We start from the raw sequence: 72,089 nt of genomic DNA, 5'->3' as shown, positions 1-72,089 counted from the left end.
ACGGTAGTGATTGGACCCAAAGGTCCTTCCATAGACGACTGTTGATCCTACCGAAACAAAAGCTAACACGACTAAACTCTGACTTCATTGGAGAACTAACCAGCTAATCCGACCATAGACCTTCCAAACGATACCTTTGAATTGACCCCATCAAAGATCTGGAACAACAACCGAACAAACTGAATCCCGCTCAGCGAGATACGGCCCACGAGAGCAATCCCTACTAAAATGACCCATCTGACCACAACTGAAACATCCTCGACCTGCCTCCCAACATCCTCCCTCATGGGTCCTCCTGCACTTGGCACAACAACCCCGACCCTGATGGCCTCCCAAACATGAATCTTGAGTCCTAGGTCTCTTCATCTGGCCCACTAAAACCTGAATCTTCTCTAGCTTCCTCTTCCCGAGGTACTCTAAATCATTCTCACGCTCTCGAGCTCTGGCAATCATATCATTCAGGGTCTCGCACCCAGAAAAACTCAAAACTCCCTGATGTCATCCCTCAGCATGTCATGATACCTTACATTCTTCATCTCCTCGTCCGCAGCATTCTGCGGAACCAACAAAGCTCTCTCCCGGAACTTGGCAGTGATCTCTGTCACAGTCTCAGTCATCTGGCGAAGGCCCTGAGACTCCCTCGCCAACTGCTGCACCTCAATATTTGGTGCAAACTCGGCCCTAAACCAGGTCACAAACTCATCCCAATTCATTGTCACCAGGGATTCCCCTCCCAAAGAGAAGTCTATCTCCTCCCACAAATCTCGGGCTCTGTCCTACAGAAGACAGGAGGCAAATCAGACCTTCAACCCCTCAGGGCAGAATCTCGTCCTGAAAGCGTTAGCCATATCCGCTAATCATCTCCTACTGGTAATGGGGTCCTTCTCCCTAAAGAATTTGGGGGCGCCATAAGTAGGGGTGTTCAAAAATACCCGCATCCAAAATATCCAATCCGAAAATCCGAAAATCCGATCTGAAATTATCCGGAATTTCGGATATCCGGATTTTCGAATATCCGAATTTCGGATATCCGATTTTTCGGATTCGGATATCCGATATCCAAAAAAAATAATTTTTCTTTATTTTTTAATATTTTAAAATGAGAAATTAGAAACATTGACATGCTTAATGGACTAATGTTCCCCACCATTTTCAACTTTTCTGTGACCATTCTTTCCAAACTTTTATTGCAAACCTTTCCGTTTACAATCGTTATATATTTGTTTGTTATAATCCTGGTCCGTTGGCTTATAATCAAAAACTATTAAGTAAATGCTACATATATTTATTTATTGCTATCGATATTCAACTATGTCGCAAGATTTAACATAGTTGCTATTATTAATTTTAAGAGTTGCGGTGATTTTATGGATCGGATGTTCAGATGTGGATATTTATTTAAAATTAATGAAATTCGGATATCCGGTTTATTATCCGAATCCGTATCCGAAATTTCGGATACGGATTCGGATATCAAAAATCAACTATCCGAATTTTCACACCCCTAGCCATAAGCATGCAACTCACAGAAAGAAAGAGTGTGAGCTCCAACAATAGCCATAACCTCAGTATGGAATGCGCCCAGATGCTCATCCAAAATCTCCAAAATCCCCTCCTTAACCGCACCAAAGATCACAAGAGTCTTCTCCAAAATACCGTGGGTAATCTCCGACGAGATGAACTCCCGCATATGTTCATCAATCGGCTCAGTACCTGCACCTGAGCCTGAACCCGAACCCGAACCTCCTTCCTGAGTGATCATCACCATTCTGAAAAACAACCATGCAAATTATTAGAACATACTAAAGAATCCTCATCCCACAGGCTTCCTAGATTCTCCAGGACTCTCCCCGATTCGAGTATGGATCATGTGCTTCCAGTAGTACAGGTCCAATACTACTTTCCACACCTATCCATACTTTCCTCAAGAATCATCCCGATTCCTCTAAGTCACCTTCTCAAACTGATACACCAAATACTCGCTAAACAGCGCAACTAAACACACTGAAGCACTTCCTAGGCTTTCCTAGGTTTCCGACCTCACCCTGCCATCAGTTGCTAAAGAACTCCCTGTAATGTCAGTTAACCACCTCATGAATACAATCACATGCAAAAAAAAAAAAAAAAAAGCTTAGATAATCCTTCGAGTAATGGACTCATCCCTACAACGGTTATACTCTAACAAGAGCTGTGCAATAGGGTCAAATCTATACTCTGAGATTATTCAACCGTTGTCACATGAGACTTAACATATCCACTTAATGGCTAACTCACATCATTTAAGATTTCCACAAAGCACAAAGTAAGCAACATTCGTGCAATAGCACTCCAATCCATAAAATAACCACAGAACATTCAAACTCATACTAGGAACTTCCACTCTCACTGTCGGTTGCCTTATGCATGCAAATTATACACGATACATGATCAAATAGACTGTCGAATAAAAGACTCTACCCTAGGACCACAACCAAACGAGGAAAAAGAAATAAGTTCAAATCAATCATTCTACGACTATATGATCCTAATCGTACACAATTTTTAAAGCATACACTTCGCAATTACTGATACCAATAGATATTCCCAATCTAGCATAGCATACAATGCTTCTTAGGCTACAAAGCATCACATATCAGGCCAATCTATCATGCAATTCCTGAAAGTATCCCTAGCCTCATTGTTGCATGCAATTCTCATAACATATAATCATAACAAACATGTATGGGTACTCTGGGAATCACTTACTTGAGCTCGACCTATTGCACGCACCACACCCCCTTTGTCTTTACAAAATCCTTTTAGAAATTTATTCCCTTTTTCAAATATTTTTAGAAACTCATTTTCTTTCAAAGGATTATCAATTCCTCAGTTTGAGTTCAGACATACCCGAGAGTGTGCATGAATCCCTCAAACTAGGGCTCTGATACCAACTTGTAACGTCCCAAAAATTATGATGTAAAAATTTCGATTTTTAATTCAAACAAACATTAATTAACTTTAAATTAAACATTCATTATCAATTTTCTAAATATTCAAAGGTATTTTACAAGAAAACAGTTATCAGAGTACAATCCCAAAATCATCATAATGCGGAAACATAGGTGGATGCGTTGTGATCAGGTCGGGCCCTTCCCTTTTGATCCGGAAGTACCTAAAACCATAACCATAAAAACCGTAAGTACAAAGCTTAGTGAATTCCCCAAGATACCACATACCATACATACCAACAGGCCTAGCCTTCACATTGGGCCCAGGCCGCATATTGGGCCCAGTCCACCATAATGCGCCTAGCCTTGTCAAACCAATAGGGCTAGCCCGATCCAAAAAATGCAAAATTGACAAAGATAGTTAGCACCTACATAATATACAATGGGCCTAGCCCTTCCTGATCCATGGGCCTAGCCCTACATACAAATTGGTCTAGCCCATCATACAATGGGCCTAGCCCAGCATACAAATAGGCCTAGCCCGACATTCCATGCAATAGTCACAAAGACATCTAACATATCAAAACCTAGTGGCCGACATTGGTGCCTTCGACCCACAAGATAAGTGAGGAGACTCACCTCAACTGATGATAACTAAAACAACACTCGATCCGCAAGGAACACTGCTCCTCATGCTAAATCAAAACTAGAAACAAACCCAATCAATAGTTAGGGTTTAACTCAAAACCATGGTCTAGTCCATTCCTTATCGAGATAAGGGCAAGATACCATTTTTCCCTTTTTATACAAGCCCAACTAGACTAAGCCCAAGACCCTTAACTCAAGGCCCAAATATGACACATTGGGCTTCTGCACAGAACACATGGCGTTCCTCCATACGACGCCGAGCGTTCACACGCAAACGCCTTCCGTTTGCTCGATGTTCACCAACTTCCAAACCAGTGACTTAATGGCTTAAGATATCAACTCCAAACTTCATATCCATAGCTAATAGAACATTTAAAGCCATAAAGTTGCAAACTTTATGGCCATGCATGGTTACACTGAGCCCAAAAGCTCAAACTCCGACTCCTTAACCCGTTAAGACACCTCAAAACTTGCATGCAGTGAAAAGAAGGTCCAAGATCATAATTTTATCACTTAATCTACCCTAAAACGACCAAAAGGACAACTCTTTTGGTCTAAGTTAGCTCCTACCCAAAAAGACCAAGAAAATGGGGCTAATAAGCATAAACTTCTAACATAAACAAGATCTAGAGATATGATGATCAAGTTCATAACTTTATACCACAAAATGATGCTCCAAGATGTCAAGAGTCCAGATCCACAAGCTAGAGAACAACCACAATACTCCAAAGATCTTCCTTATCTTATCAAGAACACTAAAATGATACCAAAAAGATGCACAAGGCTTCAAACTCTCATACACACTTAGGGTTTTCAAAATAAGGATGGAGGCTGGAGTGGTGAAGGGTTTTGAGGCCATAATGTTCTTTAAATATGGTGCAAACCCTAAAAATTAGGGTTAGGTATCTACGTGTAAACGTCTGGCGTCCATCATAGAACGCCTAGCGTTCTATGCCAAACGTCGGGCGTTTGGACCAAAGTGCCAAAAATTTAAGAAAACAAGGGTCTAAACTGAAAAGTTCTTTGAATCGGGTGTTACACCCTTTAAGTCTTAAAGTCTAGATCTTGGTGATTTGCACCATCTTAATAATAAAGTTGGGAGCTTTATCCATTATGAAGCCATTAGGAATCAAATCTGATGTTTTAACTTTGGTCCTTATGAATTAAGCTCTTTTTGAAGAAAAGCCTTTCAGACTGAGGACCACGGCATGGCCAAGGAACGTCATGGCGTGGCGGCGGGACTTATCGTGTTTGTTTCGTCTGGACGTGCCCACGGCATGGTAGCAGATTTTGATCGGGACTGGATTAAGTGGCCACGGTGTGGCCATGGGTTGACCACGACGTGGGTGTCAAGTGGATTGACTTTGACCAGTTGACTTTTGGTCAACCTTGGGTAGCATGGAGTACTTGACTAAGGTCTGGTAGTGGTTTGGCTTCAGGAAGCTTGGGTTAGCTGATCTGTTGTTGAGGTAGGTGGTAGCTTCTGTTGAATAGTTCAAGTGAGTCTTCTCATAGACTCATACTCCCTCCGTCCCAAATTGATAGTCCACTTTTGATTTTTGAAGTCTTTTTTCTTCAACTTCGACCTTAAATATTTTTATTTGTGTTATATATTACTTGATAAAACTTATAACAATGAAAAAACATTTAAAACACAATCCATTCATATGTTTTGCATCAAGTATTATCTATCAAAAACAAAAATATTTAAGTTCAAAAATGAAGAAAAAATACTTCAAAAGTCAAAAGTGGACTATCAATTTAGGACGGAAGTAGTAGTACTTACGTGTCGAAGGCACCAATGTCGGCCCATTGGATTATGTTATAATATGCTAGTTGTCTTTATGATTTTTGCATGTATTATATGTGTTTGTATGTATACCAGGCGGGGCCCATTGTATGTATGGTATGTGGTATTTTGGGGAACTCACTAAGATTTGTGCTTTCGGTTTTATGTTTATGGTTTCATGTACTTCCGGTACGAAAGGGAAGGGCCCGGCGTGACTACATTGCATCCACCGGAGTTTTCCACATTGGAAATTTTCAATATTTACATTGATGTTTAAATTGTATATTCACTTTGATCGGTTTTGGAACAACTCATTTGTATGGTTTATTGTTTTAAAAATGAAAATTTTACTATGAATTTTTGGGACATTACAGGAAATTTTGAGAATATGTCAATTTTTTTTCTTTTGGTGATACGGTTTTTATTCAGGGGTGTGTAGACATGAAGTATAATGTTTAAGTCCATGATGACGAAGGCAATCTTTAAACTAATGGTTGACATATTCTCCGCCATTATCAGATCTAAGAATTTGAAGTTTAGCCGAAAATTAAGTCTATATCATAGTGTGAAAGGACCACTTTAAACACTTCATATGTATGTTTGAGTAAGTAGAGCAAGGTCATGTGAGTACAATCATCAACACAAATCACACACAAACGAATGTTATAAATAGTAGTCACATGAGAAGGGGCCCATACATATGAGTGCATGTGTGACAATTCAAATTAGAGTTTTGCAAATTTAAAAACATATCAAGAAATAAATTTTTCATGCAACCAAAGGAAGGGTGTTCCACCTGACGATGTGAGAGCTAAATCTTTTGCTCTTTAACATTAACCTGGTGGTGTATGTGATATGTTTATCCCTTGCTAAAATCATCCATGTAGTATAGTATGCCCCTCCTAGTATCACACACAATGATCTCCTTGGTGAGAATGTCCTGAAGAAGGAAGAAAGTATGGTAGATAATAGCGACAAAATTTAGATCTGCTGAAACTTGATTAATAGATAACAATTTATGAGAAAGTGACGAAACAAGCAAGTTATATGTAGAGATAAAGTGGGTGCAAAAATCACAGTCTCAGCTCATGTGACAAGGGGATGCGATTTCATTTGTGTTTGCAATACTCCTACGTTTTGGTGGTGTTGTTTTAGAAAAATCAGTTGCATTATATGTCATATGATCGGTGACCCTGAGTCAAGTATCAAGCATTATTATCATCTTCTTGAAGGGAATGAGAATGTCATTATGATAGTTACATGAATCTGAAAAGCATGTTGTTCCTTGTGATGGCTCGACTGGTGGAGTGAAAGATAAGGTTCTATTGTAACCAATGCAACCTAACCATCAATTCTTGGATTGTCACATCGTGCTCGTTCCATCATTCAGGATAGCCATGTAGTTTGAAGCAACTTTCACGGGTGTGTTTTGGATTTACCACAATGAGAACATTTAGTTCCATCAGATGTGGTTCATGACTTTGTGTAGATGGATTTTACATTAGCCAGGAGAGAGAGTTGGAAGATGAAGACGATCATGTTGATCTAATGCCTTTGGAGGATAATACGACTCCTAGAGTATCATTCCCTTTGTCAGAGGTCATAACAGTTTGTCGAATAGTTTCTTAACGAACTTATGCATATGCATGTTCAACCGAGGGAAACGGGCATGTCTGTAAAACATCCCCTCGAATTTTATCGAGACTGTCATCCAAACCATCAAAAAAAACATAGACCAGATCTTTTTGAAACAGATTGTTGTAGTGTTTAATATCAATGGCACATTCCATCAAATTTGGACTATGAAAGTCGATTTCACACCACAAACCTTGAAGGTCGTTGAATTATTTTTCTAAGGAATCGTCGACTTGTCTAAGGCACATTACATGTCGTCGAAGGTTGTATAATTGGGAGGTGTCACTTTCGTCAAAGCAAGTAATGGTAATGGAATCGCACACCATCTTGGTTGTTGGAAAACGAATAAAATTGTTGATGAGTGACATGTCTATGGAGTTAATTAACCACCATTTAACAATGGCATTATTTGTTCTTTGTCTGCGAAAGTTTAGATATGATGGAGGGAGGTCGCAAATGATATGACCCAACTTGTATTTGGCAGAGATGTAAATCTCGACAATTGGAGACCACAATACATAGTTGGTATCGTTCAACTTTCTGCCAATCCGGGCAGCAAAAGTATCTATAGTTGGGGTATGAACATGTTTGTTCAGAACTCCGGTCATCCAGTAGCGCTATCTTGTTATCTCGTTGATGGTAGAGTCGGAATGAGATCTACTATGGCCATCTTCTGAGTTATCGGTCTCCACCATAGTGTTGAAAAAAAAGGTCAAGAAAATAGAGAAATTAAGGATGAGGCTCTGATACAATGTCAATTTTGGAGAAACCCTATATTCTATTACTTCTCACAAAATAGAGTATACACATATATACACATAGACATCTTCTATCTTTGGCTATAAAGGAAAAATTAACCGTTTGATTACGGGATTTACATCTTTAATGCAAAGATTTATTTCTAAGATTTATACATTTGATAGCTTACACCAACGCAAGATACATAGCGATCATCGATTTGATCGTTACGCATCCTAGGTTGAACTTTTCCAGAAAAAAGGATTGCCGACTCCTAACGAGAATAACAAGCCAACAATAACTATTTTCACTATTCATTCGTCATAACCAACATAAAATACTCGGTGCGGTGTCGATTACCCTTGATCAAATTGATGATCATTTCGCATCAAACTTTTCCAAATCATTACATTTGCCTACAATGTTCTTAACCACATCGATGAAGCCACGCCTCAATCGATGAAGCCACGTAGGAGAGAATTAATGCAATCATCAAGCAATGGGTTTTCAGTCTCTATATTTACTCCAAACCATTGTAAAGTTGTCATTTGATTGTGGAAACAAATGCAATGAATCTTCCAAGATAACAAAGATTTAATGGTTTCTTTATGATTAAAAAAAAATTGAGGTTTAATCGGAAAAAAAAATGTAATAGCCGAATCAAAAAAATGAAAATTGTAAGGGCTAAATAAAAAAAATGAGACATGTATGGGACAAATTGGAATAAAAGATAAAACTAAAGTTGAGTTTAAACCAGAAAAAAATGTTTATATATAGTTTTTAATACAACTAACCCTAGAAATACCAATATTATGATACCATACATAAATCTATATGGACATATTTTAGTATCTATTATCCGGTGGACATAATTTCATATCTATTATCTAGATTACACTGATTAGAAGATCTCAAAAGTTGACATTACAAAAGATAAAAAGTTTTTGGAATCACCACATACATATACTGAAAATCTATAAGAGCCCAATTTCAGAAAAGATCTATAGAATGAACATCAACAGTTGTGTAACGACCAAACCAATTCTCTATCAATGAAGTTTCAAATATTTTATGTTCATTGATGGAACAATCAAAGGGAAAGCCCGAAATAGTCCACCCGAAATGCAAGAGAAAAAGGAACAAAGAAAAACATTTAAAAACACAATAAGGTTGAGGATTAGGGCATTTACATCTTTTTTTCACATATGAGGGTCCATGTCCATGTTATAAACACAGTATAAGGCATGTATCCCATGAAACTTGGTTAGGAATACCTCTCATTCTTTCCAATGGTATGGAGCACGATCAACAACCAAGTAGTCTCCGCGTATATCTTTAGCAACTCGAATATCATCATCCAAGTAGACCGAATCAAACCTAATCCCATCATAGAAGAATCATACAAATCTTATTAACTTACCAAAAGGAACAGGTATATGCTTTGACTCGAGAAGTCAAACATGATAGGTTATTAATTGAAATTGAAATGAATTTTCTTTTTATTTTGTGTGAAACTGGAATTTTTGTTCCAAGTAGAGACGGGTGATGTAAGATAATAGTATGAATCAAGAAAGCATAACACTCACCATCCTTGACCAAATGGTGGCAGTGGAAACTCCCACTCATTCCCACGTAAAACCGCGCTTGTAAACCTACAACAATGACCCCAAATCAAAATGAGCACAATTTGAATGTCAAACATCTGTCCATTTGTAGTATTCTGATGGTTATGAACATATATTCAATGATGAAAGTTATCTAAAAAGTTATAAGGAACACTGCTATTGGAACTAAAAATGGTGCTAAGTTAAGGTGGAATTCATCCGCTGATATACCAGTGGAAAATGAATCAAGTATACCTAAAATTGACACGCTGAGATGAAGCAATTTCCATATCGGATCGAACAAAGAAGACACCATCGGGAGGGAAAGTAATGACATTGTTGAGCTTGCGTTTCTCCACATCGATCACTTGCAAAACATCTCCGGCTTTCGTCCCGAAAAAGCCCGCGTTCTTGATAATAAACAGCTGTTCTTTCTCGGTGGTCCAAAGCAAGCGCCAGGTACCAGAGAGTGAGTTGTTGGTGGTGATCTGGTCAGGGTTGATTAAGGCGATAGAGTCGATGGCGTCAGTGATCTGCGCCAGCTTTTGGGGATCGGATTGGGTGGCGATGCCTCTGTTTTGGTCGGATATTAGATGAAGGAGGTGGGATTTGGCGGAGGTGAGAGATTGTGACGTGAGTGAGGAGCGGGTGGTTAGGGTTCGGTGGGTTTGGGGGGGACTGAAAGGGGTGAAGATGTTGGAAATGGCGGGAAGGGAAGATGTTGTGGCCATGCCCATTAGACTGGAGGGAAGGAGATGATAATTGTATGGAGGTTAGGAATTGGTACTGATTGTTTTGAGGGAGGAATTTGTGAATTAATTGTGAGGAAAAATTATATTTCATGCTTTTGATTTTTTTTTAATTGAATCGATATTAAAATTTAACAATTTATCTATTTATATTTTTGTTACAAATATTTTTTGTTAAAGCGTTTTTCCTTTTATATTTTCTTTCATCATGTATTTGAGTTAGTGTAATAAAACTTTATACATATATATGAATCGTTTGATGAGTGTAGACCATTCATGAAAATCCGTACCAATGAAGACTATCATTAAAGATTGTGTGTTTCATAAGGCTAGGTGGTATGGGGAAGAAACATATGCTTGATGCCCTATGTGGCATGGCTACCCACATGTGAACACATTTTCATGGCTTGTGACTCACACACCTTTCCATGGCTTGTGACGTGATACCAAAAACGTGTGAAGAATAGAAGATGGAAGGGAAACGATAACATATTGGGCAAATGACATTATAGCCCATCGAGTTTTTGGTTTTTGTTTTAAATGGTCCATAAAGTATATTTTTGTTTTATAAGGGCATAAAGTGGGTTATGACCTATTATTTTAATCACTCTGACCTTTAACAACATGTTATCCTCTTCCTCACCAACAAAACAACGACAAAAAAAATGTTCATCAAAGGGCTTGAAGCTTGGTATTATCTCTCTCACATTAACCACCACAGTCATTACCATCTTCATCATTAACAAATGTCACATCGTGCACTATTGTGAAAAACCCAAAACACCCCCACCATATCAATGCCAGGAAAAATTGATCGCAGACTCCTTCTTTCTCTTTCTCTCTAATTGCACCAAAAGATGACAAGGTTCACCTCCTTCCCTTCAATCGAGTTGCGGATTTCAACTTCTTTCTCTCTACCTCTCCAATCATTCCAAAAAGATGAGGTTCTCCTCGTTATGTTGCTTATCGATCATTCCCTAAACACTCCAAAAAAAAATTGAAGTACAACCACATGATCATAACAGGATAAAAACACGCCACAAGATGAATTTTCTTTTTTGTTCTCCCGCACGAAAGTATAGAAAAAAAATCAAATAATAGGTTAAAGGAGTGATGACATGGTGGGATGGAGATGGTGTTCTGTGGTGTTGGTTCAATGACGATGAAGGTGTGTGAATGGTGACTGAGATGGTGTTTATACGGGTGAGGTTTGATGATTATGTATGATGAAGTGGTGTTTTTTGATGGCTTATGAAGGATGTGAAGGGGTTGTGAGGTGGTGAAGGGTTGGTTGTGAAGAATATGGTGGTGATGTTGGGTTATAAAGATTCTTACGGTGGTGCAACTTATGGTGGGTATGGTTGGGTAAGCTGTTAATGGTGGAGTCATGGAGATAATGGTCGATGAAGAAACTTGAGTTCAAGCTCACTCTCATCAATTTATGTTCAACATCTTAAAAGAAAATCGATAGTCAATTAAGAGGAATGATGAATGTGATCATGGTAATGATTGTAGTAGTTTTTGAATTTTTTGTATTTTCCTTTTTTGGACTTTTGTTCATTCATTTTATAAGAGGTAACCGGTTTACCCCTTCAATTTGGCCAAAGTGACCAGTTAGAACACACAAAATCCACTTTTTGTCCTCATAAAGTACTAAAATAACTTTATGGACTGAATCGACCAACTTTTGAAACATTGTAGGGCTTTTGTATCATTTCCCTTAACATATTTGATCCTTTTTGTATACGTTGGAAATAAAAAAAAAATTATTTAACTTTCAAAATTAAACTTATATCTTTTACCTATATGTACAAAAGTGGTAGCACCGATTTTAATATTCACAGCCGCATTATACCAATACAAGGTTACCAACAATGGTAAATCATTCAGCCACTAAAAAGAGTGAGAATATTATCGTAACTATCCAAAATGTGTCCCTAATCCGGAGATGGGCGTGGATTGTGGTCTCGATCTTCGACGGCACCGAAGGAGAAGGTCAACCGGGAAGGGACAAAGCAAAACGGGCGGTGTCTTCATCCGGAAAAACGAGTAGCGAAGACATATTTGCGGAAAAAATAAACAATACTCTACTTTTTCTAGAAAAACAAAATATGAATCAACAAAGGAAGCTTGTCGCCGAAAAATAGCACTTACCGATCTTCAAATTATAAACATAAATCCCCAACCGGATCTTAACCCGGAATATCTTGCGACGTTTTTAAAAATTCAACAACAAGTCTGCGAAAAATATGGAAATTAGGTTTTAAGCTTTTTAGGATTTATGGTTTATTTTCTATGTTTTTTTTAGTAATTTAGGTTTAAATTTCTATGTTTTTTAGTAATTTAGGATTTTAATTTTCTATGTTTTATTTTCTATGAATCCCCACGAGATACCATAACATTTTTGTTTTAACATGTAATATTCTACTAAAAATAACTATTTTTACCCAAAAATAGCTTTTCAGTCCAAAACAAAAGCTTCTTTAGCCCAAAATCAATCAGGTAATCTAGAAATTTAGGAGCAGGGGAGGGCATGGGATGGCAATAGATTTCGGGTGTGGGGCGGGCGAACAAAGGAGTTTTCGGGGCGGCGGTTGCAACCCTCGTCCCATTTGGCCTCGTTGACATCCCTAATAGGTGGATCCGAAGACCCGCCTAGTTTTTTTAATTTATTTATAAAAAAATAAGACATACTTTAATATATATATATATATATATATATATATATATATATATATATATATATATATATATATATATATAACCTACCTTATATACTTCGACAAAAAAGAATGAAAAAGAGGTATAAACTACAAACAATAAAAGGCATGACATTAATTTGGTTGGCGGGAAGGAGTCTCTCATCAATTTCAAAAAGACAATTACGGGGTTGAACCAGATTATTGAGACCTTTAACACTTTAATACCGAAAGTTTGTTGAGATCTTGTTTTGAACGGCTTGCTTCATGGTTTAATTTACTTTTACTCGGAAAAAAAAACAAGGAATGACTGATTTTGGATAGGTTCTCTCATTGCCAATTTGTTACATGTCGGACTGGATATTTTTATTATTCAATCGGTACGGTTGAACCCATTTTTCTCTTGAACCGATCTGGTTGAACATGGTTAGGAATGCACATGGTTTTCTATTTTAAAATTTCCATTTCTTCATTTATTGTTCTTGATTTGGAGATTAGAAAGGAAACATGAAGGTTTAGGCTATACAGTATACCTTCTTAAAGAGACCCATAAAATGAAGTGGCATGGTCGACTAGTGGTGTAGGTAGAGTTACAACCGGTGACAAAGAAGAAAGAAAGAGGAACGCTCTTGTGACCAATTCTTTCTCTCTTAAACAAACTATTTCTCGTTCACCAAACATCCAAAACGAATCAAAATCCAAACACACCCCACTTCACCCACCGTTCTATACATACTCAACACAACATCTTGTCAATACCACATTTCGAATCACCAACCAAAGGGTTCATGAACAAGTTACTTCCTACAACCTCACCTACTCCACAACCATCCATTTTCTAACAAAAATTCCAACCAAAATACTTCCAACAACCAGACACAAAATCAATTCCAAAAATTTCAACAACCTCAAACCTAAACTTCCCAACCTTAATCTCCCCACGATGATGACCTTGAAATGGTGTCGAAAACTCAACCACATCATTATAACACTTCGTTTTTACTTTTCAAGATAAAAATAAATAAACCATTGTTTATAAAAATGAAAGTGAAAATATATTAATTTTTAGCAAAAGTTATCTAAAAGAAAGTTGTAGTAGACGTCAATACGAACTTGTGGATATAAAAAACGTCGAAAACAGAGGTCGTGTGAAGAATTTATGATTTTTTGAATTTTGCGAGAAAATAATTGAACCTGACGAGTTAGAAGGGCAGTTGGTTGCAATAAATGCAACAGTCAACCACCCCAACCACCAACATTTATGGAAAGTATCTGGCTGCAGGGACCACGGCGCGGCCCTCAAATTTTCACCCCATAAATAAAGGGTTTGCCCCCCCTGATTCCTTGTACAAACTTCCTCTCAAATCTCTCTCTTTCTCTCTCTCTCTCTCTCTCTCTCTCCCTCTCGATACCTCGATCCCTCGTGATTCTATTTCTCGTTCTGTAGTAGCGTTAGCAATGAGTTGGTAGTTTTGGAAGGATAATTAAGAGATGAATTAAGCATTGAAGTTAGGCTGGTCGCTTTCCGAGTTATTCGTCAATCGTGTAAGTTACACTTTCACTTAAGTATAACTTAATCTACAGTATAACCATTATCGTTATTATGAACCCATGTATTAGATTAATCATAAATCTCGGTTATTATAGAGATTGATCTACTTACGTGAGCGGGGTCTAAGATAGAATCATTGGCTTGGTTGTTGGATTTCAAAAAGGTTATATGTCAAAATGATATTGCCTCTCGACTGTCTTGACTATCTAATCCTTATTTGATAGTCATTTCAGTGTTAATGGGATTACTGAAGTATCTAGTTATTAGTTACCATATTTTCAGAGTTTTTGATCAACTATAGTATTATAGGTTTGTTATGTGTGTCATACCAACAAAAATAGGGTACAAATGACTCCAACTACACTATTATTTTGCTATTAAGAGTAGTACAAAGTAAGCAGAGTCGAACCACAAAGACACGGGACAAATATTTATACCTATTTGCATAAGGTTTAAAGTTATAGAAAAATGAGCATTTGTATGTAATAATTAGAGCAAATGACTAAAAGAATAAGATATTAACTAACTGAATAAAGTAAATTCAGAATTTATAAGACCACCAACCCCATGTATGACAACATAGCAATGTCATTCAAAAATGACAAGATATATCCTCAATCCTATCTAAGTTGTTACTTGGAAGTGTTAACAAGCTCTAGCACTTCCCATCCACCGATTTGTCAAATTCAAAATAAGTTCTTTGAAATTAAACTAACCTTTTAATTTTAATCTAAACAAGCTCTTAAATGGAAATCAAAAGGTTGCACTAAGCTTAAAGTGAATGTTCCCAACAACACTCTATACTTGTAACATCCAAAAAATACTAAGTAAAAGTTTTTATTTTTAAGTCAACCAAAACCATCAATCATTCATCTCAAACCATCAAAGTATGACAATCTGAAAATAGTTAGCAAAGTACATTCCCAAAATCATAAAATGTTGAACATTGGTGGATGCAATGCGATCATGCTTGGCCCTTCCCTTTTGAACCAGAAGTGTCTGAAAAACATTTAAACATATATCATAAGCACAAAGCTTAGTTAGTTTCCCCAAAATGCCTCATACTATAAATATAACGGGCCTCGCCCAACATTCAGCGGTCCCCACCCGGCATCGGTCCCCACCCAATCATATAATGGGCTTCGCCCATCAAACATACAATACATGCAATAGTCACACATACATCTAGCATCCTATAACATAAACCAATAGGTCGGTATTGGTGCCTTCAACCCACAAATACTATGAGAAGACTCACCTCAATCTGAAGATAACCGAAATCTCACGCACACTGCTGCTACAACGCTCCTCACACTAAACACATCTAAATCAAACCTAATTAATTATTAGGGTAATAACCCATAATCAAAGGTCCAACTCATATTCTCTTTTACTAAGGGTAAAAGATCATTTTACCCTTCCCAAACTAGACCCAACTAATCATGGCCCAAAACCCAAAATGGCCCAAATAGACTTTTGGCCCTGCATACTCGGTGTCCATAGAAAAGATCATGGGAAAAACTCGTTATGCCCCGCGTACACATTGGTTACACCCTATGTAAACCTCTGTTGTCCAAAGCCATCTTTTAAGCTCTTAACACCTAAATACTAAACGTCCAACTCATAGATCTTAATCTTGGGAAGTTCTTAACTAACAAATTCGAAAACTTTAAGCTTTTGCATGGCTTAATAGAGCCCAAAATCAAACCCTAGGTCCATAACTTCACATCCATTTGGGGAACTTGCAGTTTTCTAATAACTGCAATGGCAAGCACCAATCTAATGGATGTTAATCGCGTTACCGGCAAATATGTATCAAAGTAATATTGACATTCTTTTTGTCTATACCCTTTGATCACCAACCTTGACTTGTATTTATCAATATTACCATCATCTTTCATCTTTCTCTTAAATATCCAACGGTAACCAAGTTGCTTACAACCTGGAGGTAAATCCACTAGTTCCCACATATGGTTTTGTAAGATATATTAATCTATCTCACTTTTGATGGATTCTTTCCATTGTGGTCCCTTAAAAGAAGTAACTGCCTCACGATAGGTTTTAGGTTCATTTTCCTTGGTTTGAACTTGTTAATCCTCTCGAACAACTTCCTTATCCAAAGAAGATGTTTTTTCACCCTCCTTGTTCAAACAAGTAAACACATTTTCAAAGAATGACTGATAAGAAACTATCGTGGGCGTATTAAGAAAATAATAATTTCACTGTTCAAATGCACTAAGAGGATATCACATGGAAGCAAGGTCAAATCCTCAAGGACACAGCCTAAAAGTCAATGCATCTTTGCGTAAGGCACATTCTAGCATTAAACATAAAATGTAAAAATGGGGATTTTGACTATCAATTAAAGCTAAAAATAGAAGTGACATAAACTAAAGAAAAATCAGTAATAAAAACGAATTCAGTTCTGTTGCGACTTTCCTAATCATGCAATCAACATAAACCTGATTATTCAAAATGTTTTCTATCTAAGCTAGTAATAAGAACAACTAACAAGCTCTAGTATATTCTATTTTACCTAATTAATTAACCAAAACAAGCTCTTCAGTTAACCCTAACTTTTTACTGATCTAATTAAACAAACTCTTAATTAAATTCAGAAAAGCAGCATTATGATCTGTGTAAAATTCCTGGCAATATTCAATACTTCTCACAAGCTCGGAAACGTAAAAATATGAAACTTCAGTTTATATCATAGTTAAATCCCAACATGGAACCAATCTGATACTTGTTACTTATTACCAGTTGATTAGAACAATTACGGATTCCATTAACTGATTAACTAGAGTGATTTAACCCGAAATTAGGTGATTAGGCTAAAAATAATCAAAATCAAAAATTTATTAAGCACAAAATGAAACAACTAGATAAAATCACACAATAAAAACCAAAGTTGATAATTAATCACATAAAAAGTACTAATCTTTTACAGAACTGAAATCTAGGGTTTTAGCCAGACATGGTTAAAATCTGATGAAAAATGATAAAAAGAGAAACCAAACGATTAGATCTTACAAAACTAACTAAAAGAGACGAGCCACAATCTTCAGATGTTCATAAACTGATGAAAACGGAGCAAAATCGACAAAAAAAGGGTTTCTTCACATCTATGGTCGTCTAGGATTCAACTGTGACAACATCTGGTATTTAAATAGCAGCCTTGGTAGCAAATAAGGGTTTTGGCAATAAGCACGGCCCGTGCTTGGGGAGCACAGCCTGTGCCAGGTCATCAAAAATTGGAAATCTGAAAAAATAAATCAGAAAAAATAAAAAAAATTAGACTTCGATTGGGAAGCACGACATGTGCTTGGGCTTCGCAGATTAAAATATCCAATGGCACCGGTTGGGATCAGGAGGTAGGCACGACCCGTGCTTCAAGACCAAAGTTTTAAAAAACCTCAAAAAAAATCAGAAATCTTTCGCTTAGGCTTCGTAAGTGAAGAACAACATGTGTTTGGTGAGATATAGCCCGTATTTGGTCTTTTTTTAGCATTTTGGCTCCAGATTTGCTCCATATATGTTCTAGAGACTTTCAAACTACCACTCCACTTCAAATTACCTAAAATAGACAGCAAAACATGATTCGTTTGGGAATTCTTATGAAATACATAAGCTGAACATTATTTAGACTAATACATATGAAAAAAACATAAAATATGGTTCAAAATTCTAATAAAAACTACTATAAAAGATGCATAAAAAGGCATCTATCAATGACACATTCCTTGATTCCATTATTGTATTCTTGTGTATTTCAGGATTTTTAAAATCATGCACAAGAAATCGATAAGCACTACTATTTTGTGCATATCTAATGAATACACAATCCACTGTTTTAGGTCCTAGCTTTTATACCTTAAGTGGTGGTACAATAACTCTGGCTAGGCACCCCCACAATCATAAATATTAATATGATGGCTTCCTTCACATCTAATGTCCGTATGGTGTTTCATTCTTTTCCTTGTAGGGTATCTTATTCAAAAGAAAGTTAACCGAAAAAAATAACTTCCCCTCATATGTTTTGGCTTAAACCAAAACTAATTAACATGTCATTCACCATCTCTTCCAAGGTACAGTTCTTTCTCTCAACAATACCATTTTGTTGAGGTGAATAGGGTGTTGTGAATTCATGATCAATTCCATTTTGAGAACAAAATTCAGAAAATGGAGAAACATACTCTCCACCCCTATCACTTCTAACCACCTTGATTTTCTTGTTGAGTTGATTCTCAACTTCATTTTTATACACGACAAACTTGTTTATGGCTTCATTTTTACTCTTAAGTAAATATATATATAGCAATATTTAATGCTATCATCGATGAACGTGATGAAGTATTTATTCCCACCTCTAGTAGGAATCAATTTTAAATCACACACATCGGTATGAATTAAATCAAGAGGTTTGGTTTTTTTTTCAATCGTATGGACAGAAGATCTAGTAAGTTTGGCTTCAACATGTGTGGTACATTTATGATTTGAATCAATATCAAATTTTTCTATGTAATTTAGTTTAACTAAACGACGAATTGAATTGTAGTTTACATGTCCTAAACGACGATGTCAAACATTTGAAAATTCAAGCATATAAGTAGATTTAGTACTTGTTGCATTCATTTTGTTTGTCACCATTATATTCAATTTGAACATGCGGTTCATAGCATATCCTTTTCCCACAAACATACCACTTTTGGAAAAAACAATCTTGTCAGACTCAAACATAAGTTTATAACCAGACTTATTCAACAATCATCCCGACACGAGATTCTTACAAAGTTTTGGAACATACAAAACATCCTTAAGCTTCAACTCTTTCCCCGATGTCATTTTTAGAACATCGCCAACACCTTTGATATTAGTGGTGGTTGAATTTCCCATATAGAGCTTCTCACCATTATCAACATCCTTGTAGGTGTTGAAATTGCTCTTGTCATGACACACATGACAAGTAGCTCCGATATCAATCCACCATTCTCTTGAATTTGTATCTAAGATATTCACTTTCGATATCATGGTCGTAAGATCTGTAATCATGGCCGCCAACTCCACATCATCGTTCACCATGTTTGCTTGACAGTGATTATCCCTCTTAGGTTGCTAGCCACCAACTCCATATCGATCCACCATTCTCTGGAATTTGGCGATAATTGTAGCACTTGAACTCCTCCTTGAAGTTTCCAACTTTAGGGCCTAGGTTTTTACCAATTTCCTTTCCTTTATTCGCTCCTTTGATTTTATTCTTGGAAGCTTAACCAACTTTCACCATATGAACCTTTAAAGAATCAACACCACCATCTTTCTTCAAGGCCATCTGATTGTCCTCTTCAATGTGAAGATGCACCACAAGCTCCTCCATAGTCATCTCCTTTTTCTTATGCTTAAGGTAGTTCTTGAAGTCTATCCAACCGGGAATAAGCTTTTCAATTATTGATGCAAATTGCAAAGACTCGTTGAAAACCATCCTTTCTGCAAGGTTATCATGTACAATGACTTGAAGATCTTGGACTTGACTTATAATAGATTTTGAGTCAATTATCTGAACTCCAAGAATTTTGCAACAACTTGCTTCTTGGTTCTAGCATCTTCGGTCTTATAATTTGTCCAATGATTTCCACAGTTCCTTAGTCATTGCAATTTTGCAATAGACATTGTAAAGTGCATCAGCTAGCCCATTCAACTCATAGTTGCAACATAGAAATTCAGAATGCTTACAAGACTCCACCACGCTCACAGATTGAACGTCAATTTCTCCCTTAGCAACTTGGGGAGCATTTTCTGTAAGGAACCGAGCCAAGTTAAGTGTGGTTAAATAGAAGAACATCTTCTGCTGCCACCTCTTGAAGTTAAGACCACAAAACTTCTCTGGTCTTTCAACATGATTAGACATGGTGTTTGGAACATGTGTGGTAGCATTCTGATTCACAACAGGGGGAGGAGTCGGTGTTTCATTTGCTCCAGTTGTTATGAAAAGATTATTCAAACGAATAATTAGAACCACAAACGAAATTGTTTACACAAAACATATATAACACGATTAGCATAAATAAAAATGATAAATAAGAAAAAAAAATTGATTTAATCGAAACAAACTCGATTGAAACAGTTTAACGAAAGAGAATCTGTTTAGGATTGTTGTTTTTCGTTAATAAATCTGCAAAATAAATAATTAGTAAATGATCACGTTGGTTGATGGAGGCTCATGTTTGACACGATTCCCTTAAACATATTCGCAGTGTAGTGTGTTCCCATGGTACAACAACTAAATAATTAGTAAATAATCACGTTGGTTGATGGAGGCTCATGTTTGACACAATTCCCTTAAACATATTCGCGATGCATTCGTGTCCGTAGGTCGTGCCTACAAAATACATGATTTACACCCCACATAGAAGCTTGTAAACTCATTACACATCTATGTTTATAAGCTCACTAAGAGTTTGCTCGTTTTTCCTATGTGGGACACATTCTCATACCCACTTTATTTCCAAATACTCATGTTTAAGAATCGATATATCATCCACACTTTCTTCGTTTTGGACACAACATATATCGTTTCTAAGCTCTCACGGTGGATAACATAACCACTAATGGTTAATAAAATATACAATATATATTTATATTTATATGTGTACAAGGTTATGGTGACTTGGTAAAATATGTGGAAAATATAGTAGATAACTTATTGATCCATGTTCAAATCTTGACACTACTCGACCCTTGTGGCCGTGGAGGTTCATCTACAGTGACTCCAAGGCATGAGACATAGTCTCATGTTTGCAGCGGGGATTAGTCAGTGCGCAAAAACTGGTCTGAAACCTCATTAGGAAAGTTCTATTTCCAAAAAATTAATAAAAATACATAATTTTATTAAAATTTCCACAAACAAAATTTTTTTTAGCCTAGAAATAGATTTGACGCAACATTTAATGGTGGTATTCATTTCCAAAAGTATGAATACATGCACGTTCCAACGCCTGTTCTCGAGTTTTTTAAGGAAGAAAATTGTGTTCTTGATTTTATATGTTAAGGAGGAGAATGGAAAAATTTAGAAAGGAAATGAAAATAAATGAAAGAAAATAAGGACATTGTTTCAGAGGTTTTTTTTTTTTTTTGAACCTGCAAAAGAAAATTTCATTATGTAACGCCCGCAAATCCGGGCTAGTCAATTTAGAGGAAATAGGGGTCGAAAACGAATTTTCAACAAAAGATTATTTAGAATAAATAATCTTAACCAAGTTGTGGAATATGTCTCAAGGTTTTCGTACATATAAAGAACGTCGAAATCCGAGTTATAACGAAGGAGTTATGGTCCGTCGAAGTTTTACGGCAAAACGGGCACGGCACCAGGAAGCGTAAAATAGTGAATTTTCGATAGAGCGAGATTTAGCCTTAGAAATCTAAACAAAAGTTGTAGAATATGTTAAACTAAGAGCGTCGATAAAAAGAACGCCCAAATCCGACTTCGTATGAGGAAGTTATGATTTTTCTAAGATTCGGCTTAGCAGTGCACGGCCCGAAACTCGAATTTTAGTTCGAGAGGTTTTTGGCTTACGTGACCTAAATGAGAGTTGAAGATCTCATTAATAGGAACTCAACGGTAAAAAGATGGACGAAAACGGAGTTCGTATGAAGGAGTTACGAATTCTTCGCGGTCATTTAACAGTCTAAACGTCTCCTACTGTTAAATTTGAGATCGGTCGAGAATTAGCCGACCGAGTCTAAATGAAAGTTGTAGATCTTGTTTTTACCTACGCGTGGAAAAAAATAACGTCGAAAACGGAGCTCATATGCGAAAGTTACGGGGTTTAGAAGTCGGCAGGGTGCTGCAGCAAAAGGGGTGACGTGGCTGAATATGGGCCAAGGCTTTCTCTTCAAGGAAAGCCATCAGATGACGACACGTGGAACTGACTCGGCGAGTCCGTCAGGATTTCACCCTATAAATAGAAGTTTCGGGTTCTCTCATTTCTCACACCTTTCCCCACTTCTTTCTCTCTCTACACTCTCTCTCTAGCCTATCCTAACCCCCCTAAAGTCTAGGTAAACCCCCTAGCACCCGAAGGAAGCCTCGAGGCTCCCAGAGTCCCGAGAAAAAGGGTCTTTCGGCTCGGAAACACTGCTCCAGCGAAGCCCGATTTTCGAGAAAAACCCGTTGTAAGTGAGCTATGCCTACCCTATCTTTAGTATAGCTTATGTGTTAATATAGTAACATTATTAGGAACTTATAATGAGTATTTGGGCTATTATTATGAGTTATATTGAGTGTTATTTAACGCTTATATAATAATAATAATAATAATAATAATAGCCAGACTATTATTTTGTCGCGGTTATCGTTAGACTAAACCCTAGTGGTATTGATATTAGGTTTTATCGAAGGAAATTGTTTTGAGAGTATCGAAGCGCTGTCCGAGTGCTGAGTCACCACCTTTCAGGTGAGTGCATAGTTACTTTCAGCTTACACATAGATATGAAGTATTTTATTATAAATTACGTGCTATGTGTGCATATTGTCTGAATACTTGTTGTCTATGCTGGTGAAAGATTTTTATACATGTTTTAAATGATGTAAACTGTATAAAGTATTTTATATCTACAAAATATGTTGGGTAAAACATGGGTAGATGAATGATGAGGGATAAAAGCTGAAATAGAGGAACATTAGTAGCATGGACCTAGTGCCCTATAGGTATACATTGGCAGCAGTGGACCTAGTACCCTATAGATGAGCACTGGCAGCTGCGCCACAACCCGTAGATGTTTTAGATCTACGGTAAACGTCCTAGCAGCTGTGCTCTAAGGACAGTATCGGTAATTGCGCCTAATAGAGAGCCTTATGACCATGACAGTAGCGTTTAAAGGTCAATACCGACAGAAGCGCCTCATTGAAAATGTCCCAATTCTGGCAGCTGCGCCTAAGTGACAAGATTAGCAGCTGCGCTTGACCAATGTGTCATTGGCAACAATGGACTTCATGTTGTTTCCTTAGGATGATCCTTAGGAATGAATGAATGAGAAATAACTGATTCTTAGGGTAGATCCTTAAGAATAAAGAAGATAATGGGGATGGGTAATTGGGTTGATTGTTTGATTGTTTAAACATAATAATTATTTATTGTGGGTTGAAAACCCTATGTACTCACCAGGTTTCCCAACCTGACCCACTCAGTTTATTTATATCACAGGTGTTGATATGAGGTCACATTACATTGAGAGATTTAAAAGATATGTAGATCACTAGAGTAATGAATGTAAGTTCTGTTTATGCTTATGTTTCTGTATTGACAATGACATCCCAAATGTTTTAAAAGTGAATAAAAATATATTTCTTTAGAAACGCTTTGATAACGTGATTATCATGTTTTTCTGGGAACAAATTCCGCAACATTTTTATTAAAAGAAGTACTCTGATTTTTATAAAGCATAAACAAAATCGGTATTTTCTGGCCGTGAAAATGGGGATGTCACATATTATATCAAAACCGTACTAGCAAGAAGCTAGAACAGGTGCTATCACATTTTCAGTTACAAAGAAATGGTGAATTAACCCAATGATTCCAATCTAATTTATCATATCCACCTCTATGTTTAACTCATACATAAGTGTGGGTTTTTATATCAGAGATGATTTTCGCCGATTCATAACGATGTTTTTTAAAAATTCTTTCATTCCTGGCTTTCCATAGGCACCAAAGGGATGCGAACACAATCGTCGTGAATACATTTCTCCTTTCAGGGCAGTTCCCCCATTTATATGCAAAGCCAAGGATACTCGCGACCGAGTGAAAATCACATGTCCAGATCTTGCACCATTGGAAAATCGACTGGAATACCTCTTTCGCTATTGATCATGACACCAAAATATGATCCCCCGATTCATTCGCCTCACTGCAAGCACTACATAAAGTCGAAGGCATTGCAACTCCTCTGTTCTTAAGAGCTTCAGCCGAAGGAATACGATTTTGTTTTGCCCGCCATACGAAACACAATACCTTTAATGGGATTGTCTTGAGCCATGGGAATACACCGTCACATACCGGAAAGGAAGCCCTTTCAATTATATCCCGAAGTGTTGCCACGCAGAATTCACCGTCCACAACAAACGGTGATGTCCAACTATTCCCCGACTCTCTTAGTTGCATTACCTCCTCGGGAGGAATATTTAATCTAGCAAGTGCAGCTTTTCTTTTCACAATATTTTTCCACACTCCCGTCCACCTACTCTTTGTCTGGAACTGAGCATGGTCACCATGCAGGTTATGTAGTCCCCTGATGACCTGAGCCCAGAATGAGTTTGGTTCACATTTCAATTTCCATAACCATCTGGTGAGAAGTGCAAGATTTAAAGATCGGATTGATCCCAAACTTATTCCTCCCACAGCTTTTGGGGCTGTAAGCTTTTCCCACGCCACCCAGTTAATACTTTTTTTACAAGCGGCCCCGCCCCATATAAATTGTCTTCTAATTTTTTCAAGTGATTTAATGACTCCATTCGGGGCATCAAAAATGGACAGGTAGTAAGTTGGTATACTCCCAAGGACAGCTTTAGCGAGTGTAGCCCGACCACCAAAACTCAAAGTTTTTTCTTTCCAAGTCGATAATTTTGCCTTTAGTTTATCCACAATCACGGATCAAGAGGCCACACGGTTCATGTTCATACTCACCGGAACACCGAGGTAGGTAAAAGGGAGAAATGTCGGTTCATAGCCTAATGGAGTTGACCAGTTAACTACTTCTTGGTTCGGGACCCCAATACCATAGACTTTTAATTTGTTAAAATTAACCTTCAACCCAGAAGACACATAAAAGCATCTCAGAATTCTGGCTAGGTTAACAATATTCCTTTTAGACCACTCACCCAAGAACAAGGCATCGCCTGCATACAAGAGATGAGACAATGATGAAAAAAGTTACTATATCTTGTTCTGAGATTATCTTTTTGAAAGAATAGGAGATAATAGTTAAGAAGTAGATGGATGATTTTCCCAAATCGGAGGGATTTGGAGGTGAAAAAAATTCTCACTAAGGAACACAAATACGATTTTTTTTTCATTCTATTTTTTTATTATATTTTCTTCCCGTTTTTTTTTTCATTTACTAAAACTTACGAACTATGTTAAAATATCTCCTCCAAATATAAGAGATAATAGATTTTCATTCCTTAGCTTTCATTTCCTCGATTTTTAACTCAAGAACATTGGGTAAAAAATATTAGGGTTTATGCTAATTAATTAATAATTATTAATATTAATCCTCCCGAAAAGCTGTAATTAGCGAGTGAGCACATGAGGGTGCACGTGACTCGTTTGTTTGTGCATCGGGATCATAATCCCTATCTTTCACTCATCACGTGATTCAATAGTGTCGGTCACGTGAATTTCTCTTTTGTTATACCTAAGAATAATATTTCATAATCAAACTAACCAATAGTTAGATGAACATAATTATCATGATATATTTTAGTTTTAGTTATTATTTTCTTTTTACAAATGTAACAAAATGAAAATAGAGATTCAAAAAAGAACAAAAAAAAAATCAATATTCTTCAATTTGGTAGAAAAATTACTTTGCAAAATAATATGCATATACAATTTTTTTTGCAAAACCTATAATCTAAGTCATGCCATTTTTGTTGGTAGTTTCAAAAAATAGTCGATTTCATAATGGGATGATCATATAGCTAAACAACTTGGCAAAATTAATAAAAAACATATGAATATGTTCTGATACATGTGAAAAAAGTAATATTTTATAATAAATTTCCTCTTGTTTTTTTTTTAACTATAAAGCCTATTTAAAATATTTTAATTAAATTAAATATGTGTTATTACTTATTACTTTAGAAAAAGAGATAAAGAAATGTGAAGAAAGCAAATGGTGATCAGAGCCTCACATTGCATGGTCACTCTACCCACGTTCCATTGCCTCCCTCCCCCTGGAACCCTTAATCCCAAAGCTACGTACTATGTCTAATACCCTATAACATCCCCCTTTCTCACTCCTTCCATATTCCATTCATCCCCTTCTCTCTTCCACCGCCGCCGCTACCACCACCACCACCGGAGAAGCATTTTTAATAGGAGGAGGAGCGATCTATGGACATCTATGGAATGTCGTCGTCCGGACAGGATTTCTCCGGCGTTGACGAGCTACTTGACTTCTCCAACGACCATGGCGCCGACTTATTCTGTACTGCCTCCGCCACTGACACACTTCACCACCATCACAACGTCACCTCCTCCTCCTCCTCCACCTTCACCTCCACCGCCACTGGCTGCCATTTCCAATATGGAGTTAACAACATTAATGAAGACAACAATAATAATGGTAGCAGAGACATTGCTACCACCTACCACCACCACTCCACCGACTTCACCGACGACTTATGTGTGCCTGTATGCTCTCGCCTCCTTTAATTTCGTCACCTTCAATTTTTTATTTGGAATTTGATAACACTGTCTATATTTTGTAACTGATTTTTGTTGAATTTGTTGTTAGAGCGATGACGTGGCGGAGCTTGAATGGCTATCGAACTTTGTTCACGATTCGTTCAGCGATTTTCCGGCGAATAATCTGGCTGGAACTATAAACTATCGACCGGAGAACGCATCATTTCATAACCGATCAAGAAGCAAGAGAACCAGAGCACCTACAAACAACAATAACTGGACATCAACGCCGCCGTTACCCACCACTTCGATCTCCGGAAAAACGTACTCATCGCCTACGTCATCCTCCGATACAACGTCGGAACCTGGCTTAGTCCGTCGATGCACGCACTGCGCATCGGAGAAGACGCCGCAGTGGAGAACCGGGCCGCTAGGGCCAAAGACGCTGTGTAACGCTTGCGGCGTGAGGTATAAGTCCGGGAGGTTGGTACCGGAGTATCGACCGGCGGCGAGTCCAACGTTTGTCCTGACTCAGCATTCCAACTCTCACCGGAAAGTAATGGAGCTCCGCCGACAAAAGGAGATGATTGTCGCCGTCGGCCAACCACAACAGTCACCATCGTCTGAATATCAACTCTACGGCGGCGGACACCATCATCACCAAGTCCGCCACCACCACCACCATAACCGCAACAACTACGAGGTCTGCTGACATCATCATCTTCTACAACAACTACATTCACCATCCTTAACGCCTTTAATTAATTTCACAGGTTTTCGTCTTTTGTTATTCACATCACATCTGCGATCATCGATCAGAAAATAGTTTCAGTAATTTGACTTTGTTCTTTATCTGATGATCATCGATTTTTATTGATTTTCTGAATAAATTAATCAAGAGGTTACTTAAATGTTCAACTACCGGAGTGATGAGTGATGACCTTCCACGTGATAGGCCCTGTACGAACATGTATGATAGTAAAACCCGGCTTTGTTACCGGTTCGGTTCATGAACCCTTTTCTTTTTTTAGATATCATACAAAGTAATTTAAAATTATAAAATTATTACTTTTTTAATGTCACGTGGAAAACAAATATTATAAATGAAGAAATAATTATGATTTGTTTGATATAATCATGTGTGATTTAAATCATATATAGTTGAATTGAAGATAATACTCATGTTTGCACATATGACTTTAAAATACTTCTTAATAATAGGGAATAGTATCATTATGTAACTTTAAAATACCTTATTTGCATGTGTTTATCTCATTTTAGTATCAAAGCACATGATACTTGCCTCTTGTAATCTAAATAGTAACTTTAACTCAATATATAAATATGGCAGCACATCAAATTTGTTACATATTCTTGCTTTAAAAAACAATAAAACAACCGTCTGTTTTTGCCATAAAAGTCGAATACGTCATACGTTTTATCCTTTTTTTATTATTAATTTGTTTGAACTATATAAGTGAAACTAGATGATAATTAGAATAAGTGAAACAAGTAATATCCATGTTAGTTTTTAATTTTTACTGCAATAATAACTTTTTTAATGAATTTTTTTTATTAGAAAGCTAGGGAGGTCTTAGATCAAAAATTACATTATAAAATTATGATTTTGCATCAAACAAATCCACTTCAAATCAATTTTTTGGCTCTTGTTACGAATTTGAATATACCAAGGAGACCAACTTCTAAAAAAATTCATATTTGAAGGCTTAGCCGTCCCAAAAATATTTTGTGTTGTGAAAATAAAGCACCTAAATAATTGTAATAATCTCCGCACTTAACTTAACATTGTCGAAATCTCACCAACTAGCAATCAGCTCACAATATACTCTATTATGGGGAACTTAAAAGAAGGTATTTTGATGTCTCGATAAACGAGTCACCAACTGCGCATAAGGTATACTCAATATCAATCTCTTAATCAACTAGATTCACACACCCTAGACACATGGTTTTACCACATCATCAAAACCAAAACATTACCTTTAATTGAAACTAAAAATTTCTGTTTTATAGGGTCGTCGGTAATAGGTGTGATATTTGTCTTGCATTAATTGAATTATACATTACAAGTAATATATATGTATCCACACATACATAGGAGTGGGCTAAAACATACATACATGAGAGTGGGTCAATAGCCTACCAAGGCTATATACAAAATACATAAACATATATAATCACTAATATTCCCTTGCAGTTTGAGTGGGAGGTTGGCAGATGCTCAAACTAGAGCGAAAGTCAGAGAACAGCGGGAACGGGAGACATTTGGTGAAGATGTTAGCAAACTGGTAACGGGAAGGAACATGGAGAACTCGAACATGTCGGACAATAAATTTGTCTCACAAAATGTGAATATCAAGCTCAATGTGCTTGGTCCGTCGATGGTGGATCGGGTTGGTTGTCATGTATATAGCACTAATGGTATCACAATACACCATTGTAGCAAACCAAAAAGGAGAGTGAAACTATCTTAGGAGATTGTGTAACCAATCAGTCTCGGAACATGATTCGTGTGTTGTCACTTGCATGACCATGAAATGAGGTTGTTTCCAAGAAAAAAACAGTAACCAAGGGTGGATCAACGAGTCACGGGACATCCTCCCAGTCAGCATCTGAGTAGATTGTGAAATACATAGAGGAATAAATGTATAGTTAGAGACCATGATCAAGTGTGCCCCATATGTATCGAATAATGTGTTTGAGTTCCTACAAATGAGGTTGCCTCGAATCTTACATGTAAAGGCATACTTGGTGAACAACAAAAGATATGTATGGAGTAAAAGTGAGGTATTGTAATTCCACCGTAAGGCTACAGTAGTGGGGCGGGTCAGATACCTGGTTAACCACTACCACCAAGTTTGGCAGTTGACTCAACTCAAGTGTGACATGGGTTGCACTGTGACATGTTAGCATGTTGAAGGATATTAGAGGCGTAATTCTGAGAGAGAAACATCCCTGCACCCAATCGGTTGACTGAAATGCCTAAAAAATAGTTCAATTCCCTAAGACATGCCATCGAGAACTCTATGATGAGAGATACAATGAGTCGACAGAGAAGAATCGCACCGGAGGCGGTGAGAATACTGTCATCCATGTATAAAAGTAAATATGTCATGTATTGTCCCCACTAAAGGATAAAGAGAGATGAATCGTATTTGTTATGTTGAAATCAAGAGTAATAGCATGTATAGCAAATCTATGGAACCATGCGTGAGGGACCTATTTGAGTCTGTATAAGGACTTATGAAGATGGCATACATGATTTGGCTTCTCTGTATTAATAAAACAGGGTGGTTGGTGCATTAAAACAATCTCGGATAAGTGACCGTGTAGAAAATGCATTTTTCACGTCTAGTTGACGCACGTTCTAGTTTTGAGATATCGCAAGGCTGATAATAGTGGGAATAGTCACAGGCTTAACAACTGCATTAAATGTTTCATCACAGTCAATACCCAGTTGTTGACTTTTTCCATTTGCCACGAGTCTAGCTTTGTACCTGCTAATATATCCTTCAACATTAAATTTATGTTTGTAAAGCTATATTGGTCGGACCACATTGACATCCAATGGGCGGGGTACGAGAATTCATGTGCCATTTTTAATTAATGCGTTATATTCATCATGCATAGCGGAGTGCCAATTAGGATCTTTAAGGGCATAATTATGGGGTTTTGGAATTGGATATAGACTAGATGTATAAAGGTTAAGGCGTTAAATGGGTTTGACAATGCCACGTCTATATCGAGTGGTCATTGGATGATTGGAGAGCGGAATGGTTGTGTGGATGGCCTTCGGTTGAGGGGCATTTGAGAAGTGAGGAACCGGCGAAGGATAGGATTTTGGGTGAGCTGAAGCAGTAACGAGTGAGGTGTCATCGACTACTAATTTTAAATTAAGCGAATGGGGGTGGTGGAGAGGTCTGGAAAGGTGTGGTGATTGTTGGAATAGTTGAAGTCGGCGGTTTGGAAAGAATAAGGTGAGTTGCTATTGGATTTGGTTGATGATATGGTTCAAGAAAATCATAAAATAGAGGGGAGTTGGGTGTCATGTAAGAAAAAAGAAAGACACATTCGTCAAAGTGACATGTAAGGAAATAATGATCTTTTTGGTGTTGAGATCAAGACATCGAAAACCGCGATGATTTTTGGGATAGCCGAGGAAAACGCATGGGGTGGATTTCAGGGAAAGTTTGTTAGGTGGATATAGATGTGGGTAACACAATTATCCAAATACATGGAGGGGGGCCATATGTTGGTTGTGTTTCGAAGATTTTATGGTGCGGCGTGTCATTGACTATAGATTTGGATGGAAGGCAATTTAGGAGGTGTGTCGCTGTGTGGAGAGCTTCCACCCAATATGCGGGTGGGAGATGAGATTGAAATAGAAGGGATCGAACAAGTTTGTTAATTTTTCGGAGCATGCGTTCGGACTTCCCATTTTGTTGGGAGGTTTTTAGACATGAGAAACGAATATGAATGACATTGTTGTGAAAGATGTAACAAATGTTTTGTTATCAAACTCACCCCCATGATCAAATTGAAAAGCATGAATATCATGATTAAATTTATCGTAGATAAATGGTGCAAAAACGAAAGAATTTTGATATGGTGTCACATTTCGGCGAAGAGGATAAACCCATAAGTAGTGTGAGTAATGATCTAGAAATATGACATAATATTTAAGACCACTTACATTGGGTAATGGTGAATTCCAAATATCGCAATGAATCAAATCAAACGGAGAGTTCACAATTTTATTAGAAGCAAAAAATGGGAGATTAACATGTTTTCCCATTTGGAACACATTACATAATAATTTGGAAATTGTTTTATTACAAGAAAACAAATTGTTGGAAAACAAATGACGAAACACTTCTTTCCCGGGGTATCCGAGTCATTGGTGTCACGCCATAGGTCTTGAAGAGATGAACACTTGAGGAAGAGAGTTGAGATCATGAAATAGACAAAGGTATTCGATGTTATCACATTGGATAAAGATCTGGCGAGTCCGAGTGTCCTTCACCCAAAAAAAAGTAGTTTTGTTAAATTCAAAGGAACAGTCATTATCAGTAGTAAATCTGCAAACATTTATCAATTTTCTTTATTATATTTGTTATAACAAGAGCGTTGTGAAAGTGAAGAGGTTAGTGAGGTGTTAGAAGGATGATATGTCTCCTGTACGTGATGGGTATGGGTGACCCGTCATCAACAAGAAGTGATGAAATATGGCAATTATTTAAAAAAAAAAAGTTTCAAGATTATCCGTACCTGACGAGAGGTGGTTTGTAGCACTAGTGTCCATGAACCAACCATAATTCATCGATTCTTGAAGGTTTAATGTTTGAAACGCCTAGTGGGTTGATGAGTCGAATTTGATGTGGGCCAACTAGTATGAAAGGTAATTGGTTGTTGGGTTGCTTGTGATTGTCGAGAGAACCCATCACCACTATTTGGGGTCCAGTTATTTGGAGGTTGGGGTTAGCATGAACCCCATGGCTATTGATGAGGATATGTGGGCCTATTTTTTGGGTCATTTGTTGGCGCTAGGACGTCCACTGAGGAAGAATTCCTCACGCAAACCAAGCAGCTGGCGGAAAAGGAAGAGGTTGTTGACAATCATGTTGAGGTTGTCGACGATCACCACCACATTAAACACCTCTACCATTGTTGCATCGGTCATTGCTCCTTTGAGTCTGATCATTATTATTCCGCTGATTGTTCCGGTTTTCACCTATTAAAGGGAAAGTCGAGCGGCACCGATTTCGGCAAGAAGGGTTATTGGGGCGGAGGTGTTATCGTGGTAAATTCTTTGGATAGTCGTTGTCCGAGAGAGAGACGACATTATTTAAGCAAAAGCATCGAACACACTTGAAGGAAAGACGACAATGGGTTTCATGGAAAATTATACCCTCGACTTGGTCGAATTTCTCTCCAAATCCGTTCACCAAATAGGTAACCAAGATTTTTTTCAGGTACCGACTGCTCTATGTTAGCACGAAGATCGGACAAAACTTTGAGTTTTAACGATACTCGATGATCGACATATCACTTACCTCTATAGAGCAAAGATCTTGTTCTAAATGCATGGCATGGGCGTCCTTGTTATCTCGAAAAATGTTCTCAAGACTCACCCAAACATCGTGAGCAGTAACACCCTTCTTGAGCACCATTTGTTGAAGGGTTATTTTGATGTTGTCGTACAACCAAAGCTTGACTAGGAAGTTTATTTTCTTCCATTCCAAAGATAGTTCAGAATGTATGGCTTCGTCAAGGTGGTCTTGGGCTCCAAAACTAACACCAACATGCTTCGACTAGTTCTCAAGAACTTTTTCACCCAAAAAGCTCATGAAACTATAAAAATAAATAAATAAGTAAAAAAACAAATAAATAAATAAATATAATAAAAGTTATAAAGTGCCATCAAGTGACAAAGCAAGAACTGTGATTCTCTGGGGTAAGCGCGATCTGCGATACAAGTCGTTCGTACCAAAACACGGTACGAATGTGTACCAAGTACGCTCCGGGTCACGACTCAAGAACCTGAAATTGATGTTCCAAATCTTCAATTCGAACGTACTAGATGTTGTAGCAATCGCGATTTTCCTTATTCCAATACACATTTTCAATCAATTGGAAACATGGGCCAGAATTTGAAGAGTCGATCGACTCAAAATTGATTTCATATTTTCTGTACTTAGGCCTATATTAGACTTCCACTCCATCGTATTTTTCATTCAATTGTATTCCAGAACATCAAATTTCAAATTTCATAGTTTGGTTCTTGATCTTGAATCTCAAACCCAATACCGATTACAGTAACAGTAGACTTACAGTATCATGGTTTTTAGGAAGAAAAATAAACTAATACCTGTGAGGAAGATGATGGAGGACAGCAATCACAGTCACAACAATACCAAGAGGAAGATCATTATGTTGATCTTGGCAATGAAGAAGACAACGAGAATCAACAATCAGAATTTCATACAAGTCGTGGGAGTCAAGTTACACAGCCAAAAACACAAAGTGTAGATGCTAAGCCTTTATATAATGAAGTTACTTTTATTAGTGTCGGTAGTAGTAAAAATCCTGGTAGTTCTAAAAAATGGGTTTGTAAACATTGTCATGGAACATTTACTAGCTCGTATACCCGCATTTATACTTATTTTTTTGGTGCTCAACTCGGAAAAAAAAAACTAAAATTAAGAGGTGTCCCATTGTACTAAAAGTCCGAGAAACTTATGAAAGGTTGCAAAAGAAAGTGAAAGAGGCTGAAAAGTTCAGAGTCTCTAAATCCCTAAGAAGTTCTGTTTTAACAAAAAAAACAAATTTGAGCTCTAAGAAACCGATAAAACAATCTTTTGCAATAATGGAGAGAAGTGCAGTTGATTTGAAAATTGCGAGGGCCTTATGTGCTAATGGGATTCCATTTAATGTTTTGCGGAATCCTCAATTTCGTGACATGGTAAATGCATTAAGAAATGCACCTGAAGGTTATAAAGCGCCATCAAGTGAGAAAGCAAGAACTCTTTTACTAGACGAATGTGTTAGAGATATTGAGAAAGACTTGATACCGTTTAAAGAAACATGGTATTCACACGTTATTTCTATTGTATCTGATGGGTGGTCAAACATAAAACATAAATCATTGCTCAATGTGTTTGTTGTAAACAGTTGCGGTTCTATGTTTATGTATGCCACTAACTTTTCTGGAGTGGAGAAAACAGGTAAAGCAATTGCTCAATTTCTAAGCCAAACGATTGATTCTATCGGCCCAAGTAATGTTCTCAGTGTTGTGACGGACAATGCCGCTAATTGTAAAGTTGTTGGAAAGAAAGTAGAAAAGATGTACAAACATATTTTTCGAGTCGTCATGTTGTGTTCATACCTTAAACTTGATTTTTAAAGATTTTGCAAGCGAGTTTATTTGGTTACATGACACATATAAAAGGGGAAAAGGATTGTCAAATATTTTCTGAATTATGGACAAGCTTTGTCCATTTTTAGGGAGACTTCAAAGTTGGAGCTTTTAAAGGTTGCAAAAACCCGATTTGTTTCTCACTATTGAAGAGGTTATTCACTATTGAAGAGGTTATTCATTTGTAGAGAGACACTATCTACAACAATTGTTCGTCATTCGTGGAGAGATTGGGTGAAACACGGCGATGAACACATTAGAACAACTGGATAGCTTGTTATTAATCATATAAGAAATGATGACTTTTGGGTCGAAGTTGTTGAAAATATTTTACGCATCACAAAGCCAATCCTAACCCCCCCCCCCCCCCCCCCCCCCCGCGGGTACCGAATTACAATTACAGGGACCTAGCGAATTGCATACTGCGTACCCGTACCAAAGTATACCGCAAATTATGTAACTATGCTTTTTCAAACCTCATATTTTTCAAATAGCTTCCTAATTATCAAGCTCTTGCCTCGTGCTTTTTTAACAAATTGGTGGGTCACATTGCTTTTCTACCAATTAAAATTTTACTAGGGTCCCATGTATAAGTTACTTGAAAAAGCTCTCCTCCTACTTTGGTGACAAATTAAGTTTTTCCACCAAAAAGCTCCAACAAAAACTCTTTTTATTGTGGATGATCTTAGCAATTTACAAGATTTTTGATATGTTAACCATTAATAGCCTCATGGAAAGTATTGCTGGTGTTAAATGGCATTTGACTAAATCAAAAGGGATAACTTTTTTGTTATGGGGTTTTTTTGTTTTTTAACAGGACACTTGGAGGAGTTGGATGTGTCCCAAGTTGTATCAGGTTGTGTTGAGATTGTCTTTGATAACTTTGAGAATCACATCTCAGTAAGTAATCTTCATCACCTTGGATAGGAAGCATATATGAAGGCAATTAATAAGGCAATGAATGCAACATTACAGGATAACATAAGTTGTTTTGATGGTGACAAGTGTCTAGAAATTCCAAAAAGATAATTAAAAAATAAGCATATAGCATCAGTAGCACCATGTCCATTTACCAAGTCATTCAAGTAAAAAAAGAAACACTCGTACTCAAATATTCTCCTCCAAAAAGAAAAACACGAGATCTAAGTAAAAAAAGGGGTTTTGTACTTCCTTTCTTAAAGTAAAACATTATTGAAAAAATGCCAATACAGGCATTACCACGTTACAGTGATTTGTACCAAATGCAAGGGAAGTTGTACTGACATTTTGGTTGTTAAAATCATTTCATACTTCCAAATTGGATTATGCCTTTCTGATTAAAAATACAACACCATGGACCCAAAAAAAAACAATCTTTTACCATATATTTTTTTTCATATCATTTGTTGTGAATGTTTGTTCAGATGGAGATACCATAATTAGATATCTTTTTAACCTCTTTATTAAGAACCCTCCTTTCTCGTTTAGCTTGTGATGCAAGTTGGGACACCTACAAACCACCAATAACAAACTCTTACTCTCACTGTGAATGATAAATGTATAATATATATATATATATATATATATATATATATATATATATATATATATATATATATATATATATATATATAGTGTTAGGTACGCACCTCTGAACGGAAAGCTGATGCATCTCTATTAGGAAGCTCTTTGAGTATGTCTTTCAAGCCTGGTTATGATAAAACACAAGGGCGTAAAGGTCATTTCACAAGTAAACACATAAAAAATAAAATAAAAGGCAAAAGAAAAATATACCCCCGGCTTGTCGTTCGATCTTATAAGCTGAGGTGATGACACCCTGGATTTGCTTTCCTGTTTGTCTATACATTAAAACAAGGGTTAAATGCAAGAAATAGCAACCTACTTTTATTGATTTCTTCATATTATTAAAAAATCAACCCAATTATAGCAATATCATCCAAAAAAAAAAAAAAAAAAAAAAAAAAAAAACTATTTATGAGCATATTTTTCAACATACAATGGAATGAGATAAGATGATTTTGCCAAACACAAACCTGAGTTTTGTCCTCCCTCGTTTTAGCTCTACTTCAGCATCTGATGAGAACTTCTGAAAATATATATATATATATATATATATATATATATATATATATATATATATATGAAAATGAGAAATTCACTTGTTGAAGCTAATTATAAAAATATATTTTTTTTTTAAACTTTAGGCACTAAAAAGGATTACCTCCAGCTTTTTGCTTTCTTCTGTTAAGGTTCTCAGAGAGTCCCGTAACTTTTGTACCTTAGCATTAGCTCTAGCAAGCATGGCCTGTTCACACCAGTAACAAATAAAATAATAAATGAGTCACAAAAATAAAAGGTACAAATATTAATAAAAGTTTAAATCATGTTTTGTTTTATTTTACCTCTTCGTTGACAAAAAGACGCAGTGTGTTGTAGTATAAAGAACGCCTTGTGCCTACAATAGAATAGTAAAAAAGTTATCATGGAAGTAGTTTTCGATAGAAAATTTTATGAAAAGTTTTGCATTTTGGTTGTTAGGATTTTGAATGTGTAAAAGGATTTGTGTTTAGAAGCATTTTAAATCTATTAACTGAAATCCAATTTAGAATGTTTTTATGTTTAACGACATAAATGCCCTGAACCAACAATCAATAGAAATGGAATAAATTTTTAAATGACTCACTTTTGACAGCCAGAACCCCTGAGCCAACAATCAATCCACTGGTAGCAAACGGATGTGCAGCAGCAAAGTAAACACCCTCTGTTCACCACCATTCATGACAGACAGACAGCATATTGTTAGTCAAACATGTATGTAGGGGTAAAATATAAACAATGTGGACATTGACAACACTCAGCATTTGATGACAAACCTTTGATTTTTCCAAACACAATAGCTTCATAAACATTATAATCAGATTTCAGGTCTTGCAGAGTTTCCTATAGTAAGATGAAAAAGAAATTTCATTTAGATGATCATTGCATATTGCAAGATTCACATCAGAATATGACATTACCATGCAACAAGGAGCTACAATGTACAAAATTTATGTAATTTGCCACTTCTATTCTATTCCCCTTAACATTAACATTAGATATGATTATCATTCTCCACGATGAGCACTCTTATTAGTCCATGTTTTACAAAATGTCCAACCTATTAAAAGTGACATTACACAAACTTGTTTTTCATTGGTCTTATATAAGCTGGTATAGAGTGATAATGAAAAGAAAGACAACAGATTATGTGTCAAGTGTCAACCTCCCTCCTAGAGTCCTATATGTGTACAGAAAGCTAAGTCAAACCATGTGAACTACAAAATTACAGGGTTTCAATCATTCAACCTCTATAAGTCACATGGCACCTCAAATAGAAAGTTTGCATCGCTAGCAACGCAAAAATGCCTTCCATGTTCCATATTAGTTAATCATCATACACCATCCCTTATTAGCTAATCAATGTACCCATAACCACATACTCCCTTCCAAAAAAGTGCTACGCCTTGATTTCCTTAGTTCATATGCAGTTCTCTCGGTTGTAGGTTTTGCCTAGCTTAACATTGTTATCAATATATTTACCTAAACAATCAGACAAAGCAACAGGTACATAAAACTTATTGATTAAAAGAAGCTTACGATTGACATATGAAGATGAGCGGTCGAAGTTGATTTAATTTGGCAGAGGCGGGATTTGGTGAGAGATATTGTGGATTCTAGGGTTTCCGCGATGGTTTTTTGTGTAATCACTGCCTGTTGGACAGCGTATTCGACCCATTCTACGGCAGAATCACCGGCAAATGGCTTGGCTTTCTCCAATACGCCGAAATCAGCCACGGACGAAGACGACTCGGGTGATATGTTCGATTTGTTTTCCGATGATTCCTCCATATTTCGCCGGAGATCCGAGTAGCAGTCTACAATGATATATGGGTTCCTAATATTTGGAGGACAAAACTGCAAAAATGGACATGTTTTTGTATTTTCGGTTTTAGGACTCTAATGTCTCAAAATTACAAATTTCTCAATTTTAAACGGTGTATTTAGGTTTATTTCAAAACTGAAATGATTACCATAATTTTTAATATATTTTTTATAATTTCTCAAATTATTTTATTAAGAGTATTAAATATAAAAAAAAAACATACAATCCTAAGTTTCTCTATTTTAAACCTAGAAAAATTGAGGTTATTTACTCTCTTTCATCGATCTCTACTCATTTTATATCTCAAACCCAAAAAAATAAGACATTTGATTTTGATTTTAACTATCGGATTTTATACCTAGAAAAGAAAAGGTGGATATAATTTACACTCTTTCTTTCTAAAAAAATCGAACACACAAAAACAACAGAAAAAAAAAAAATCTAAGTCTTTATCTGCAAGATCGTCCAAAGACGAGGTCGTCAATCGAGAAGGTGGCGAAGATGATGGAACACTCCTCAAAAAAAAATGGATGCAACTAAAACACACACACATGAATTCATCACAAACGACTTTACTCTTTTAATTTCATCTGCAAGTGCAACCCTAGATGGATGAAGTCCATGTAACATCCCGAAATCAAGTATTCTTATTAATTATTGAATCATTTTCAAAAGTGACACATTTGGTCCCTTGGAGAAAAAGGCTTGCGAAATTGGTTGTACGTAGGGCGTATGTAAGAGTATGCGCAGTGTACTCATGCAGCATGAATGATCGCGGATGGACAGCTAGTATGTTGGGCGTACATTTGGTACGTTGGGCGTACTAGCCCAGACTTAAAACCTTAATTTTAAGGTTTGCCCCCTATTTAAAGAACATAATGTATTCATTTAAGCATCCTTATCAGCCACCAAACCCTCTCTAAAACCATAATCCCGAGTTAAGTTGTTTGTGTGAGTTCTTGCAGTTCTTTGTTTATGCTTTATTTTATAATCAGAGTAATCTTTTAAGGAAAACTTTTGCAGAATTTGTTTCCAGAAAACATGATAAATACTTTATCCAAGCATCTCCGAAGAGATGTATTTTATTCGTTTTAAATCATTTGGGATGTCCTGGTCAATACAGACACATAAGCATAAACCGAAATTACATTTATTTACACTAATAATATACATCTCTTTAATCTCTCAGTGTAATGTGTCTTTGTATCCATACATGTGATACAAAAATATTGAGTGGGTCAGGTTTGGAAAACCTGGTGAGTACATAGTGATTTCAATGCCGTAATGTTATAACATATATATATATATATATATATATATATATATATATATATATATAATTTAGAATTTACACAATATAAAATTTTCTCCACAATGTTATAACATATATATATATATATATATATATATATATATATAGAGAGAGAGAGAGGGAGAGAGAGAGAGAGCTAGGTTCAAATGTTTCTAGCAACTATTGTGTGCCTAAATGCACCAATAAGAATTCAAGAATTAATAAATCATTAAATAAATCATTAAAGGGTATTTTGGACTTTTTGTGCTTTTAATTAAAGGAAATGATTTAATTAGGATCCTATAATTAAGGAAATAATAGAATATCACGTATTTCATCTTCATAACCCTAATTCTATATATCAGAGTATTCATTAAACGAGATCACCCTACAAAACCAACACCCCGAACCGTAACCCCCCCCCCCTTTTCCGTTAACTGAACCACCCAAACCCACCCTATTCTTCTTTATTCTTCCGCTAATCGGAGATGCTAAAACCCCTTATTGACAGCAATTGATGATTTCCCCTTCTTCTACCGGTTCCATCCCGTTGGTCAATGATCCTCTGCCACCTATTCCATCGTTTTAGGTAATCGATTTTGTAAATATTGATTCTTAAAGAATAAAATTCGTATTCTTTAGAAAATGTTTTTCTTGATAATATGTTGTATAATTTTTTAAGCATGTTTAATATAAAAAGTATCTTTGATGAAACAATTTTATGCAAGAATAAAACCGCAAATATATTTACTAGTTTATTGTTGACTTTTTGTCATTCTGACAGAATAAAATCGGTTATTATTACAAGTAATATTAAAATTTAATTAGAATTAATTTTAAAAAAATCAGATTTTTTTAAAAATAAAGGAATTAATGATCCCTTAAAATCCAAAAATTTCCTTTTTTAAAATAGGTTAATTGACCAAAATACCCTTTTGTTGAAATTTGTGAGATTATATAATATGTGCTACCCTATTGTAATATCATAGACCATCAGATCATGATTGTTGATTCTATTCATCAAGTGGTCCAGATCTGTGCATTCTGGCACACAATAGTTACTAGAAACAATATAACCTAACCATATATATATATATATATATATATATATATATATATATATATATATATATATATATATATATATATATAACCAACTCTTACCCTACCCCGTCAATCCTCTCAACGAGACTATCCATACCCTGGGACCTTAAATTTTAACTCTTACTCCCGAATCTAATCCATATTCTCGAGTTCATGATTGTGCCCATTCCATACTCTCAGATAAGGAACAATTGGTCTATGTCTAAATCCATACTCCCAGACTAATGACAGATTCTATGTCCTGTCCATACTCCCGAACTAAGGACAACTGACTATGTATTAATCCATACTCCCGGATCAATGACAACTAACTAAGTCTTAATCCATACTCCCGGATTAATGACAATTAACTAAGTCCAATCCATACTCTCAGACTAGGGACGAATAACCATGTCTAATCCATTCTTCCGGGTCAATGACAAGTTTCAAAGTTCTATTCTCCATATATATCTCACTCATACTCATAAAGAGATACTATCCCATAACCATTATAACAAACCTTAAGTTTACTCTTTAACTTGATATTATCATAAACACTCAGGTATGTTCTTTATAACATAACTCAGACAACATCAAATAACTCACACAAAACATATATTTAATACATTCAAACAATAATTGTATTAAACCCATATTCAAGATAGGGACTATGCACTCACATGATAAGACGATTATCGGACAACACTACGGCTCTTAAAGTAGTATTCTTCGATGAAACCGGGATATCTTCACACACCAGACTTCTCGTGGGCAGAACTTCGGCTCGAAACTCTTTTCTTCTCGGGATATTCGGTGCGTCGGGAGTTGCTATGGGTGTCGGGGTGATACTGGGGCTTCGGGGGTTAAACGTAGGCTTAAGGATGAGTATAGTATGAGAGAAGTTAAGGAATTAGCAGCCAAACCCGATTGCCTTCGGTTTCTATTTATAGGAGTGGTTTTTCGATTTTCACATCGTGAACCATCATTTCACGTCGTGACCTTGGACGTCATCAGGTGCGTAGTCGCAACTTGGGTCTGCCAGGCTCAGAAGGGTCACATCACTGAGTTCACGTCGTGAACCCTGACATAGGGTTGGGGTTCGTGCCCCGAACTTCAAAAATTCATATTTTTCGCATACGAGCTCCATTTTCGACGTTCTTTATATCCATGCGCAGGTGAGATTATGATCTATAACTCTTGTTTAGACTTCGTCGGCTAATTTTGACTTTATTTTTATTATATTATTTTTAGTAGTCCGGGACGGGAAAAGTCCGCTGCTAAATCATAATTTCTTCATCCGACGTCCATTATTGTCTGTTTTTTTACCATTAAACTACGATTAACGAGATATTTGATTCTCGTTTAGATTGTTTCGACCAGAAACCACTCGATCTCATATTCGAACTTCGGGTTGCATACTGTTAAGTTGAAACTTAGAAAAATCATAATTTCCTCATACGAAGTCAGATTTAGACGTTCTTTTTATGCACGCTCTCGGTTTAACGTATTCTATAACTTTAAATTAGATCGCTAAGGTCAAATATCGCTCTATCATAAATTCACTATTTACGTCGCGTTGTGTCGTGCCGGTTTTGTCGCGAAACTTCGACAGGTTATAACTTTTCGTTATAACTCGGATTTCGACATTCTTTATATATCCGGAATCCTTTTCACGACCACTATAACTTCGATAAGATTATTCATTCTAAATAATCTTCAATCAAAAAGTAATTTTTGATGCTCGTTGTCTCTAAATTGACTAGCCCTGATCTACGGGCGTTACACTCCAGGGAACTGTAGTTGTCCTTTCATGCATTTTAGGACCTTTAGATTCATAAAAATGGTTGCTTGATCGTCCCCTTTATCTCATGCATAAGTAAAGTATCTTAGAGTGTGTTAGAAGTTTAAAGATTGTTACTTTGGGTCCTTCCTAGCCATGCAAAGGCTTAAAGCCATCGACTTTATAGGTTAAGACATCTTATACTAGTCAGATATGAGGTTGGGTTGGTTATCTTAATGGATTAAGACACTGAGTTGGTGGAAATAGCAGCAAACAGAGTACACCGGGCGTACTCCTGGCGCGTAGTCGGTTCCGTCCCTAATGGATGCTAATTTTGTAGTCGCCCCGCGTAAGAAGTAGTACGCTCAACGTACTGGCTGATAGTTGAGTTTTCTTAACTTTGACCTTTGGTCAAGATTTAGGGTTTTGGACTATGAGAATGGCAAAATGGTCCTTTTGCACTTAGAAATTTTAGTTGTGGGATTGGGACTAGTGAGTGAGTTTTGGCCCTTAATTATTAATTAAGGTTGATTATTTTGTTGATTAGGCAGAGTCTACGTCCGACAGTTCGGGTGTGAGATTTACTTGTCAGTATCAGGTGAGTCTCCTCGCTTTATTCTTACATGTATGGTAGAATAGTTGTATATGTGATGAGTAGTTGGGTCTACCTGTTATTATTATGTTATGGTGTTTAATATGTGATCAAGATTGTTGATAGTCTTTAGGGTTGCTGATAACCCACCGGGCGTGGGTTAGCCCACTGGGACTGCTGATAGTCCCCAGGGTTGCTAATAACCCATAGTTGTTTATTTATGTTATGTTATATGTGGTATCTTGGGGAACTTACTAAGTTGTGGGCTTACATTTGTTGATTTATATGTGGTGGGTACTTCCGAGGACCGCGAGAAGGTGAAGGTCTAATTGTACACACACGCTGGAAGATTTACTACTATGACATGTTTATGAACTCTGATAATTGTGACACTGGTTGTTTTGGGATAATTGTGTATTTGATAACTTGGTTTGTAAAACCCTAATTTTGGTAAATTGAAATGAAAAATTTTGGGTTGAAATTTGAGGTGTTACAATCTCGTTCAAATTACAACAATGATAATCAATTTCTTCTTTGTGTTATTCCTAACTATAACATCCTCACCATAATAAACTGGGCATTTTGGACAAATAGATTCCTCATAAACGGCCTTACTCGTGTTTGTTCAATATTACTTTATGCTTTATGAACCTTTCTACAACACTCTAATGATTTATGGTCATCTAAAATGTACGTGCCAGAGGGGGATGTTTCAAATGGTATCAAAGTCAGGGCACGAGTCGATGTGTTCGACGGGGACGTCGAACCCTATAATGGGGGGTGAAAGTGGGTTAGATCTGATCCCACATCGGTTTGGAAGGAGAACGAAACATCTCTATATAAGGGGTGTGGATACCTTCCCTATCACAACGCGTTTTAAAACCGTGAGGGCAGCAGATCCCATAAGAACTCTGCAGTTAAGCGTGCTCGGGCGGGAGTAGTACCAGGATGGGTGACCCCCTGGGAAGTCCTCGTGCCGAGTGGCCCAAAGCGGACAATATTGTGATACGTGCCAGAGGGGGATGTTACAAATGGTATCAGAGCCAGGGCACGGGTCGATGTGTTCGACGGGGACGTCGAACCCTATAATGGGGGGTGAAAGTGGGTTAGATCTGATCCCACATCGGCTGGGAAGGAGAACTAAGCATTCCTTATAAGGGGTGTGGATACCTTCCCTATCACAACGCGTTTTAAAGCCGTGAGGGCAGCAGATCCCATAAGAACTCTGCAGTTAAGCGTGCTCGGGCGGGAGTAGTACCAGGATGGGTGACCCCCTGGGAAGTCCTCGTGCCGAGTGGCCCAAAGCGGACAATATTGTGATACGTGCCAGAGGGGGATGTTACAAATGGTATTAGAGCTAGGGCACGGGTCGATGTGTTCGACGGAGACGTCGAACCCTATAATGGGGGGTGAAAGTGGGTTAGATCTGATCCCACATCGGCTTGGAAGGAGAACGAAACATTTCCTTATAAAGGGGTGTGGATACCTTCCTTGTCACAACGCGTTTTAAAGCCGTGAGGGCAGCAGATCCCATAAGAACTCTGCAGTTAAGCGTGCTCGGGCGGGAGTAGTACCAGGATGGGTGACCCCCTGGGAAGTCCTCGTGCCGAGTGGCCCAAAGCGGACAATATTGTGATACGTGCCAGAGGGGGATGTTACATAAAACAACCCACACACACATGGAAATCAATAACTTTTCTTTTAACCCAACATGTGTTTGTTAAAATGCCAAAGAGAGATTAACTAACCTTTATGCAAAAACAAAATCGGTAGCGAATGTGTTAATATATAAAAAATGAGGCAGGGGGTACCGATAGCGGCGTCGTGAGCGAGATGTTGACAGGAGAGGAGTAGTAGGGAAGCCATGCCTAACGGTAAGCGGTAGGTGGGTGTGGTATTGGCTCCTATATGTATATGTCTCCATTCTCATGTGTATAAATAACAAACTTCCTCCTTAAAAACTCGATTACATGTATGGGTTATTAAAAAAATAATAAATAAATAATAATAATAATAAGAAAAACAAAAAACATAAATAGATATATTGTTGTAACACCTAAGATTTTTACCAAAATGAATCGTGACACATGGGTGGTCGCAAAGCGCTAATTGAAGGAAAAATGCAAAGTGCATGTTTAAATGTAACATCCGTCTCTCGAGGTATTATTTAATTTAAGTAATTAATATTAGTTATTGGACTAGCAATGGGACAAATGGACTTCTATAATGAACCTTAGCAAAATTGGCCAAATAGTTGGGTTGCCCAAAAGTCATACGTTGGGCGTAACCTGGTGTACGCGGGGCATGGAGGCACCTAGGATTCAGGGGGGCGTATGCATGTATGCGTAGCGTACCAAGGAGTACGCGCAACGTACGTGAGCATACTCAAAAACCCTAATTTTTAGGGTTTAAAGCCATATAAATACCCCATTATGGCTCAAACCCTAGCCTCCTTACTAGTCCCTTACCCTCAAAAAATCCTAGTACGCCCTCATACTCCATTGTTGTGTGTGTTTGACCTTTTGAGCTCATTTTGGTGAAGAAAAACTTGGAAGAAGAGAATAGGAGTTTAAGAAGAAGAACTTGAGTATCTTGAGCTCAATGATCTGGAACTATTTCATCTTTTGGCACTCAAAGGAGGTATAAAGCTTCCATCTTTCCTCTTAGAAGCTTAGATCTAGGATTAAGGAGCTTTGGACCTTTTTAGGTCCAAATGATGGATCCTTTTCATGCAACTTCGCTTTTGAGCTTAGGGTTGCCACCCTTGGAGCTCAAAGCATCCCTTTAGCAGTAAAGTTTCAACCTTTAAGGCCTTTATGTAACCATGCTTGATATCTAGCCATTTCCATGGAATTTTATTGCTATTTTTGCAAGTTGGGTTCATTCGGTGGGTTGCAAGCCACCGGGTGATCGACTTTATGGATGAAGACATTGAAGAGGACTTGGATATGTGTTTTTGGCATTTGGATTAGAGTATTAAGCACTTAATGGGAAAAGTGACTTAACAGGTTAGTACGATGGGCATACATGTAGGTATCCGCAGCGTACATGCCATTTACCCAATACGCTTATCGTACATAGGAGTACGCCTCGTGTACTCAACAGACATGGGCTTGGTGTTTTGGGCCTCGGTTTGGCCCATACTTTGGACTTTGAGTCTTTGGGCCTTAGTGGGCCATCAGAAGTCAAATAATTTGGGTTAAGAATGTGTTTGGGCTTAAGGAAGGCCCATTTGAGAAGTTTGGCCTAATTTAGAAAATTAGGCCATTAGTGGACTTAGAAAGATTAGATGAAATTGGGCTTTGTTTATGGTCCAAATAAGAACGGGCGTAAAATGGTCATTTTACCCTTAAAAGGACTTTCAGTTTGTCTGACTAAGTATTGTTGTATAAAGTTAGTCAGGGAGCCGTGGGAGCAGCCAACAAAGATTCCTCACACACGAGTTCAGTATTCTGGTTGAGAGGTGAGTCTTCTCCTATAGGAACGGATCTAAGGCACCAAGGTCGGCCCGTTTATGTGTGATTATATGTGTAGGGGTTAGCCCGATGTAGGTTTTATGTTCCAGACTTTGGTCTAATGTTGAGCGGGACCCGATGCATTTAATATACTTGATGTCTTCGTGATTCTTGCATGTGAATGATTATGTGTTCCGGACTTTGGTCCGATGTCGGGGCAAGCCCGAGGAATGTTAGCTTTCTTGTTATGCTTATGTTTATGTGTATGTTCATGTTATGCTCATGAATGTATACTGGACTTCGGTCTGATGTCGGGCGGGTCCCGATGCAGGGGCTAGGTCCAAGTTATGTCGGACCTCGGTCCGATGTCGGGCAAGGCCCGATGCTGGATTCATCTGATGTCGGACGGGGCCCGATGCAGTGGGCTAGGCCCAGTATGTGATTATGTGTATAGTATGTGGTAGCTTGGGGAGACTTACTAAGCTTTGTGCTTACAATTTTCAGTTTTGGTTCCGGGTACTTCCACTAGCAAAGGGAAAGGATCGGGATGATCGCATGACACACACCACAACTTTAGCCTGGGATTGTTTTAGACTCTGATATTTTTATCATATGGTTTTGTCACAATATTTGATATGATGTTTTGAGATACATGATACGTGGTTTTCTTTATGTTTATGGATGATTTGTGGTTTTATATTAAGTTTCAAAACGAAAATTTTGGACCGTACTTTTGGGATGTATCATCAAATAAGGATTGACGCGACACATAGGTGGTCACGATGCATTTGTGTTGTTTGGTCAAATCCTAATTCTCGGGCCTTGGGTCTTGTCTAAAGACTTATATTCATAGAGTTTCCATCATGTGGCGGCCTCCACCTCCATAAATTAAATGTTCCTTCTCCCAAACCCTAGACTCCATAAAGAGTTTTGAGATTTGGTCTTTGTCTTTGTAGGTAATAGAAGTAGAAGGAGGCCATTCTTGTTGTAAGAAAGCTTAACAACAATTTAGATCCATCATTCTCACCTCTTTTCTGGATCATTGTAAGTGTAAAGTTCCAAGCTCGATGCTTTATCTTCTAGATTGAGATTTGTGAGACGTTTGGTGTATTTTGGTCCCTTATTTGTGTTCCTGGAGTTTGGAGAACTCCGATACCATATGGACGTCTTAATTTGCTTCTATACTTGTTAAGAAGATAGAAAACTATGTTGCATGTATTTCCATTGGTGTAATGTATGAGTTTTAACCCTTATAAAGTTAGGTTTGGAGTTTCAAAATGATTAAGCCTTGAAAATGGATAAGGTTTGAAACTTTATCCATTAAGTCACTTGGAGTAATTAGATGTGAGGTTTTGAACTTTTGACTTAAGGGATTAAGGCCTTAATAAGGAAGGTTGTTAAGCAAGGAAGCGAGACACACTTATTTAAGGACCACGACAAGCCCTCTTATTGATTTTATGACTATTTTGTCGTGTAGTGGGCTGTGACGTGCATTGTAAATGGTAACACCACATTTCTATTAAACGTTGAATTTGACAGTGACCACTGGCTTTTGGTCAAACTTTGAGGATTGAGTCGTAGGCGGAGGTCTGACCTTTGATTATTGTCTATGTGGTTCATGAGACTGTTTCTTGCGAGGTTACGTGTGTAGTTGTGATTCTCTAATGTCAAGTTCATGTGTGTTATCTCACTATACTATATGTTACTTTAATATCGGGTAAAGGAAAAGACTGAACCCTTATGTGACTTTCATGGTCGCCCAATATATGTCTTTTGTATGATATGACGTAGATGTTGTAACACCCAAGATTTTGAAAGCCAAGAAAGTAAAGGGAACCCTAAATTTAGGAGGGACTCGGCGAGTCCGAGCGGGATCCGGGCCGAGAAGTAAGTGACCGACTCGGCGAGTCGGCCAAGGTGACTCGGTGAGTCTGGTCTGTGCGAGGAAAACCCTAATTCCGGGGGTTGTATCCTATATAAAGGGTGTTATGCCCCTCCCTCAGCTCCCATATCACTCCAGGGGACCTGTAAACCCTATAATTCGTGTGAGCTTCCATTATTGAGAGAAATAGCTTTGGAGGAAGGAGACTTTGGAGAGGAAACTTGAAGATCAAGAAGGTTGCTTCAAGGGAGAGGTGTGTGCTCGAGATCTACTTCAGTTTGTGTTCATCTTGGAGGTATTAAGTTGCCATTTTCTCTTCTTTGCATCTAGATCTATTTTGTCATGAGATTTGGGGGTTTTATGGTTGTTTGAGACCCAAATCGGGTTAGGGGCTTAGATATGTTGTTGCCACTTCAGATCTATGGTTGGGTGAGTCCATTATGTCATAAAGCATCAGGAGATGAGTAGTTGGTGAAGCCCTTGGGTCCTTAAACCAAACCCTAATGTGTTTTGAGCCTAGATCTCTTTAGTTATACGTAAAGTTTGCAACTTTACGTAGGGATGGAGTTTTGGAAGTATGGATCTATGGATTGGAGTCCCTGCATGACTCAAAAGCCCTCTGCATGTTGGGAGATCTGAATGGACTCGGCGAGTCCTTTGAGTGGACTCGGCGAGTACCATGAAGATGAGGAGGAACTCGACGAGTGGGATGAACAGCTCGTCGAGTCGGATGAAGATGGGCATGAACTCGACGAGTTGGATGAACAACTCGGCGAGTTGGATGAAGATTTCCTTGTGCTCGACGAGTCTGTTCTTAGACTCGGCGAGTCAGGTTGCGGAGTCCCAAACCCTTCGAGTTAAGACTCGAGTCAGCAAGTCGAGCAAGGACTCAGTGAGTTGGACATGACAGGAATCGGGAATCAGTAGACTCGGCGAGTCAGGGGCTGACTCGGCGAGTAGAGTCGCGAGTGGAAGGACTCTGGACTTATGAACTCGGCGAGTCAGTAGGGTGACTCGACGAGTAGGGTTGACCTGGAAGGTTGACTTTGACCAGGACTTTGACTTTGACCTGAGTTGACTTGGTTGTCTTTCGGGGGTCAGTTAGACTCAGTGTTGCTTTGATATTGATAGCTCGGGAAGTAAGTAGAGCAGGAGTTCATTCAATGGTCGAGTAGCGGTCAAAGGGATTAGCAGCAGCAGTTCAGCAGTATCAGGTGAGTCTCCTCACTATTTGTATGGGTCCAGGGCACCAATGCTGGCCCATTTAGAATATGCATGAAAGACCAGGGGGCGACTCCTGGCACACAGTATGTTACTTTGTATGGTAAGAAGACCCGGGGGTTAGCCCTAAGCAATATGTATGAAAGACGGGGAGGTGGCTCCTGGCGCATTGTATGCTATAGATATGAAAGACCAGGAGGTGGCTTCTGGCACACTGTATGCTATTTAGCTAAGTAGAGTAGCATGTACGGTTGTCTTTGTGATACTTGCATAGAAGACCAGGGGGTGGCCCTTGACACTTGTCTGTAAGACCAGGGGGTGGCCCTTGGCACACGTCTGTAAGACCAGGGGGTGGCCCTTGGCACACGTTTGTAAGACCAGGGGGTGGCCCTTGGCACTTGTCTGTAAGACCCAGGGAGCGGCCCACGCTTGACCAGGAAGACCACGTGCGGCCCGTGGCATAATGGCAAGACTATGTTTGGCACATAGCACCTTACTTGGTTATGGATAAGTCGGTTATGTATGGTTCTTGGCTATGAATGGTTTGTATGGTATGTGGTATCTGGGGAACTCACTAAGCTTCGTGCTTACGGCTTTCAGTTTTGATTTCAGGTACTTCCGGTAGCGGATGATGGAGCTCGGGATGATCGCATGGCACACACCATAGATTAGTCAGCATGGGAATGTTTTACTCTGATAATGAACATGTATTTTGAAAACTAATACTCTTTTTATGTTTTGAAATGATGATTTTACTTTAAGTGATACTTTATTAAAAGAAATTTTTAGTCTTGAATTTTGGGACGTTACAAATGTATTGTGGCATGTTGATTAGACAAATAGGCTAGTATTGTTCATGTTGATTGATTGGTTGTTTGATTGGCTGATATGTTGATATGTTGTAACAATGGTTACTATCGAAGATTCATCCATAACTCTTCTTCTATCACATCTCCATTGACAGGCCTAAAAAAAAGAATTGCCTATACGTGGAGCGAGAAACAAGAAAAGGCTTTTGGTGAATTGAAGAAAAGGTTGTGTGAAGCACCAATCGTCGTCCTACCGGAAGGAACTGATGACTTTGCGGTTTTCAATGGCGCTTCTAAGATTGAACTGGGATGCGTCCTTACCCAAAGGGACAAAGTAGTAGCTTACGCCTCAATACAGTTGAATCCCCACGAGCAGAATTATCCGACTCGTGATCTAGAGCTTGCAGCAGTGGTTTTTGCTCTAAATATATGGAGACATTATCTTTACGGAACTAAATGCAAACTATATACGGATCATAAAAGCCTTCAATATCTCTTCGCGCAAAAAGAATTGAACATGAGACAAAAGCGATGGATGGGGCTACTCAAGGACTACAATTGCGAGATACTTTACCACCTAGGTAAAGCAAATATTGTAGCTGACGCCTTAAGTAAGAAGGTGATTCCAGAAGGGAAAAAGAGTTAGATCGTTGAAGATTGAAGTGATATCAACTATTATGGAAAATATCAAGAAGCTCAAACAAGGGATATGACAGAGGTGATAAGAAGGAAGAACATCTAGGCAAGACGTTTATGTTTGAAAAAGATAAACAAGCATTGAAGACGTTTAAGAATGACATTTGGGTGCCCAAGTTGGGAGGTATACAAGATCTTTTTATGGAAGAATCTCATAAAACCATGTATTATATACACCCAGGCAACACCAAAATGTACTTGCACTTAAAACCATATTACTGGTGGCCGAAAATGAAGGTTGATGTGGCAACTTACGCAGCAGAGTGCGTAACACGTGCAAGAGTAAAGGTACAACATCAGAACCCATGCGGGGATTTGGAACCCTTACCGACACCCACATGGAAGTAGGATGATGTTACCATGAATTTTATAACAAAAATGTCAAAGACCAATAATGGTCACGACATGATATGGGTTGTAGTAGACCGACTTACGAAGAGTGCATTTCATAGCCACACGAGATAATTGGTCTATGGAAAAGTTGGCCGAGACCTATGTAAAGGAAATCGTCCGGATACATGGAGTACTCTTATCTATCATGTCCGATAAGGACAGTCGATTCACTTCCATATTTTGGAAGAAAGTTGTGCCTAAGTATTGCCTATCATCCACAAACAGACGGACAAAGTGAGAGAACTATCAACTTTAGAAGATACGTTGTGTTCATGTGTTTAGAGTTTCCTAGTAGCTGGGATGACTACCTATCATTAGCGGAATTTGCCTATAATAATAGTTATCACTCAAGCATCAAGATGCCTCCTTACGAAGCACTATATGGAAGGAAGTGTCGTACACCATCGTGTTGGTTGGAAGCGGGAAAGAAGCACGTTGCGGGTCCTGAGTTACAAAAGGATGGTAGCTGCTAAAAGGCGTCAGAAAAATCTACACATATAAGAAAATACAATCGATAAAATTTGATGTGGGTGACTAGTGTTACTTAAAGTCTCGCTATAGAAGGGGCTTATTAGATTCTGAAAGCGTGGGAAGTTGAGTCCTCGTTTTATAGGATTATTCAAAGTACTTCAAAGGACAGAGAATCAAGCATACAAGCTTGAATTGCATGACGAGTTGCAAAGTATCCATAATACATTTCACGTTTGTTATTTGAGGAAGTACTCGGGATAAAAAGTTTATATGCTCCCTGTAACGCCCGCAAATTCAGGCTAGACAATTTAGACATAATAAGCGTTAAAAATGATTTTTTTGATAGAAGATTATTTAGAATAAATACTCTTAACAAAAGTTACAGTATATTCCACAAGGATTCCGTACGTATAAAGAACGCTGAAATCCGACTTATAATAAAAAAGTTATGAACCGTTGAAGTTTTGCGACAAAACTGGCACGACGCCATGTAATGTAACAAAGTGAATTTTTGATAAACTACTTTTTAGCCTTATAGATATAAATGAAATTCGCAGTATACGTTAAACCGAAATCGTGCATATAGAGAACGTCTAAATCTGACTTCGTACGAGGAAGTTATGATTTTTTCTAAGATTTTGCATAGCAGTACACAACACTATAAATTAAATTTTAAATCGATCAATTTTTAGTCGACACAACCTAAGTGAGAATTAAATATCTCATTAATAGGAGCTCAACGATATAAAGACAATCGAAAACGGACGTCGGATGACAATGTTATGAATTTTTAACGAACTTTAATTGTCTAAGTCTATTAAAATATAATTTTAGAAATAAAATCAAAATTAGCCAACAGAGTATAAAAGAAAGTTGTAGATCACGTCGCTACCTACACACTGATATAAAAAAACGTAAAAAACGGAGCTCATTTGTGAAAGTTACGGATTTTAGAAGATAATTAGTTTTGGAGTAATCTGCGAGTGTCATGTGGCGCGATCTGAGCCACTGCTTCTTCACCAAGCCTTGCCATCAGATGGCAACACTTGGCACCTCAACACGTCGTGTATGGCTCGGAAACATGCCGTGTTGGTCAGTTTCCCAACCTATAAATAGAGGCGCAAATCTCTCATTTTCTTCATACCTTTCTAACTCTGCTCTCCTGAATCCCGCAAAGCCTTAAGGCTTTTCTCTAGCCATTCTTAGGAGTTAGTGGTGAGTCCCAGAGCGCCATAAGGCTCCGAAAAGAAGAGCTTTAGGCTCAGAAGTTCTGCCCAAGCAGAGACCGATTCCTCGCTAACCCCCTTGTAAGTGAGTTATGCTAAGTATAACTTATGTTTAAGTTCATTATCGTTATTATGAACTTATAAACAAGATTTGTCAATGATTTAAAGTCGTTGTACTTATCGAACTACTTACGAGATAGGTGTCTAGAATGGTCACGTTGGGCTTGGTGTATGTGTGAAATATATGTTTATGTGTGAAACATTTGATATTGACTGAAATACGTGTTAAAAGCATATCTGACAATATATGATGATTCAGGATACAAAGTAAACCTAAAATAATTAAGAGGAATATTTGGTAGTATCTTCTTATGAGTACGAGTGAGATGTACACGGAGGGTAGAACTTTAAAATTTGTCATTGATCCGAGAGCATGGATTAGACATAGTCATTTGTCCCTAGTCCGAGAGTATGAAGTGGGCATAGTCATTTGTCATTGATCTAAGAGCATGGATTGAACATAGTTTTTCATACCTGATCTGAGAGTACGAATTAGGTAAAACTGTTCATTTTAGATACGAGAGTATGGATCATGTCGTTGTAAGGATCAACGGGGCGGGGTAAATAATTTGCTTATATGAGGTGAAATTGTATATATTGTGAGCTCTAATATATATATATATATATATATATATATATATATATATATATACATATAACATTGTGGGATTGAAATCCCTATGTACTCACCAGGTTTCCCAACTGGACCCACTTAGTTTATTTGTATCACAAGTATCGATGCAAAGATACATTACACTGAGAGATTAAAAGGAGATGTAAATCATCAGTGTAAATAAATGTAAGGTCTGTTTATGCTTATGTTTATGTATTTACGATGACATCGCGATGTTTTAAATAAAAATACATTTATCCGGAAATGCTTTGATAACATCATTATCATGTTTTCTGGGAACAAATTCCGCAATACTACTTTTCAAAAAGGATACTCTGATTTTTAAATAAGCATAAATAAAATTTTTAAAATGACCGTGGATTTGGGGATGTCACACCCCCACTTTCAGAGTTAATGATCGATGAAGATATAAGGCTTGTTGAAGAGCCTAAAGCAATAATTGACCATAAGAGGGAGAAATTACGACACACGATGATTAACTTGGTGCTAGTGCGATGGAAACACACGACAGGGTCGAACCTCACATGGGAAATAGAAAGTGAAATGAAGAGTCACTATCCTCATTTGTTTTTTACTGCAATTCCATCCCCGAAATCATCCTAAGGCGGAGATAATTGGAAACCTTTGAAATCCCGGTTTAAGTCCATTTTGGACTAGGATTTCCTTATTGGGCCTAATGGAATAATAAGCTTCCAATTTATCCATCTTGAACCTAGAACTCTCTAATGTGCCCTAATTGGACCCATATACATGAAACATAATATTTTGGGCCTTAATGGGTCACAACCAATTTAATTTAGCCTTAATAGGTCATACAAATTATAATTTGATTTATTTGGGCCAAGCATCATCTAACTTAACTATAATATGGGCTTAAGGGCAAAAAGCCCAAATCTTCTCTCTTCCCCTCTCCATTCTCGGCCCAAACCCACAAGAAAAAGAGGAGTTGACTTTCTCATTGCCACCTCACTAATAATTAGTGGGTTTCCATGCAAATCCCATGCTTCCAAGCAAACATCTCATCAACTTTCTCTTTTCCTCTCTCCCTTATTCTCTCGGAAAAACACAACACACACACACTCACAAAATTCATCTTCATTCTCTCAAACTCTCACTAGAACATCCTTACACTCTCCCTCAAAAATTCCGAGAATCACAAGGGCTATAAGGAAATCTCTTCTTAATATCACGAATCTAAGGTAAGTTGATGTTTAATCCATGATCTAACTACTTGATTTCAACAAAAATCTTTCTAAATCCATGGAATCTTGTGATCTTGCATCTTAGAAGCCTCTAAATTTGAGATCATCCAAGAAAGCTTACTAGGATCGAAATTTTCTTCACTCCTCTCTTCAAAACCGAAACCACAACTCAAGGTGAGCTTCATACCCCTCTCTTTTCGGTTTTCATGTGTTTTATGGGGGAGAATACAAGAAAATGTGTAGATCTATGTGTATATGTATGCTATGTGTGATTTTATGCATGTATGTGTATATTTATGTGTTTTTGTGATAAATATGTAACTAAAAAGGGGTAAATCTCGAGATCTATGGTATGAGGAGAGAAAAAAATATAATATATGTTATTCTACACTAATCAAGTCAAGAATAATAAATTATAAGGTTATGATAACATATTTCAACATAAAACCCACTTTTGGGCTTAAAATGTCAAGTATACAAAACTAGGGTTAAAAATGACCAAGTCACGGTTTCTTAAGGGCCAAAAGAGTCAAAATAGTTTTCATAATTGTTTTTCTGAATAATAAAACTTTCAAAGGACTTAAAATGTAAATTTTTAGCTTAATGGGCTAATTTTGGGCTTTTTGGCCCAATAAGCCTCGAATTGCGGAAAATGACAAATTTAAGGGGCTGAAATGAAACTTTTTGTAAAACAGGGGATAATTAGCATAAAAAAACTATTTTAAGGGTCAAAAATGCTTTTCACTATCAAAAAGGACCAAAAATGTAAAGTTTTTAGATTTTGGGCCAAAACTGTAAAAGTTGCGAAAAATGGGGTTCTAACCTAGAGACACCATTCTGGAAGGGCTGAAGCTGTTAACAAAATAAATTTTGGGTTAAAACTGTCTTTTCAACAAGTTTATGATACAAAAGTGTCAAGAAAATGTTTTAAGGACTAAAAATGAAATTCTTTTTTGTATGAAGGACTAAAAGTGTTATTTTTATAAAAAGAAAGGTAGTAAAATAGTCAAATTCTACTTTTAAACAAATTAATTCATTAATACAAAATACAAGATCCACGACTACCGACAAAACGGAAAACGAATACACATTCAACACCAAGTATCGTTATAACGAATTGATTCGGTCTCGAAACAATACAAAACAACAGTCGTTAAATCAAAACACTTCAATAGATACGTGATAACTACAATGATTAAATCTTCAAACTTTGGGGCTTATGAGTTTCAAATCATGCTCGTTGGGCCTTGCAAGCCCATCGACATGATCTTTGGGCCCAAAGGGATAACGCTTATATGTTATTGGGCCTTCCATGACCCAATATTTTATAAAAGGAATTTCAATAGCTTTTATGTGCTATTGGGCCCTAGAGGCCCATTAGAGAAGCTAGTAAGGTCACAGTAATCAAATGCGTGTTAGACCCTCGTGTCTTTCGCATCCACGACAGCCTAAGGTACTTACGATAGTAGTGGGACATAATGCTCCTCTTCTCTTCGTTCGCTAAGGCTTACGAGAAATCAAAGTAGACGAAATTAGGACGATATACAATGTGGAGTAATCAATATTTATTCGTTAAGACAATACAAAAATCTGTAATGACGAATACATTTCAACATCGGAAAACATCGGGTTTTCCGGGGAATTCAATGCTACTCGCTTGAAATTTTATAACTATAATACAAAATACCCTTCACATATATTTTTTTGAAATAATTCATGCATCAACTTATGGATCTTCACACTTTGATAAACAAAAGTCTTTTCATAAAATATCGGATTTTCTGGGTTTTACAAACCACACAAATCATTTTATCACAACATTGCTTATGAACTCACCAACATTTCATATGTTGACGTTTTTCCAAAATAACTTGTATTCTCAGGTAACAGGTAAACGGAAGAGTAATACGAAGTAATGTTAGGATGTTATGTTGTTAAAAGCACTCAAACAATTTATGTTATGAATGTGTAATGTTAAAACAATGTACTTGATGTGAACAATTACAGTTGTAATATATTGATGCATGGTGACGTTTATGTTATGATTCATGTATATTCATTGTGATGATATTCAATTAAAGTCACGCAAGCCCACAGACGTTTCCGCCGTCTGGTTCGGGTGTGTGACAAAACGAGAGAGCTATGCTTTTTTATACGAGCTTTAACAGTCTAAGTCTGTGTGAAAAATATAAAGTCAAAATTAGTCGCTGGGGTCTAAACGAAAGTTGTAGATCTCGTCAAGAGCTTGAGCGTAAAAAATGAAGTACGTATGAAAAAGATATGCAATTTTGAAAATATGAATTTCGGCACACGTATGCGCAGCGCGTAGAAGGTTCTAGAAGCTACTACGCCGCCCCGCCCAGTTCATGCCACGTGTCAGCAGGCCTGAGGATCCACGCCACCCTGTGTGCGGTGCGCCACCATGCCGAACGACACACAACCCAAGGAGCCCAACTATAAATACCAGCTCATTCCTTCCTCAATCTTTACATATTTCAGTCGAGTTCTCTCTAAATTTTCTGTCAGTTAGCCAATTTCTCCTTCGTTTCTGCTCTGCGGTGAAACTCTCGATGTCCTTGAGCACTTTTCGGAGTAGTAGCCTTCGAGTAAGAGATCCCGAGTCAGTATTCTATCCACATAGATCTCGATTATCATCTATTGTACTCTGTGTATGTGACAACCCGAAATTTCCATTTTGTACGAACATTATCAAGTCAATAGAAGTTAGAACAGTCACAGTAAATTTTCAGACTTTCCCGTATAAGTTTGAGTATTTCAGGGTTTACACTTAAGGAGATATCAGGAGAGTGGATGCACTAGGGTTTTGTGCAACTCTGTTATTCCAAAACTCTATTATATTAGAGTTCATTTCGGGAATAAAATATTTTCTGCCCAAAATCTCAGGACTATATATAGAATTCTGAACCATATTCATTAATTATTTACATTTCCAACTAGAGAAAAGTCATTTTCTCTCTCACGGATCTTCGGGTTTTCATCCCAAATTGTGAGTACCTCTCTCTAGTTGTATTATATAGCTAGTAATGTGCATAATAACATCGATTTCATAGCAAAACAACTAGATTCGAGAGTTTACCGCCCAAGAACACCTTGGGGAGTAAACTCTTAAAATGATGCCTAGTCCTTCCCCCGTGATATGTAACTACCTTAGGCTTGTATGCTAGTGTGTATAAGACTAGAAATCACCCATGAACACCAAGATTTAGGTGTTCACGACCCAAGAAGTTCTTGGACCGTGAACTCCAAACTCAATGGCCAAAGAGTGCTTTAAACACTCCTAAAGCCTTTGACAAATACCTAGATTTACTCCTAGTTAAATCAAGCACCTTAAAACATCAAAGACCCATCCCAAAGAGAGATTACGACCGTAATCTCTTATGGAAATGGTCTTTGGGCCGTGAACATCAAAAGGGGGTACCAAAGTGTGCCTAAGGCCTTCATTAGCCTTAGATAAATGTCTAGAACCTATCCTAGATGAGCATGGGACTTGAAAGCATAAAAATACCCCTTCCCATATGAGTTTACGACAGTAAACTCAAAAGGGAATAACCTTAGGGCCGTAAACTCCTCAAAGGAGTGTCTTAATGCCCTAAACTCTTCCATGGATTAAACCACCAAGTAGAATTGCTTCTAGGGATCATGTAACACTTCAAAACACAAAATGTCATTAAGCTTAGGAGCTTACGGCCGTAAAATCAAGGGTTTACGACCGTAAATTCCTTGTGTGAGGTTATTGGAGAGTAAACTCATATATAGGGTCCTTTGGAACCCTTAACCCATTAGCCTTGTCCCACAACAACTTAGATGCAATCCTTAGGGCTTATAACACTTATATAAAGTGTTTATCATGTTCTAGGATGTCTTAACATTTACAATTAGTAGTTTAAGACTAATTGGGTGCATATATGTGTGATTATATGTTCATTAGGATCATAGTGTGTGTACAAGTCCTCACTTGACACCTAACAACCCTTCACCGTTCAATACATCCAAACCACCATCTACAGGTGAGTTCATACCCCATAATCAATGTTTAAATGATTTTAAATGCTTTAATGGGGGGGGGGGAATACAAGTAGAAAACAACATGTTATTAAATCTCTCATATGTATTTATAAACTGTGTTTTCATCCAGCAAATTTCACATACTTCAAAATGTGATGCATGAAATGGTTTTCTATCTTAAGAATACTTTTGTTATGAAATGTATTACTTTTGAAATGTTTATTAAAATGACATCAAATCATTGTTAATTATTGTTCAAAACTCATAGATGTTTTACAAAACCATTTTTACCTTCTTGAACAAAACTATATCTATACACTTATGTTCTTATATATGTATTGATGTTATAGTTTTCATCCTTCATTCAGTTTCCCACACTCTTTGTGTAACAAGGGTGTATAAACTTGCTTGAACAACTAATTACCTGCCAGTTAACTATTACAGGGATAGTTAGAAAATACAAAACATTATTCCTATTACAAGGAATTACATTAGAGTCAGTTCATTCATGAGTCTATGCTATACATTACATGAGTACCTCACATGAATACATTACATGAGTACCTTACATTAATACATTACATGAGTACCTTTACGTAGATACATTTTCCTGTATACATTTACATGGATACTTGTACCTCGATTCATTAGGATGATTTATTAGTACCTTCTGAGTAAATTGTCCTGCCTATCCCAGTTCAACGGGATATCTAGACGGGACTAACCATTCCGAATCCCAGCTGATTAGCACCAGTGGTTGATGAACATCTACGGATGCCTACGGTTATTACTTATACTAGGAGTACCTCTACGGTACTAACCATTCCTCGGGCCTACTGTTCGCTACAGAGGTCGATGAACATCTACGGATGCCTACGGTTAATACTTATATTAGGAATATGTTTACGGGACTAACCCTTCCTCCTACCTGCTATAGCTACAGAGGACAATTGAACAATCTACGGATGTTCAAAGGTTATACATTTCGCTAATCGCGATGTCGTCTTAATCCTAGTACAAAAGGATAACAATTACATTAGTATATTTTCCTATTACTTTATTTTGTGATACATTCACATAAACGATGAGTTAGAATAAGTACTTTTAGTACTAGTCAAAAGAAAGGAAAAACTATCATTTTTACTTACAAAACATTCGGGTCTTGGTAGAAGACTACATTTCATACTAGTAGGAAATAAGGGATTTTCTAGGGTTTTTCATTACTTACATTGACTGTTTCATTTAAAGATTTACAAGGCATTCATAACAGTTTTCCAAAACAAGGCAATGACACTTAAATACTTATGAATTCACCAGCTTTAGGCTGATACTCGCTTTCAAAATAGCTTGTATTCTTAGGTCACCAGTAGACAGGTACGATGGCCAGGTTTTGAGAAGACGGAGCACAAACAAGACTCGTCTTTTATTTTGATTGTATTTTTGGTGTCTTATTACATTGAAAGAACACACATGTATTAAAACTTTACTTTTAATGCAATGGATGATGTTGTTGCTTGTTTACTACTTTACACTGTTGTGATACTATACATGACGTCATCCACCCCGGAACGTTTCCGCCGTTCTTGGTTTCGGGGTGTGACAGTGTAACATCCCAAGTTCAGAAGTGCAAGTTCAGGGTTCAAAGTGTAAATAAGGATGGTCAACTCGACAAGTCCATGGGTAGACTCGGCGAGTTAAGTCGCGATTTTGGTCACGTGTTAAGTGGCCAACTCGGCGAGTCGGCGGCTGGACTCGGCGAGTTGGTGCTGAAGAGAGAAAAACCCTAATCTTCGGGATTTCACCCTATTTAAAGGACTTAATGTCCTCCCCCTCAGTACCCATTAGCCCCTTTTGAAGTCCTAAAAACCCTACATCCGTTGGTGAGAGCATTGGAGAGCAAATTGGAGCTTTGAGAGGTGATTGGTGAAGAGATTTTGAAGATTAAGAAGGTTGGAGCAAGGGGATCTGCAGAGATTTGGTTCATTCTTCAGTTGGAGCTTCCTTTTGAGGTAATAATTCATTGTTGGAGCTTTTGAGCTTCTAGATCTGTTAGGTGCATTTCATGTACCCATTTTGTAGCTTTATTTTATAAAAGTACATTGCATATAGGCTTAAACTCATGAATTTTGCACGTTTTCGGGATTTTTCATGAGGCAATTTCATTCAAATACTTTTGTGATATTTCAGGGACTTTTGGAGGAAGGATATTGTTGGAGGAGGTAAATAAAAGTTGCGGACAAAATTTCAGGACTTGCGGAGCACCGAGGAGCAAGATATCAAAGAAATGAAGATTTTGGCTTTACAGACGTTTACACGGCCGTGTAAATGGAAGCCTTGTGTTTACGCGGGCCGTGTAAACGTAGATTTCTGCACAGTATATTTTTGCGTTTACGCGGGCCGTGTAAATCACAGTGTTAATTTACACGGGCCGTGTAAACGTAAACGTGGGTTTTAAAGAAGTTTTTCACCATTCTTAAAGGGGGGAACCGACTTTTTACTTTGGGGGGTCGACTTTTGGAGTAGAGAAGGCGAATTTCTTGAGGATTTTGAAGTTGATTAACACTTGGGAACATTTGATTTCATTTTGTAAGAACTTTAATTTCATTTTCTAGATTTGTGATCTTGTTCTAGCCATGAGTGGCTAGAACCCTAAATTCTCCAACTTTATGTCTTGACATTTGGATGTGATTTCAAGCATATGACTTGATGTTTGCTTTCAATTTTCTATCTAGTGAATTTGATTTTGTCTCAATCGAATGTTTGATTCTAATTGTGATTCTTATTGGCCATTTAAATTAGGGTTAGATCATTCAAGTTATCTAATTGCAAAATCCATAATTGTTTTGTAAATTAGACTAGGTAACAAGCACTAATCTGATTTCTATTGAATGAAATTAGTGTAAATCTTTTCACACATTCTTACGCTCTCGAGCTTGTGAGGGGTATTGAGTGTTGTTGGGAACATTCACATAAAGCTTAAAGCAACCTTTCAATCCAATTCTAAGAGCTTGTTTAGATTAGGTTAGTAAAGTTAGGATTAATCAAAGAGCTTGTTTTGGTTAATTATTGTGGTGAATGGGAAGTGTTAGAGCTTGCTAACACTTTCAAGTACCAACTTAGATAGAATTAAACAAATATCTTGTCATCCATGGAATCACATTGCTAATTTGTCTTGCATAGAGTTGGAGTTCTCACAAATCCTGAATTTGTTTCATTTAATTGATCATTTACTTATTGCTTTATTCTTTTGTTTAAATCATTGCATACCAACCCCCCATTTATGTGACCATTATTGTACCTTCCGCAAAAAGGTATAAACATTTGTTCTGTGTCTCTGTGGATCGACCCTACTTACCTTGTATTACATTTCTAGTACAATGTAGTAGTGTTTAAGGAGTCATTAGTACCCTTTATTTGTTGGGTTTGACACGCCTAACAAGATCTATCATTGTGGAGTTGTTGGGAGCTTATTTATAGTTATTTCGGGTTGGAGGTGGGATCTGAGGTTGCTACCTCAGATCTGGAATAAAGATGATCCAGAAGTGCATAAAAACCCTGTCCTTGAGTTGTTAGTGAAGCCTTCTTGTCCCAAACCCTAGCCCAAGAGTGTTTTATGCTTAGATCTCTTTGGATTCATGTAAAGTTTGCCACTTTATGTGATGGATGTGTTGTAGGAGAGTAGATCTATGGTTGGGAGTCCTTGCATGGCTTAGAAAGCCACTGTATGGATTAAGAACTAGAGGTACTCGACGAGTCACATGGGTGTACTCGGCGAGTTGGATGAAGATAGGCAGGAACTCGACGAGTTGGAAGAACAACTCGGCGAGTCTATTGAAGATTGCCTTGGACTCGGCGAGTTTGTTCTTGGACTCGGCGAGTCTGGTCGTAAGGTCCTAACCTTTTTGGTTGAGCAATGAATCGGTGAGTCGAGAGACGACTCGGTGAGTTGAGCATGAAGTGACTCGGAGTGGGTTGGACTCGGCGAGTCTTGGGGCGACTTGGCGAGTTGAGTCGTGGATTGGGAGATTCTGAGTATAGGGACTCGACGAGTCATAGGGTTGACTCGGCGAGTAGAGTCAGTCAGGAAGGTTGACTTTGACTGAGGACTTTGACTTTGACCAATGGTTGACCAGTTTGACTTCCAGGGGTATTTTGACAATTATTGGTATTTATTGGTTTGGTTATTTGGCAATGATCAGTGGTGGAGTTCGTGCTGGTGGTCGGAGCAGCGTGGTCTTAATCCTTCAAGTCGGCAGCTGCAGGTGAGTTATCCTCACTATACTAAGGGGTCTAAGGCACCAAGGTTGGCCCATTGTAATTGATATCTTAGTATTTATTGATATGTTGAGTTGAGTGAGTAATGTATGCCAGCTGATATGCTAGCCGGGTAGATCTGTAGGACTGCCCGAGACACTTATTGATTACTTGTATGTGCATTTATTTGTTACATGTCGACATGTTATGTGGGATGGGTTGAGGTTGTACTGCTCCGTGCGGTAGCCAACAAACCCTAGAGTATTCCAGATATGAGCTGAGGGCCCGGTAGGCATTCCAGACTCATACTGAGGACTCGGGAGCATTCCAGATATGAGTTGAGGGCCCGGTAGGCATTCCAAACTCATACTGAGGACTCAGGAGCATTCCAGATACGAGCTGAGGTCCCGGTAGGCATTCCAGACTCGTACTGAGGACCCAGGGGGTAATCCGACTTGTAAAGTTGTGGACCCATTGCATGCTGCTGGAAAGAGAGGTGTTTAAAGTGAAATTTCCAAACAGTGTACTCTGTATATCAAACGGACCCTACCTCCGATATGATCCTACCTGGTTATTCCTTATTCAGATATTGAAGTAGACTTTGAGATTGCTGAGGAATCTAAACCCTTAGGGAAATAAACCAAGACTCAATGTTATGTGCATCTAGGTCTTTTGGAAAAAGGTGTAAGACGAAACTCTGCCTGATTCACCAATCACCAGACACTTTGTCAGGTGAGTGTGTAGTTACTATCAAAATCATAATCTAAAATAAAATATTATTTATATGTGATATTATATGTTTGCCCGTATTATCTATGCTATATGTTATTTGTATAATTAGGATAAAACTATTGAATTTGAAACTGTATTGGAAATCGATTTGCCTTTAGTTATAAGTCGTGCTTTAGGCTAAGAATAAGACTTCTAAAGGATACTTAGTTGAAATTAAGTTAGATATCGATTAGGTATCATGGATGGGGTAAGGTGCGTAAGATAAGAGCGAAGTGTTTCTCTTCTTTTTTGGATTACCAGAAATGGTGGGTCCTGATCAGACAACTGACAAGTATGTCTGGGTCATCGACCAAAATAGATGACAACACTTGACTATTATAGGCGGTCTAGTGAATTATTTTGCTAGCATGGACTTATAACCCAGAGACGTAGATAAAATGGGATACCATATTTATCAAATCTCTGAACATTGGTTTCCTTATATGACTTACACTAGCCGGGGACACCGTTAGCTGTGTAGTCAGACAGTTGCTCAAACGATTCATCAGGTTGGGTGATTCCTCGAGATAATCGTTGCTTTAGGATATGTGTAGATTGGTTAGGTTGGGCAGTTGGTCTTAGGTCAAATTTTATATGTAATATCTGATAATGCTGTTTTTTGCAGAAATGATACTATATCACTAAGTTATTATGGGCTTGAAAACCCTACGTATTTCACCATGTTTTCTCAAACCCGACCCACTCATTTTTATGCATCACAAATAATGGAACCAAGGCTGTAGTAGTCTAGTTAGGTTGCTAAGTGGAATAAAGAGATGTGCCTAGTAGTTTCATGACCTTTTAGTGTTTACGCTGTAATGTATGTTTGGATATGAACGATGACATCCTCGATGTTTTTAATAAAATAAAATAACTTTTGTTATCTCAAAATGTTTTGTTAATTGGGAATTTCCGCATCTCAATTTTATAAAGCTTAAAGAAAAATGTTTTAATTGGTTCCAAAAAATGGGGGATGTCACAAATATATCATATTTTTCTTTTGTTATGTCATGTCTTATTCTATTATGCGTAAGAAACAAGGCTCAAGAAAACATAAGATGAAATGGACATGAAGTACTTTTTGGTTCTTTAACTTGCACAACCTAAAATAGAGACGTTAACTCATGACCTTATGAAACATTTGAAACTAGAGCAAAAAGACTATTTAGTAAGGATGTTAATTAGTGTGTACAATTTAGATAAACATATAAGTCTTGTTAAAGCTTTAGCCTTGGTATGCTAAGTCGCTTCCATATCTTGCATATTATGTACTTCGGGTTTCATAATAAGGGTTATATGTAATAAATTGCAATGTACTTATTATCAAGGCATTATACATAAATATAGCAGTGAAATTGTTATCTTTGAATGACATTGCTATAATTGAGTAGCTTTTTCAAAGTACACATTGTAACATAATAAATTCAAAAGTTTGAGTACACACTTAAAAGCCCAGAAGGGTGTTTGGGATTACTTTTGAGCATAAAAAATCCTTCTTGTAGAAGGATTTTTTGTAGAATGACTTTTTGTAAAAGAAGGTCTTTAAAAAAGTGGTTGAATTGACAAAATGACTTTCAGTTTAACTTTTATAGGTAAAACAACAAAAAGCGAGGCTTTGTGACTTTTAGAAACTCCTTATTTTATTCTTTGCCTAAAGTCATTTTCAGAAGATCGTTTGAATTATCTAAACACCTTTTGACATTTTTTTAACTTTTTGGAAAAAGTTAAAAGCCAAAAGTTATTTTAAAAGCAACCCCAAAGACCCTCCAAGAATATGATGCAAATAGTTTTCAAAGAAAGTAGAAAGTAAAAACATGATTTGTTAATTATCGAAACAATCTTGATTTTGATTAGGAACACCTTTCATGTAAAAATGATACTTACATATAAGGGTTTAGGTCATTTTTGGTCACTTAACTTTTGGTTTTGTGCTCACTTGATCACTTAACTATTTTCAAGTTTTAAAAGGTCATCAAACTTTTGACTTTGTGCTCATTTAGTCACTTAACTTTTGGTTTGGTCACATTTAGTCACTCTACTTTTAGATTTGTACTCATTTGGTCACCTAACTTTTCAAATTTTGCTCATTTAGTCACCAAACTTTTAAAAAAATTAAAAAGTTTAGTGACCAAATGAGCACAATTTTAAAAGTTAGGTGACTAAACGTGACCAAAACAAAAGTTAAGTGACTAAATGAGCACAAAGACAAAAGTCTTTTAAAACTTAAAAAGAGTTAAGCGACAAAATGAGCACAAAATAAAAAGTTAAGTGACCTTAACCATACATATAACTAAAGAAATGAAATTTTTTTGGGGCAAAATTGTGAAGTCTATGGACAAAAGGGACTCAAAGTCACAAGTGTGAAGTGTATCGCTCATAGTTCTTGCACCGATTCCACCGAGCTTTATGCTCTATATATCTTTATGCTCGCAATAGTCCCCAAAATTTCACCCCCTTGCTTTCACAGTTATATATCGTACTCAGAAAAATCCCCGATTTTCCCTCGCTCTAAATTCGAAACCCTAGTTTCTGATCGCCAAATTCTGATTTACTGCTATTTCACCATGATTCCGTTGGCGCAAAGATTCTCAACTGAAATTCGGCTGTTGTTCGAGAGTTTGAACGAATCCAATTCCGACTCCGTTCTTCGCGAACTCTCTCAGGTATATTACGAACTTTCTTTTCTTTATACCTTAAAGGATTCATTTTATCCATATATGCTTGCTTTTTTCGCCTGCGATCTACTTGAAAGTAAAACCCTAGATGTTTAATTTGTTCCGCATGACTGTAAGTGGAACGAGTATCAATCATGCTAAAAATGAGACTGCCAGAAAAGCTAAGTTTCGTGTAATGGATTGTGTTTGTGTGGTCTTTTTGTTTTGGATTTTGGAATTTGATTTAGTAGTCGAAGGTAGGGGAATTACATTTGATATGGGGGATTTGGATGTCCAGCGACATTATCAAGTCGAATAATCCACGCTTGTTCAATTTGGCAATTTTGTTGACTCCTAGTTTAATGTGTCCATCAAGCTGCGCAAAGCTAACGAAGCTCCGAAGAAATGCCAGCCTGATTAGATTTTGTGTGTATAATCTTTGTTAGGGTAAGCAGAAGAGAATGTAATTGCACACCATAACTACTATGGTGTGGGGTGCAAGTAGATGCCAACCTCAAAAAGAGCCATTGTTGCACATTGTGCATAACCCACAAATATATAAAAATGAAAACCCAAACTACATTCACTTATATCATATCCATTTGGCAACCATTAGTCACCAAATCCATGAAAAGAACAAAATCATGTGTGCATGACTGCATGTATAAATTTACAAATATAGAGATACAAATACATATGTATCCTAATACCTTTACATATCATAGTTGGATTGACATTATGGCATTTTCTGCAGTATGTTGATTATGGATTGGAGGGAAGCATTCTGCTTCTAGAGACATGCTTTGACCACTTCAATGTTTATGAAAGGGACTTGAAGAGTAGTCATCTGGAACCAGTAGTTGCTTCACTTTTTAGAAAGTTACTTGAAAAGCCGCAGTTTAGTACCGTATTCCAAGTGTCAGTTAGGCCTACAGCAATCACTGAAGAATTTTTGGATAATCTATCCGTTGCACTACAGTTATCATCATATGAGAAACTTGGATTTGGTCTTTCCTTGACAGATTCGGAAAATAATGACATCAGAATAGCTGGTGAGCTCTCTTAGTGTTCCTTTTTTCTTTTTAATGCTATTAGCTTTTATGGGAATTTTAATTTATATTGCTGCTTGCAGGAAGGAACTTTTGTACGCGACAGATTGAGGAATTATGTGCTACCACCTCCTTGCATAATGCTGACTATGTTCAAGACATATTGCTGTTTCTTAATAAATCCGAAGCACTTTCTAAACATGTGGATTCTTTTATGCAATTGTTATCCTTGGTTCAGTTTGATAAGGATTCAGAGTTTATCGTGGCACCTCTCCTTTCTGATGAGCTACAAGAATCCAAGTTTATGAGGTACATCTATTGTTTTTCTCAGTTGTGTTTAATGATTTCACAACTGATTTTACCAAATTTTCCCTTCAGGAAACTGGATTTTCTCAATGATGGCACTGACAGTGAATTCGAAGCTATCCTAGCAGAAATGGAGAAGCATATGAACATGGCTGATTTGATGAAAGAATTGGGCTACAATTCCACATCAGATGTATCACTTTGCAAGGATTTGTTATCATCATTCTCACCCCTCAATGAAATCACTGTTGCTATGATACTAGGGACAATAGTCCGCTCTGATTTCAGTCTTCAGGACCAAGAAAATGCATTTTCAACATTTTGTTCTGCTCTTGGTAGAGGGAGTCTTCCTGATATGTCCTTGTTGAGTTCTTGGAACACTGAAGTCCTTATAGAATCAATCAAGCAGCTTGTTAGTCCCATTTACTTCTTTTTCTTGCTTAATCTTCTTCATTAATGTAAATTTGATATTTCACTAATACTACTATTATAATATATAGGCGCCTGGAATCAACTGGACCACTGTAATTGAGAACCTTGATCACGAGGGTTTCTATATCCCTGATGAAGCAGCATTTTCACTATTGATTTCCTGCTATAGACTAGCATCCCAGGTTTTTAACATACTTTTTTACTTCTTAATTTCTTTATTTGAAGCTTATGTTGTACTGATTCATAAGATGGAAATGTAGGATCCGTTTCCATTATCTGCTGTTTGTGGCAATGTTTGGAAAAACACCGAGGGGCAGTTGTCTTTTTTGAAGTATGCTGTTTCTGTCCCACCTGAAGTATTCACATTTGCACACTGTGAAAGACAAGTGGTATGATTTATGAAGATTCATATGATGTTTATATGAACGATCAAGCTGTTTCATTTTTTATGGATCCAAGTTTTTATTTATACTTGTTCTTGCAGGCATATGTTGATGCAGTCAGTACTCCCAAGTTTCAATCTGGGTATGCAAATCATGCATGGTTATGCCTTGATCTTTTGGAGGTTTTATGCCAGCTGGCTGAAAGAGGCCTTGCAAAGTCTGTTCGATTGCTGCTTGAATACCCTCTTAAGCATTGCCCTGAAGTGTTATTAGTTGGGATGGCCCATGTTAATGTAATTTTCTTCTCACATTCTTAAGCAGTTTGTGTTTATTCTTTTTTATTAAACCTGTTTTGGTTGATGGCATGCCTATGAAAATATGCAGACACCATATAATGTCCTGCAAAATGAAGTTTCTTTGGCTGTTCTTCCTGTGATACTTAAAGACCCTTCTGTTGGTGGCATTTTGCTCCATCTTTGGCACGTTAACCGTTCCTTTTTCTTGAGAGCTTTAAGCGATGCACTCAACATGGATCAAGATAATATACACAGAGTCTTGGATTTATGCCAGGAGATAAAGGTTAGATGTCTACTTCATTTTTGTTAAAGGCTACATATATTTTTATTATGTGTATTTTAAGATACCCTTTTTCTATAACAGATTATATCTCCCGTATTGGATATGGTACCTATGTCTTTGGGTATTAAGCTGGCTGCCCTGGCTTCTAGAAAAGAACTCATAGATCTGGAAAAGTGGTTGAGTGCAAATTTAAGTACTTACAGGGATGCTTTCTTTGAGGAATGCCTCAGATTCCTGAAGGAGGTGGAGTTTGGTGTTCAGGAATCTTCCAATCGGTTGCATAGCCCTGGTAATATTTGGACTATTTATGCAGAGACAGCTTCTGTGTTCTTTAAGGTGTGTGTACATTTTCAATTTCAATCATCTGGGGCCCACACAACACTGTTGAATGTTGATATAACCCTTGTTTTCTTTTAGGTTCTTCAATCGCATACAGGCTTGCTTACTTCTAACCAACTTATTAAAGAAATGGAAAGATTATATCTGAAGTCTCCAAACAACAGTTCAAGGATGAAGAACAATGGTGGTCAAGAGTCGTCAACATCTGAAGTATATGGAGATGATGTAGAGGCAGAAGCCAATTCTTATTTCCAACAAATGTTCTCTGGTCAGCTGACTATTGATGCAATGATCCAAATGCTTGCCCGATTTAAAGAATCTTCTGATAAAAGGTTTATCCTTTGTTCACTTTTAAGTTATTTTGCTAATATCATTCATGGTTTATTGAGCAGTTATGTTTTGGTGGCATGTGATTTGGCAGGGAACAACAAATATTTGAGTGCATGATTGCAAACTTGTTTGAAGAGTACAAGTTTTTCAACAGATACCCTGATAGACAACTTAAGCTTGCTGCTATTGTCTTTGGTAACGCCTCGTATATCATCTATTTGAAGCTTTATTCATTTTTCCAAATCAGGAAATATGGTTTTTATAAATTTGAAATGACAGGATTGCTTATTAAGAATCAACTTGTGACCCATCTGACACTTGGAATTGCATTACGTGCTGTTTTGGATGCATTGCGCAAACCTGCAGATTCCAAAGTTAGTAATAATAACTTTTCATCATCTGTTGCTTTACTCCAAAAGATATTTCCTTTTTTTTTTTCTATTATTTAATGATAACAATGTTTCGTTGCAGATGTTTGTTTTTGGTACAAAGGCTTTGGAGAAGTTTGTGGATCGACTGATTGAGTGGCCTCAATACTGCCAACATATCTTGCAGATATCACATCTGCGTGCTACTCATTCAGAGCTTGTTGCTTTCATTGAAAGGGCGCTTGCAAGAATTTCATCAGGCCACCTGGATTCAGATGCAGGACACAATCCTGCTTCTGACCAACACCATAATTCTATCCCACAACCAAACATTGAGGTATGTGTTTTACATCTCATTTCACCTGTGATATTTCAACTTTTAGTTATAAAAGATCAAATTTATAGATTTGTTTTTTGACTTATTGTTGTAGATGGCGGCGGGATCATCTTTCTCTTTGATTGGATCTAGTGGTGCACAACTTGGTTCTCAAATGTCTTCTCCAATACAACTTCAACAGAGGAATCAGAGTTATTTAGAAGAGAGACACAGAGCCTCTGTAACTTCATCCAATTATATGAAGCCAAACTTACCTACCACAGGACAAATGTCAGTTGCTACAGCAAACGATCCTGTTAGTATCCAGAAGGCAAGCACCACACACTTTTTGTGCTGATTTCCATCTTTCAGATTTTTCTTTTTGATTAATTTTTATATTTTATCATGGTTAAATGCAGCCACCGAGTGTAGTTAGTTCTTCAGCAGCATTGGCTTCATCTCCTGCTTTTGTTCGTCCATCTAGATCTGTTACTTCAGCAAGTAAGTTTTTAACTTTATTTTGTGTCTAGTGTCTTTTTTCACCTAATATATTTAACATTTTATATTTTATCCAATGCAGGATTTGGTTCTGCATTAAATATCGAAACACTTGTTGCCGCTGCTGAACGCAGAGAAACACCCATAGAGGTATTTTTGTACCAAGTTTATTAACATGACATTATAACTAATAGAGTAAAAAATCAGATAAAAGGGTGAAATAGTCATTTCTTTGGAACATGGACCCAAAATCATGACAAAACATCAGTATAAGGATCAAAGCTGTTACAGAAAGGACCAGAATTGCAAAATCAAAACATTAGGTCTCAGAATTACAGAAAAGGGCAATAAGGCATATAAGCATCTGATAAGGCGTTGCTCTAAAT

At 37.4% G+C, this 72,089-nt stretch overlaps 5 protein-coding genes across 6 annotated transcripts in view; 2 read left to right on the top strand and 3 right to left on the bottom strand.

Moving 5' to 3' along the window:
• Nucleotides 1-5,988: 5,988 nt before the first annotated feature.
• Nucleotides 5,989-10,154, bottom strand: LOC145061973 (Plastid-lipid associated protein PAP / fibrillin family protein). 2 transcript variants are annotated; one of them, XM_079009569.1, is made up of 4 exons: nucleotides 9,597-10,154; nucleotides 9,324-9,389; nucleotides 9,012-9,114; nucleotides 5,989-6,304 (listed from the first exon to the last, which is right to left on the bottom strand). In XM_079009569.1, the coding sequence occupies exons 1-3, from the start codon at nucleotides 10,076-10,078 to the stop codon at nucleotides 9,015-9,017; spliced, it is 648 nt and encodes a 215-aa protein (XP_078865695.1). In that variant the 5' UTR covers nucleotides 10,079-10,154; the 3' UTR covers nucleotides 5,989-6,304; nucleotides 9,012-9,014. The 2 variants fall into 2 exon arrangements, with proteins under 2 accessions (XP_078865695.1, XP_078865696.1); XM_079009570.1 differs by having other exon boundaries at nucleotides 5,989-6,266.
• Nucleotides 10,155-24,204: 14,050 nt separating this feature from the next.
• LOC145063734 (uncharacterized) lies at nucleotides 24,205-25,229 on the bottom strand. The gene is made up of 3 exons (XM_079011320.1): nucleotides 25,215-25,229; nucleotides 25,021-25,140; nucleotides 24,205-24,963 (listed from the first exon to the last, which is right to left on the bottom strand). Exons 1-3 carry the CDS (start codon nucleotides 25,227-25,229, stop codon nucleotides 24,205-24,207), a joined length of 894 nt encoding a protein of 297 aa, XP_078867446.1.
• A 1,007-nt stretch (nucleotides 25,230-26,236) lies between these two features.
• On the top strand, nucleotides 26,237-27,663 carry LOC145063056 (GATA transcription factor 4-like). Its single transcript, XM_079010652.1, has 2 exons — nucleotides 26,237-26,751; nucleotides 26,855-27,663. Exons 1-2 carry the CDS (start codon nucleotides 26,452-26,454, stop codon nucleotides 27,455-27,457), a joined length of 903 nt encoding a protein of 300 aa, XP_078866778.1. The 5' UTR covers nucleotides 26,237-26,451; the 3' UTR covers nucleotides 27,458-27,663.
• Nucleotides 27,664-35,934: 8,271 nt separating this feature from the next.
• LOC145063405 (alanine-tRNA ligase) lies at nucleotides 35,935-38,658 on the bottom strand. The gene is made up of 9 exons (XM_079011007.1): nucleotides 38,318-38,658; nucleotides 37,555-37,621; nucleotides 37,365-37,442; nucleotides 37,084-37,136; nucleotides 36,903-36,986; nucleotides 36,715-36,767; nucleotides 36,455-36,519; nucleotides 36,310-36,368; nucleotides 35,935-36,170 (listed from the first exon to the last, which is right to left on the bottom strand). The coding sequence occupies exons 1-9, from the start codon at nucleotides 38,567-38,569 to the stop codon at nucleotides 36,081-36,083; spliced, it is 801 nt and encodes a 266-aa protein (XP_078867133.1). The 5' UTR covers nucleotides 38,570-38,658; the 3' UTR covers nucleotides 35,935-36,080.
• A 28,231-nt stretch (nucleotides 38,659-66,889) lies between these two features.
• The window catches only part of LOC145061915 (transcription regulator), a 14,224-nt gene continuing 9,024 nt past the window's right edge, over nucleotides 66,890-72,089 (top strand). The window contains exons 1-16 of the mRNA XM_079009508.1: nucleotides 66,890-67,112; nucleotides 67,858-68,155; nucleotides 68,236-68,461; nucleotides 68,531-68,870; nucleotides 68,959-69,072; nucleotides 69,151-69,279; nucleotides 69,375-69,566; nucleotides 69,658-69,852; nucleotides 69,934-70,188; nucleotides 70,270-70,523; nucleotides 70,613-70,716; nucleotides 70,801-70,895; nucleotides 70,993-71,226; nucleotides 71,321-71,536; nucleotides 71,625-71,706; nucleotides 71,786-71,853. Of these exons, the coding sequence (XP_078865634.1) occupies nucleotides 67,014-67,112; nucleotides 67,858-68,155; nucleotides 68,236-68,461; nucleotides 68,531-68,870; nucleotides 68,959-69,072; nucleotides 69,151-69,279; nucleotides 69,375-69,566; nucleotides 69,658-69,852; nucleotides 69,934-70,188; nucleotides 70,270-70,523; nucleotides 70,613-70,716; nucleotides 70,801-70,895; nucleotides 70,993-71,226; nucleotides 71,321-71,536; nucleotides 71,625-71,706; nucleotides 71,786-71,853 (2,901 nt within the window). The 5' untranslated portion in view covers nucleotides 66,890-67,013. The remainder of the gene's footprint in view (nucleotides 67,113-67,857; nucleotides 68,156-68,235; nucleotides 68,462-68,530; nucleotides 68,871-68,958; nucleotides 69,073-69,150; nucleotides 69,280-69,374; nucleotides 69,567-69,657; nucleotides 69,853-69,933; nucleotides 70,189-70,269; nucleotides 70,524-70,612; nucleotides 70,717-70,800; nucleotides 70,896-70,992; nucleotides 71,227-71,320; nucleotides 71,537-71,624; nucleotides 71,707-71,785; nucleotides 71,854-72,089) is intronic.

This window comes from Lactuca serriola, chromosome 7 (genome assembly GCF_051521515.1).
Source record: "Lactuca serriola cultivar US96UC23 chromosome 7, Lser_US96UC23_V15, whole genome shotgun sequence".
In the NCBI taxonomy this organism is placed as follows: Eukaryota; Viridiplantae; Streptophyta; class Magnoliopsida; order Asterales; family Asteraceae; genus Lactuca; species Lactuca serriola.
The sequence above is the reverse complement of the archived record's forward strand: the minus strand, read 5'-3'. Positions and strand labels throughout refer to the sequence as shown.

What these genes read in the sequence shown, in the direction of transcription:
- LOC145063734 (XM_079011320.1), bottom strand. An exon ending in TTACCTACCTCGGTGTTCCG is followed by an intron (nt 24,964 to 25,020) that starts GTGAGTATGAAC and finishes GATAAACTAAAG; the next exon opens with GCAAAATTATCGACTTGGAA.
- LOC145063405 (XM_079011007.1), bottom strand. Translation starts at nt 38,569, where the DNA reads ATGGAGGAATCATCGGAAAACAAATCGAACATATCACCCGAGTCGTCT. An exon ending in AAGAAAGCAAAAAGCTGGAG is followed by an intron (nt 36,768 to 36,902) that starts GTAATCCTTTTT and finishes ATATATTTTCAG; the next exon opens with AAGTTCTCATCAGATGCTGA. An exon ending in CGAGGGAGGACAAAACTCAG is followed by an intron (nt 36,520 to 36,714) that starts GTTTGTGTTTGG and finishes TTTAATGTATAG; the next exon opens with ACAAACAGGAAAGCAAATCC.
- LOC145061973 (XM_079009569.1), bottom strand. Translation starts at nt 10,078, where the DNA reads ATGGGCATGGCCACAACATCTTCCCTTCCCGCCATTTCCAACATCTTC. An exon ending in TCTCAGCGTGTCAATTTTAG is followed by an intron (nt 9,390 to 9,596) that starts GTATACTTGATT and finishes TCATTGTTGTAG; the next exon opens with GTTTACAAGCGCGGTTTTAC. An exon ending in CCACCATTTGGTCAAGGATG is followed by an intron (nt 9,115 to 9,323) that starts GTGAGTGTTATG and finishes TGATGGGATTAG; the next exon opens with GTTTGATTCGGTCTACTTGG.
- LOC145063056 (XM_079010652.1), top strand. Translation starts at nt 26,452, where the DNA reads ATGGACATCTATGGAATGTCGTCGTCCGGACAGGATTTCTCCGGCGTT. An exon ending in CCGACGACTTATGTGTGCCT is followed by an intron (nt 26,752 to 26,854) that starts GTATGCTCTCGC and finishes ATTTGTTGTTAG; the next exon opens with AGCGATGACGTGGCGGAGCT.